This window comes from Rhamphochromis longiceps, linkage group LG1, assembly GCF_057381845.1.
Source record: "Rhamphochromis longiceps isolate RC_006_pf linkage group LG1, R_longiceps_female_GT1.1, whole genome shotgun sequence".
Lineage (NCBI taxonomy): Eukaryota > Metazoa > Chordata > Actinopteri > Cichliformes > Cichlidae > Rhamphochromis > Rhamphochromis longiceps.
Window position 1 is genome coordinate 7544435 of NC_140557.1, and position 72089 is coordinate 7616523.

Consider the following 72089-nt stretch of genomic DNA (forward strand, 5'->3'; position numbering starts at 1 on the left):
TTCTTTTGTCAAAATAATCCTGAAGTTAATACAGCTGTGTCAGCTCACCGTGGATAAGCTTGTATTGGACTTCATTGATAACTGTGGCAGCTTTATAGCAAACACAAGCACAGGAAATGGGGGCTGAGGGCTCTTTGCATCTGGTCTTTGGTGCAAAGAGGAGGAGGTGAGCTAGTTTGTGAAACAAAAAAGCGAAGCTGCGTTTATGCTCATTATATTATCCTGCACCTTGTTCTCTTACCTGCAGACTCACAGGCAAATATACTGGCCTTGAATGCAAAATTGCCTGCTGCTGTTTGATCAAAAGCAGTTTCTTCCATAAGATAAGTTGGGAAATCCTAATCTTCTGTTCTGCCTCAAAGCAGTCTCTGGTGCTATCTCACTGCAAACAGTGTTTTTGTTGAGTACCTGAACCCAGAGCAGCCACTTCACCACCCAGGGAGAATGCCTTTGACTAATCCCTACGGCTTTCTTATCAAGTATGATTGAATAGTGCCCTCAGTCCCCAGAAGACAGGCTAACCTTTATCTTTTTATTTTCTATTCTTGCGTCTTTCTTTTCCCTCCCAAAAAGTTGTTTGTGGGGAAAGGAGGCCTATTAACTGTTTACTCCCTCCAGTATGCGCATCTTTTCCCCAGTAGGTGTGCGTTTAAAACATAAAAGGCTCAGAACAAAATAGGAAATTTCCACTCCATTTGCCATGCAGCCAATCAGTGCGCAGTGACCCAGATAAGGAGTGTGATATTGATAATGACAGCAATAAAGATGTATTTTCACCACAAGCCTTCCTTCTAATTAGGTTGATGTGTGAAGAAAATTAATTAATTTTGACAAAAAGCAAAAGAAAAAAGAAAAAATGTGCCCAGAGGATTAGACAGGCAAGTGTGACAGAAGAGGAGAGGGTGAGATTCTGGAGGTTTTTGGGGGTTAAGTGACTCCACTGTTGGGGAATGGGTGACAATTACCAGTGAAATGAGATTTTGTGGCTTCAGGTGCCTTCCAAATACGGTGTTTGGTCAGAGTAATTGTTCAGGGTCAAGTGGGTGATACTCACTGATGATGCTGTGGCTGTTTTTGCATCTCTTAATGAGCCCTTCCAGAACAGAAAAATATAAGGGTATTAAGAAGAATATAGGGTAGTGACTGTCTTGAGAACTTATTGTTGTTATAATACCAGTGTGTGTGTGTGTGTGTGTGTGTGTGTGTGTGTGTGTGTGTGTGTGTGTGTGTGTGTGTGTGTGTGTGTGTGTGTGTGTGTGTGTGTGTGTGTGTGTGTGTGAAGTGGAATATCTGCTCTGCAGTGTTTGTCGAGGCAAACATTTTGCAAACTGCCTGTGAGAAGCTGGTGACATTTATGCTCGAAATCCACCGAGCAGTAATTTTTTTTAAGCTTCAACAGCCCGCGCCATCATGTCCACTGATCACTGCATTCCTTCACACAACTGTTTCTGTACAGAAAACATGTCCTCAGCCCACGGGAAACATGGGACTACAGACCCTATAGAAGCAGTATTAAAAAAATTATAATGAGTGTAAGTTTGACTTGAAAAGACGTCCAAGACAACCATTTGGACGATAAATTGCCCGTACACAGAGATCCTATGGACATCAACACTAAACGTTCACATGTCACCTGGTGTTACAAAACAACCCAAAGACATCACTCCAATGTCACTTTGAGCAGTGGATAATTTTACTGTTAAATCTATACTGTTTGTAAAAGAGGGTTCATTCCACCATTTGTTTCTGGACTCCACATTGGGAAGACTCAAATTGAGCATTTTGGCTGACAACATGTTTGGCAACATTCACTTGTCTGCTCTCACATGCATATGAATTCGAGGGACATCTGCTTCCTATTCCATAGAGTTTAATATGATATGAGCCCACCCTTTGCAGCTACACCAGCTTCAAGTCTTCTGAGAAGGCTTTCCACAGGGTTTAGAAGTGTGTGCATAGGAATTTTTATCTATTCTTCAAAAAGTGCATTTGTGAAGTCAGATACTGATGTTGGATGAGAAGACTGGTTTGCAGTCTCTGCTCTAACATCTAAAGGTGTTTTATTGAGTTGAGGTCAGAACTCTGTCAAATCCTTCAACACCATTCATCCATGTCTTTATGGACCTTGTTTTGTGCATTGATGTGCAGTCATGTTGGAATAGGTAGGGGAAATCCCAGACGGTTTCCAAAACGTTGGCATGAATGTCTTGTCCAAAATATCTTGCTAATGTAAGCATTAAGAGTTCTTTCACAAATGCTTGCGGAAGCAGTCTCCATGTCTAGGTTCTTGATTTTATACACCTGTGGGCATGGAAGTGATTGGAACTGAATGCAAAGAACTATATAAGTCAATTACAATTACTGCATTTCCACAATGAAAATATTGTTTTCACACTGTTTTATCCTCTTTTTCACAAGTTTTTATTTATGTTATATTTCCATAATCATGTTATCATTATATCATCAATGAGTTAATAGAAAGAGTTACACAATGAACTACAGGCTGTGAGAATGTTGCTTTCTCCAAGCCACCTAAAATAAATATCCTGCATTCAAGCCCATATGAGAATATCATAGAGGAGTATGGGAGTGTGGCTAGAGTGGATAGGAAGCAATCAAGCAAGCACGGAAGGAGGTCAGCAGCCAACACTGCCAGGAGGAACCGTCATGCATGGCAGAACAGAAATGCCAACCCCTACACTTCCCACTAGAGGAAGAGGAGGAATCAGCTGCTGTGTTAAGCTTCTACAGCATAGGGGAAGATGGGAGATGTCACCCCACAGCAATATGCTGCAGACTCAGCAGGTGTTGACATCTAGATTAACCTTGGACTGCTGTGAGCACAACTCCTCTGGAAGTGCCGACCTGTTCTCATTTCCATGGCATCAAATACTGCCTTTCAGTCAAAGCCGCTGGCATCTCGGAGATATACATATATATAAGTTGTTCAACACCCTTTGGTGCCATGACACATCAGTCACAGCAATATTGGACTTGGAAAGCAAACCCTCTGGTTTGAAAGAGTGACAAAGTTTGTGTCCAGTGTGGAGGCCTTGTTTTTACTTGCTGTGTACGTTTTGTTTTCACTTACTGTTGAGTTTGAAATTTTACACACCAAAATAATAATTAACAGTACACCCCTTTACAAAATTAGCTATACAGAGTGAAAAAATAGGCTTTTAAAATACCCAATATTTTAAAATTTGATGCCAAAGGGTTGTGGCCAGGTTTAGGATGTGACAAGCTGGCAGTGAGGCTCAGAAAGCAGGGTCTTATTAGAATGCACACAGAGAGCTTGTACCCAGTCCCCGAGGCTTTCAGGTACTGCCCCTCATTTGCTGACCTGTCAGTCAAATCATCAGAGAGCACTGCTGCAGGGACATGGCAAACTTGGCTGGGACTTTTAACCCAACAATGCTTGCCCTAATTCATATTACTCTGGCTGCTCCTGGTGCTTATCAGGTTCATTCATATGGGGCCAACATCAAAAGGTAAATTCTGTATCAAATGTACAACTTAACCCTTAAAGTGGGTGTATTATGCTCATTTCCAGCTCCGTATTTTTATTCTGAAACTCCAGAGAGATGTTCTGCATAATTCATAGTTTTAAAAAAATCCTTGTTTATCTTATGATTGCTGTGGCTGCAGTTCCTCATTTTGTTCACTGTCTAACACAAGCTCCTTTCCTTTTAAGCCTATCCTCGTTTTAAACTAATTTAAACTTCTTTTTTTTTTTTATCTTTTCACCATATTTCACCAAAATTTTATATTGGTAAATTGCCTGTCTACAAACATTGCACCGACATAACAAAAAAAGGAGATCCACACAGCAATTTAGTCAAAAACTATTGAAAAGTGTATTAAAGATGAACCGAATAGAGCAGCTGATAACCCAAAACAGCTTGTTGCTTGAACTGGTTACAAAACTAGTGATAACTCCAAAGCATTCAATGCAAAGAAAATGTAAACCAAGCCTTTCAAGAGAGAGAGAACTACTGGGGGAGGAAACTGACATACGCAAACTCCTAAGTATGAAAACCTATTGATCGGGACCTGAAAAAGTGAAAGCAAGAGAAGCAAAATTAAGAGTAACGTCTGAGGCATTGTTTATAGCAACATCATTTAAATATGACATTGGACACACCTGCATTGTTAATTGTTTTGTCAGAGCTTGACAGCTGCTGTTATTTCTGATAGCTGGTGTAATAGTTCTTGTGACTTCTTTTATATTTACAGATACAGATACCTTTAATTAAATTCATAACCTGTTAGAATGTGGCAAGATATAGAAAATAGTGAAAGGCAGCACATTTAAACATAATAATAACAAATGAATACATGTGAAGTTTTGTTCACACAGTCCTCCTCCTGTTTGGTTTATGTATTCCAGCTGTGGACCATGACGCTTTAAACACTGAAGGTAAAAAACACAGGTAACACCTACTGTATAAGCTCCTCCAACAAGCCTCCTCTTCCCTCTGTCTTGTGTCCTCCAGATGCATTTTAGGAACAGAGACATCCGTCAGCACTGAGACTGATTTCTGGGTCACGGGCAGCAGGATGGAGGACAGAGTAGACAAGGGAGCACAAATTAGAGAAATGAGAAAACACCTACCATGAGGCCTGGGGCTGTCACAATATGTTGTACAGTGATATACTTTGGCTGCTCTAACACCTCAGAGATGATTCAAACAAATTAGTCAGCACAATATCAAATCAGAGCAATTTCCTTGTGGTGTTGTCGTCGCAACACCGTTGCAATCCAGCATTTTGAAGTCAAGTTTGAATCTGGTGAACTTGTTACATTTGTTTTGCATCACACCTTTAAGACCACTGACAGGTGAAATGATTTACTATCACAGACCGCTTTATTAGTTACACCTGGCTAGTACCAGACTGGACACAGATTCTTTGTTGCAAAGATTCAACAAGGTGCTAGAAACATTCTTCAGAGATTTTAGTCTGTATGGACAAAATAGCATAAACGATTCTTTATTGTCATTCTTTATGAAAGAAAAATGAATGAAGAATAAAAGATAGTTACCTAGATCTTGCGGTTGATGTAGATTTGTCAGGAGCACATCTATGTATACAACACATTGTATAGGTGCGCTATGGAGTTGAGATCTGATGACTGTGGAAGCCATTTGCATGTGGAGAACTCACTGTTATGTTCAACAAAACAGCACAATATCCTACTGAAAGCAGCCATCAGTATACTGACAGAGTGTGGTCTTTCACTGCTGTAGCCCACCTGCTTCAAGGTTCAATGTGTTGTGTGTTCAGAGATGCTGTTGCGCATACCTTGGTTGTAATGAGTGGTTATTTGGGTTACCGTTGTCTTCCTTTCAGCTTAAAGAGGTCTGGACATCATTCTCGGAACTCTCGCATAAACCAGGCTTTGTCACCCAGAGACAGTGGATATTTTCTTTTTCTGTAAACCCTTGAGATGGTTGTGCAGGAAAATTCCAGCCATTCAACAGTTTCTGAAATGCTCTGTGTGGCATCACAAACACGCCACATTCAAAGTCGCTTAAATCTCCTTTCATCCCCCGTTTTGATCCTTTGTTTGAACTCCAGCAGTCATTTGTCCATGTCTACGTGCCTAAATGCACTGAGGTGCTGCCATGTGACTGGCTGATTAGATGTTTGCTTTATTGAGCAGTTCAGCAGTGTATCTAATGAAAAGGCTGGTGAAGTTATCCCCTGAGAATCACACGAGAGGAGGGAACAAAACAAGTCCATCAAACTACAAAGACGTGTAGTACAGCACGCTTACATAAAATAGCTAATAATGAGACGGTGTGGATGTGGGTTTAAAATAAAGATTACTTTATTAATTCATCTCAAAAAGACTAATTCAAAAATACATTATGTTTCAATACATGTGATTACAGGTTACTGTATAGGCAAAAAAAATCAGGAATCTAGTATCTGAAATTATTAGAATAAGTAATTTTAAGTTTGAGTAAATTATTGCAAACAGTATAAATGCTGCATACTTCTCAGTTGAGTTCATTACACGCAACTTTGTGTCGAAGACATGGCAGTTGTCTAGAGGAGGACAATCATAAAACATGGCAACTAATGACATGTTGGTTGAGATGAATTGTAATTCTTCCATCATTTCATCACCACTGCTCCTGAGCAAAAGCCATGTAAATACTAATTACATATATTTACTAATTAACCCATACACTGTGAATGAAATGTAATCACTCCACAGTGGAGAACATGAATATCAGCTGGCAACACTGAATTAATATTCTCTGCTATGCGTAAAATCCATAGTGGAAGTCACACAACCTGTTGTCATAGCAACTCTGAGAAAGAACAATATTTCAGATGGGGTTGTCGGTCAGTTCGGACAAAAATGGAAAACAATGTAGATTCTGTCCTTCTGCTTGAGGATGAATAAAAGATGGCAAAACTAATATATTTTCCTAAACCAATACAGCACATTGCAATGAAAGTGGGTGGTGTAGCTCCAGTAACTGAATTTTAAAGTAGAACAATGTTTCTTGTGAGGAGATGCTGGTGACCCCATTTTTGCCAAGTGGGAATAACAGTGTTTATGATCTCCTGTGAAACGCACAATAATCTAAGCAGCTCTCGACCTAATCCACTGGCAGTTTTCACCATTAAATGCCAAAGCAGCAGAAAAAGTGTTTTTGGCACATTTTAGTTGTTTGTCTCAGTCATATAAAGAAACAGGCTCTTAAAGGCATACGATTCTGTATTTTTCAGTTAGCCCTTAACCTATCTGGTTTCAAACAATTTGTATCTTATAAAATATGTGAAAGATGAAAAAATCAGCCAGTTGCCTAAAGTTCATAAAAATTCAAGCTTTTAAATAACAGTTGAAAAAAAAATGGAGTGTCGTTATTCCCAGTTTTACCCCAAGGTATGCTATGTCCCAAATAAATCAAGACACAGTCATTAAGAAGTGCATCTATGTGGCCTTCAGCTCATCATTTTATTGGTGTTTGTATTGGCATCAAGATGAAGATGTACCTGAAGCTACTGAAGAGAAGTGTCTGTAAATGTCTCATGTCACTGATGCAGATCTTTTGAAAGCAGGAAAAAAGACGTAATCTGGTTTGCAGAAGGCTGTTTTAAATTCATCATAATTTCTAATATTACGAAATGGTGACTTTCAGAGACCTTTCATGATCTCAAAATAATCCGATCGCATGGAGAATTTTCTGTAACATATGGCAATGTTATACAACAACACAAACAGGACATATTTTACCAACATCAAGGTATTTTTAAATATAAATACAAGGTATATTGTTTGGTAATGATGCAGCTCTTAGGCTCTGGGGCTTTGTGTTTCACGATGCGTGCGTGTCCTTGCATAAAAGAGGGCATTCGTGTCAGTGTTACATTTGTTTTTTAATATCTATATGTGTATATATATATATATATATATATATATATATATATATATATATATATATATATATATATATATATATATATATAACAAATTCCATAAAGTGTTCTTTTATTTTGGACTATTTCGTGGTTGGTCAGTCATTGACTGTCAGGTCGAATTCGGTGTCTGATTGGTTAGAGAAGGAAAAATTTCCTGTTGGGCTTAGGGCTTTGGAGTTGACGTCACACCGCAATGCATTATGGGAGCGCAGCGCCATTTTCGGGGTCTACGAATCAAACCAAACACACTGTGTTGGAACGACGACTACAAGAAAGATGCTTAAAAGCAGCTCAAAAGAGAATGAACTGTATAGAGACCGATTTCATTCAGAGGCGAAGCAGCGGTACTTGCAGAAAATAGCGTGCATTGGAAATGTGGACCCGTATGAAATAAGGCCGTGGAGTGGACGTAGCCTGACATATTCTCGTACCTTGTCTGTGGAGTCAGCGCGTACAAGTCGTCATTCAAGCAAAGGTAAGTCAGCTTGAGTACTGCGAGTGAAATGCGTTTGATTTCCCTGCAAACATTCAGATTAGTGCAGCATAAATTCATTCATGAGGGGAAATGACAGTGAGAACATGTGGAGGCTGTTAGGTGGATAACATAATGAGTTCAGTGCACTGATGTGACACTGTCCTGAAGGATTGTTATTCTTTATGGTTAAAGAAATTGCACTAATTTATTAATGTTTATTATAAATAATCCTTATTATACATCTTGCTTCCATGTTTGTATCTTGTGTCACTAAAAATACATTTTATTTTAATTTTATATATTGATCAATGACCTGCAGAATCTCCTTATCATATTAAGTGATTCATAATTGTCACTTTATGCTTTCTCCATCTCTAAAGTGATGACATCCTTGCATTACATCCTTTAGGTTCATTTTCTGCAGGCAGGTTTCTGACAGAGAACAGGCAGATTTAGAATATAACATGCAGCGTTCTATAGATGGATACATAAAATGAAAAATTACATGTATGTGCTAACTTTCTAAACACTTTGTTACATTTATGATAAAGTAGATAAAACACATTTACGTCGGCCTTGGCTCATAGTTCTTGTCTTTAAATGAACTTTGTCTGTGTGTGTTTCAGGTCCTGCACTCTCAAAGACTGAATGAACCAGCATTGCAGCCATGGGTCACTGTGAGCATCACAGGGAAGGTTGAAGCCGCCCACTGCACCTGTATGGCCGGAGTCGCAGAGACCTGCAGCCATGTCGCTGCTCTTCTGTTTAATGTAGAAGCAACAGTGTTGATCTGTGGCACAAGGACTGTTACAGATGAACCTGCATACTGGGTTTTGCTGGGTAATATGACCAAGATACAGCCAGAGGTTGGCCATAAGATAGACTTCTCCTCTTCAGCTGCCCAAAAAAAAGGCTCTTGATCAAAACATAAACAGACCATCTGTAGTGACAGGTAAAAGGAGGGGTCCTCAAAACAGAAAAATCCCACCTGCTACTGTGGAGGAGTTGTCACTGCTATTGGATACTTTGCTGGAACACAGTAAAGCTGTGGGTTGTGGGAATGACCCATAATGTTTTATCTAGGGGTCTAGATTTATGCCTGTAGTGCACTGTCATGTAAATAATTTGCATTTACTGAATATATACTGACTGAGTCCCACTGTTCAAAAGTTGAATAAAGAAACAAACTAATTTTTGCCTCTTTTTTTTTATTGAAACCACCTTATAGAACATCACATCAGTTACAATGTAGAATCCATGTCATTTATAGTTTACAAATGACAAAATGTTTACACAAAATCATGAGTGCTTACATGACATCACCCACTACTAACATTATTTACTGTATCTTTTGAAAAAATACAGCAATTTTAACAGCACAATACTTAAGAATATTTAACAGGAGCAGGTTTCATTTCCCCTGGTTTTATTATCACACTGTTCATCAAAACGGCAGCAAACCTTCACCATCTTATCCAGAAGGGTCACCTCTTCACCCTCACATGGAAGAAGTAATCTGATTGGCATGGTGGTATGTTTGCAGCAGGTCCCTTGTGTAGCACTGGAACCCAGTCACGATGTTTCATCCATTTCATAGGCTGGTTTGCTGCAATAATGCCAAATAATTAGCATCTCTATAGATAGAAGGTAGTTCTGCAAAATCATTCAGTAGGATGTTTGTTCTAATTTGCTATGACCTCAGAGCGCATCGAAAATAAAACTAATAGGCTATAAAGAGTGATATGAACATATTTAGAACTTACCGGAATGAAAATGTCTGGAGCACCAACAGATATCTGGAGATGGAAGAGAACTGCACGTCAGCTCGTCTCACAGCTGCTATCCAGGCTAGACGCCTTCGTTTGGTAACATCAATACACTAGCTGCCTCATGTTGCTTCCAGGTTGGGAAAGAATGAAAAGATAAACCATTTTCAACCTTATTCTCTTGCCGGTGTTGTGTGTGACTTCGCTCCCTTTTCACTTGCGCTAGACCCCCAAAATGGCGGATCGGGCCAAAATCCTTTCCACGCCCACCCCCCGTGACATCACGCTCCAAAGCCCTCATAGGGCTTTGGAGCGTGATGCGTAAAGCCCCGCCCATCCAGCCTAGCAAGACCAACGGAATTGAGTTAGCGAAAACTTCTTAGCTCTGATGCGGAAAGAGCATGTAAACATTTTGGAAAGGTGATTCATTTGTGTTCAAATAGGTGTTTTAACGCAATGCATAGCAACTGCGTGACCTAAATAATACACCTGTGAAAGTTTACTGTCAAGATATTACAGGTAAAATTTTTGAACGCTTCTGCAATGTCTAATGGTGCTTTATGCTTAGCTGTAAGGAAAGTATTCTGCTTGCTTAAAGCCTAAATGATGATTTTATTCATCCATAAGAAAATATGTAAAAGACATTGTGTATAATCACTTAAAATATATTTAATTTGTATGTATATTTTTGATATTTATGTTATTTTAGCGTACATTTTGTACTGTTCCTGAGCTCATGATAGATGTATTCTGTGTACAATTTCTATGGTTTACGTTTTAAAATTCAGAATTAAAATGAAAACGCATTTAATGGCTGATTGAACTGCAGTGTCATGTTAAGGGTTATTGATTAGCTTATGGCCATACAGGTGTTTCCCTGCCATATAATTTGAGGGGTCACTTCACACACTGGTTCGTGCAAAGTCAGTTTTATTTAAAATAGAAATATGAACATTTCCCTATTTCTGATTGTTTATTAATAATATGAAGAAATGAAATCCCAATAAACAAAACTGATTAAATATCTATTTACATTACAATTCTGGTGAGTTTTGGGTGCTTATCAGTTTACTATTCAGGATATGCTCTGCAATAATACCCACAATAACAGTCCTCTTGGTTTCTGTGCCAGGTTTTTGAGACTTCTCAAGGATACTGTGTCTTGGACCTTGGACTCTGGTAACTTGCCATCACTAGAGATAAGCCAATCTTCAGAAAGAAGAAGACAGACCTCAGTTTGGCGGGAGCACTATGGTAGGACAATCACCCAGTTACTGCAGTTCTTTTGCTTGAATTGCCAGAACTTGAAACAAAACTGATTTTAGCTTTAAATGGTAAATGGTCTGTATTTGTATAGCGCTTTACTAGTCCCTAAGGACCCCAAAGCGCTTTACACATTCAGTCATCCACCCATTCACACACACACATTCACACACTGGTGATGGCAAGCTACATTGTAGCCACAGCCACCCTGGGGCGCACTGACAGAGGCGAGGCTGCCGGACACTGGCGCCACCGGGCCCTCTGACCACCACCAGTAGACAACGGGTGAAGTGTCTTGCCCAAGGACACAACGACTGAGACTGTCGGAGCCGTGTCTCGAACTGGCAACCTTCCGATTACAAGGCGAACTCCCAACTCTTGAGCTACGATCGCCCCCCTTTATGACATATTGACCTACAAGTAAACTGACTACAACTAAGGACAATAACGGAGTCTGAATATACCAAAGAAATGAATGTTGTTACTGGATAAGGAGCACTGCTCTAGAAGAGCAAAGGATCTGTGTATGATCTTTAAATAGACTGAACCGCCATAAAGCATATCACTTAATGTTTTATGGATTTTGTGCTGATATTGTACCTTTATTTTATTTTATTAACAGAGGTTGCGCTGCATATTCACACTTTTTAACGTGAAATGCAGTTTTCAATTCTACCTACCCACCCTTGGGTGTAGTGCAGGGGTTACAGAACTGTTGATAATTTATAACAGAGGCCCACAAGACAAAATCTGATCATCATTGTTGCAACATCTCTACAAATATCAGAGTCTGTGGAGCAAATTAAGTAAAAAGTCAACCTTTTGGTGAGAAGAAATGTTAAATATACTACTTAGAATAGGCTTGTTGTTATGGCTGGCTAGTTCAGGAAGTCCTGACATTACTATCCAGAGTTATAATTTTTTAATGTAGCCCTAGTAAAGAAAACACTTCACAGATATCACCGAGATATCACCAAGGTCTCTTGGATGTTTTGGATGGTCCAAATAAAACCTTTAATTTCTAACCCAATTTGAGTGTTCACTGTTTAAAAGACCTTGGGTAAGTCACATTTTCTTCATTTCGTTTCTTTTTTTGTGCCCACACTTTCAATTTAGTTTAACTTTTGTAGTGCCAGTAAAACGACAAACATTTGGAGAGATTAAAAAAATCCTAAAAATACATCCATGCAGAAATAAAAATTAAAATGGGGAAAAAGGAGGATAAATGAATGAGTTCAATTAACTTGTTGAAATGTTTGTTTTGTTTTGTTTACATCTTCATTTATATATTTTTACCTTTTATTATAATAACTTGGGCGGTCCCAATCGCACTTGAAGTGATTGCGCAGTTTAAAGCAAGTAGACATCTGAAGATGATATATCTGATATATATGTTCTGACTGAAGTATTTCTAAAACAACTAAAATGAAAAGTAGTGGTTTTAACTGATGGATGCGAACTATTAATGAAAATTGAAAAACAGTTGAGGGCTTATAAAGTTTGTCTAGTTGGTGTATTGTGTAACGATGTGTTACCTGCTGTTTAAGTAGATAGCTGTGGTTGTATTAACACATCAGGATGAGGGTTAAATTGTTCTCAGTGATAGTCCATGTTGAGAGCATCTGATGGGCAGCGACAGATGCCATTGTATGGCGCAAATAAGACATGGAAAATTGACCAAACTTTACCAAAATGAACACCAGGTTTGTTATTAATATGCTGCTGTGTGGTTTTGATTGAAGTGCTAAAATAATCCAGGACAAAAGGGTTTTGTGGTATGCTGTGAGTTCTTAAAAACTGACCTTAAAGTGCAACACATAAATAGTGCTAATAAAAACTCTAGGGGCAGAATGGCAACTGAATCGTTTTTTTGGGGACTTGTGTCTGTGTAGATAACAAGGGACAAAGCACAGCAGCACGCTAAAAGATGAGCACCTCATCCAGCACAGACGAGGCCTGGACCTGGAAATGGAACATTGCTATAAATGTTGAAGCTCTCACTAGCCAGCCCTAGAAATACATGTTGGTTAAATAAATTATTATTCTAATATATTAATGTAATGCAACGCCAGTTAGCTGCTGTTTTTTGAGATTCTGTGTTGTTACCAATCACTAACCTGTGCCCCAGCAGGCAACAGCTGCAGCCCACTCAGAAATATGCCACTTTAAGAACCGTGACATTATATCATTTATGCCCTTCTGCATTTAGGAAATCTCTAGATTTATTTCTTGAGATATTCAGTTTTCTTTTAAATATATATGGCATTAGGTTATGTAAGTATATTTAACTGTTTATGCCATCCATACTAGAACAACATATGGCAACAAAGTTTCTCCCCTTATAATAATTCAGTAACTATTTAAAACAAAACTGCCGGCTGTGTCGAGTCACTATGAAGGAATTTAAGAAAAAGAAATGAAAAGGCTGAATCCACAGTGGGAGGTGAAGGGTTAAGATGAAAACTGACATACAGTTTTTGATGATAATAAATGTGATGCCTCAGCTTACTAACACAGAGCAAAAAAGTCTCAAAACATCTGCGTCCCCCTCTGTATTCCTGTTATTTGTAAAATTTCTGTATCACTGCACCTCTATTCAAATTCAAATTCAGTGTCTTGCAACAAAGTGTTGAATTTACTCAGCTGTAAACCTGCTGACTGGCTGCTTGCACGCTGTGAATGACATGCAGTGGAAGTTTCACACTAAATCCCTGTTGCAACGCTGAGCTGGCTTTTTGCTGAAAATACTCAAAATCTGATAGAGCATGTGCTTCTCTGTGGACTCGCTAGGGCACAGAAGATCAAACAGGGTTAAAGATACTCTCTGGTGGTGACTGAATATTAGGCTTTAGTGCTGGACATTTTCACAGATCAAATGTAACTCTGGTAGTCCACAAACTGCACAGTCTTGACTTGTGGGGTTTTTTTTGGCTCCCTAATATATGTACCTGCACCAGACCTTAAAGTTTGGAGTCTAATTACGCTGGTCTTAAGCGTCCTCTCGACTTTATTGCTATGCAGAAGTCCGGGCCTTTGACCTGTAAAGGTATTTTGATCTGGGATTATGGTTGTGTGATGGAAGGATTAAGACCCAATTAACTGAAGGGCTGTGAATGATGTGAATGATGATGATGTTTGAGGACTTTTCTTTGCTTTCTTCAAAAGTGAAGCACCATTTCCTGTGTGAAGCATTCCAAAATTCTTGAGAATTATAGTCCATCAACAGCAGGATTTTCAACAGCTCATGTTTTTTTTAGACACTCCACAAGCATTTGTTACATATTTGTCTATGTCGTATATATAGACATATATTTATATGTGAGTTTGAGTGTGTTTTGGGGGCGTGTGTGTGTGTGTGTGTTTGTGCACAGCAAACTGCCCACTCTCTATGGCAGTGAAGTCAGTGGGTTCATATTTTGGATGATATAAAGATTAGATATGCTCTAAATTCAAATAGCTTCACACTGCAATAATTCCACTCTTTGTGTGTCTTTGTATGTGCACACATTTGTGCGTGCGTGGGCCGTGCATCTGCACATATGTTTATGTCAGTATAATAATACGATTCTGCATTAAATTTCCCCTCTTACTGCGATTCTCAGACTTGGCTGTGACATTATTGTAAATCCTTCAGTAGCGATACAGTAGTACTACATCAGACTCAGCGAGCCGGCCTTCCTCCTTAGAGCCAAAACACCTCCGCCACTCACGCACACATTCAGGCAGAATTGGCATCTTTTATCCTCAACTGGCCTCTTTTTTCAGAGATTGAAATTTACTATTCAACATTCTTCCCCTTGTTAGAAAATAGAATATTGCTTTCTGCCACTGACAAAGTTGGCTGAATTAGAAAATATGCAACAACCTGACACCACCTTCTGTTGCAGAAAAGAGCCTCTTTTTCATTTTTTGATTGAATTATGTATAAAGACTTAGAAGACACTCCTTGGCCATGGTGGTGTTACTTTCCCCATATTACTTATTCAACATGTCTAACCTTAGGCCCCATTAGCGTTGCAGAAGTGGAGCTATTTCCTCAGCTCTTCATGTTCAAACACAAGACTAACATAGAAGCAGGAGCTGAAACCCCACAGTGAGTCACACAGTCACAGTGTCTTCCCTCTCTGCCTCCTGCTCTGCCCACCTTTGGCAAATTAAGGCAAGATTTCATAGCTTTAACCTACAGATAGCATGCACTGCCACAGGCAGTATGGTCCCAAGGTTTGCCATATTTGTCTACAGGATGTGACATTGTTCCTCTGCACGTCTTTGATCTGCTTTGTCTTTTTATGTAGGCTTGTCTCTGTGAATCAGCGACGGAGAATAGTGTGTTTATTTTTATGAAATGTGTAGTACTCCAGCCGTCACCTGGATGAGGTGATTTGTATGTACCTCCGATGCACATATCGAGTCTAATGCTTTGACTGTTCTGTTCATTTTATATCACGATCCCAAGCGTTGTGCAGCAATTGAATTTGGGCATTTTTTATTCCTTTGTGTCTGTCTTCCTTTGACATGTTGTCAACGTGGAAATTCACAGCACCCCGCCACTCTTCCTCAAGCAACCTCTTGATGTGCCACAGTGAGAGTCGTGTCATGAATAAACATGCTGATGTACAAAGGGATGAGTGTTGGTTAGAGATGAGATAGACAGTTTACATGTGTTTGAAAGGGAGGGTCTGCAGAGAGGAGAGTGACAGGGTCACGGAGCCCAAATGTTTAAAAAAAAAAAAAGCTGCTTCCACTAACATCTTTTTCTTTTCTCTTTTTTTTTTTTTCAGTGGTTAAAACATGCTTCTGTTGAAATTCTAGTTGTGGCTCCTGCTGTTGCTCTGCGATTAGTGAAATCCTGTTTGCAGCACTCCTTTTTTTTTAAAAGTTAAAATATTTTTTCCAGAAGTCGGTGCTCTGAGTGGTAAAAACACGTTGAGTTCTCAGCATTGTCAGGAATGAGCAGCAGCACCTTCTTAAGTTTGGAAATAATCAGAGGAAAAAAAGCTGGTACTTTACACTGAGACTCCTGGAGCTCTGGCAGCACTTGTCAAATAACATCAGCCTATGTCAGACCATAAGACCACAAAGCTGATAACCTTCTCTTCCAACTCTGTATACTCCTAGTCGAGCGCTAAGACCATCAGGTCAATTACTCTTGGTGCAACCTAGGTCTCGGCTGAGGACCAGAGGCGATCGTGCTTTTGTCTAAGCTGCACCTAACCTCTGGAACAGCCTTCCTGCTACTATTCGTGCCTCGGACTCTATCCAATCTTTCAAATCACGGTTGAAAACTTACCTATTTAATCTGGCATTCCCGACTAGCTAGTGCCCTCATCTCATCTATTTTAATCTTATTATTGCATCTTTGTTTAGCCTCCTAGTGGATATTTTATATATGTGAACTGACCCTATCTCTGAATTGATGTCTGATACCTACTTTATTGAGCCCACACTTCTGGTCTAATTAGTGCTTCCCATCTGTTAGTGTTAGTGCTTGTTTTGTATTTTGTTACTGCCTTTCTATATAGGGCTGGGCCATATCATACTGTTCACGGTAATACCAGTATAAGGTTAGGCAATGATAAGAAAATTAATTGCCCTGCCCTACTTTTATATACATTTATTTTGGTCTATTGTATTATTGTGAAGCACTTTGATATACCTTTGGTTTTAAATGTGCTATATAAGTAAAGTTGTATTATATTGCATTGTTATTTTATTTGTTTTATCTGGGTAGTTATTTGTTCCCACTTTTGCAGAAGGATAGTTAATCTTGAAACATTTAATGGTTGTTTCAGCTCTTCATCCCAATTTTTAAGCATTTAGCTAGTACAAAATAATGTGAAAACAAAAAATATTTGACATTGATAACTGATAATTGGCTGATGTGGGTAGTTAGTTATTCAGGTGATTTATCTGTATTCCATTTTAAGTTTTGCAAAGTGTGGTTCATATAGTGGTTTCATTAATTGGACAAAAAGATGATGTTAAAAGTTGTGAATGGACTTGGAAGAAATCTAATTTGTTTGTTTTTGCTATACTTTAGAAAGCACAGCAAAATTTTAAAATGTGGCTTTTTAACATGAGATGGTGAAGCATTCCAGGTTTCGAGTGTTTAATCAGAAAAGGCTTCGCCACCAGCTTGTTCATGGGCTCTCCGGTGCGAGAGCAGCAGGGGAGTATTGGAGGACCGTGGGATACGAGCTGGGATTAGTACCTCTACAAAATGGGTTGGGGCTAAGCCATTTAATGTTTTGCAAATCATTAAAAGAACTTTAAACAACTCACTTTTAAGAATGACTGGGGAATAAGTTGGAGAAGCTAAAGTCGCTATCCTGTCCTCACACTGGTTGTGAGCCTCAGAGTGGAGCTTTAGATAAGTTGTTGCTGTTTTGTGGCTTTTTTATAAGTTCTTAAAAGTAATCAGATCTTTGAAGGCAAGAGTGATTTTTATCGCCTTCCTGTTTTTTTTTTATTAAATTACTGAGGTCACTGAGTAACACCCAGGCTTGTAACTTCTGATTAGCTCGTCCAGCTAAAGGACCAATGAGCTGATGCCATTGTGCCTCTGTCTACAGTTAACAAGAATCACTACTACTCCCAGAGTATTGTTCAGATTTCAGTGAAATTTGCACACAATGATAATCTAATGGGTCTTTACTCAAATGCATGGTCAAGGTCATATTTATCATTCTGCAGCTGAAACCAGTATTTTGTTAGCTAGCTGTGCAGAAGCCTGTTTTCTTTTTATGAGCAAAGCCACTTCAGAACCGTTCCAGCCATTCCAGACTTTTAGGGTTTGACATTACCTAACCTTACATTGGTGACCATTTGTTTGGAATGATTATGCCTTGAGTTCTGGTCTATTATGTGTTTATTACCTTGCGGTCGTGTCCTGGTGATTTGTGTGCGTTGCCAGACATGATAGAAACAACCAAAATGCGGACGTCTTTGTGCAAGTCATTTTTTGTCAGGGGAAAACATATTTATTCCTCTTCTTTTTCCACTTCTTTTTACTTTCCCGTACATCCATTCTGACAGTTTCAATAATGTCCCAATTTGCTGACATTTATGAGTGCTTATATTGATGCTGTGATTATTGTGTGGATGCCTTAATAGGCATCCACACTATTGAGTTCCTGTTTCTCTTTATTCTTTATTATTCCGGGTGTTTCCGTACACTTTTCGCCGTGGATCTACTTCCACAATTTTTGTGCTATTTTCACCGTTCAAACTCTAAACTGTTCTGCTCTTTCTGCTTATGCCGGCTATGACTTTTGGTGTTTATTACTATTATACTTTTTAAAATATTACACTTTTTTCCTTTAATTTGTCCCATTGAAATGAATGGGAAACTTCCACAATTCTGCTAAAACTTTCTTGTCTTTGAAACTTAACTACTGCCTCATACTTTCACCTAGAAACTCCATTCAAACTTTAAAACGTTCTCAAATGATTGGGCCATTCCTGTATGATTCAGCTTTTTCAGATCTTCTACTGTTTTCATCTTATCTCTCTTTAAGTCTTCAGTTGCAAAATTGTGATTTTTCAGAAAATACATGCGTTGCTATGGTTGCTATGCAATTAACTCAGAGGGGACAGTGAAACTGTGTGAATTTTCTCTTCATGTCCAAACAACTTCTTGCTACTCGCTCAATTTCCACTCAAGCCCCACAGATTATACACCAAAACGTAGGTATTTTTGCTGGCTTTCAGAAAATGTCCCTATCATTGTTGTGGGACTCATAGTTATTTTGCAAATCTCCTCAGAGTAACACAAAGTCAGAAAACTCTCCATATAAACTCAATGGAGAGTTTGTTCAAAATCACCGCTGGATTTCTCTAATGAGAGGCATTTTCAAATTGTCATATCTCCTTAACGAAGCGAAGTTAAGACATGAGGCTTGTCCCGGTATATCTTCAGACACTCCTGATGCTCACAATTCAAGAATTATTTTCTCACCTATTACCGTTCTGAGATGAGTTAGACTTGTTTGAGGGTAGGAAATTTGTCCCTCGCTCAGATTTCATCAGATTTCAAATTCTGGAAATGAGTCACTTTTTTCTCTCATCATATCTTTTTGATGGATTTCCACAGAGCCCTGAAAATTTCCATGACTGTTCACCAAAGCCTGCTGTTTCTTACGGTGAAAGAATGATTTTGATGCTCCATATAGATTTAGAGTTACCAAAGGTTGTTTGAGAGCAAGTCAAGGCAGTTTTTGCTTCGCCTCTACTCAGTTACAGTGTATTACAAGTCATATATCTTTAATAATTTATATTTTATCTCTGAATTATGAAGACCTGAAGATTCCCCCATCTCTTCTGAACAAAACAATGTCTGAATGACCGTTCTAGCCTCTACGGTTAGGAAATTATGGCCATTTGTTCGAGGGGAATCCTGAATGTCAGAAATACACTGAAGAAAACTCACACCTCTCTCTGTGTCTGCGTGTGTAAGGGCTGACTACAGCAGGTGCAGCTAATTTAACTGACCTACATATACCAAGCCCAGACTCTCAACAGCTCCTGTTCCCTTTACTGTCTGTGTATGTGTGTCTGTGTATCAATATTTCTCCTATGTTTAGGTATTACTCCTCAATCATAGTATTTCTGCTAAAGCAAAGTACTTCTACTACATCTTAGTACTTCTGCTAAATCATAGTATTTTTTGAAAAATCATAGTATATTTGCCAAATCATGGTATTTGTGCAAAATCATGGTTTTGGGGCCAAATCATAATATTTCTGTTATGTTATAGTATATGTGCTGAATATATTATATGTGCCAAATCACAGTATTTATACCAAATTATAGTATTTATGCCAAATTACAGTATTTCTGCTAAAAAGCAGAAATAGTCCTTTTTAGCAGGAATTTCTGCCAAAAGATAGTATTTATGTTAAAACATAGTATTTCTGCTAAATCAGAGTATTCCTGCCAAATCATAGTATTTGTACTGAAACATAGTACTTCTGCCCAATCACATTATTTGTACTAAATGATAGTACTTGTGCCAAATCATAGTATTTGTGCCAAAGCATCGTATTTGTATGGAGTCATAGTATTTCTTCTAAATCATAGTATTTCAATCAAATCTCAGTAGTTGTTGTTAAAACGCAGTATTATTGCAAAATCATAGTATTTGTACCCATTCATAGTATTTCTGCTAAATCATAGCATTTGTGCCAAATCATGGTATTTGTGCAAAAACATAGTATGTCTGCAAAACCATAGTATATCCCTTATGTTATAGTATTACTACTAAGGCATAGTATTTCTGCCAAATCATAGTATTTGTACTAAATCATAGTACTTGTGCCAAATCATAGTATTTGTTGCACATCATAGTATTGGAACCAAAACATAGTATTTGTCCCAAAGCATCGTATTTGTATGGAGTAATAGTATTTCTTCAAAATCATAGTATTTCAATCAAATCTCAGTAGTTGTGTTAAAATGCAGTATTATTGCCAAATCATAGTATTTGTACCCAATCATAGTATTTTTGCCATGTCATTGTATTTGTGCCAAATCATAGTATTTTTGCCAAATTGTGGTATTTGTGCCCAATTAATAATTCTGTTATGTTATAGTATTACTACTAAGTTGTAGAATATCTGTTATGTTATAGTGTATCTGCGGAATATAGTATTTGTGCCAAATCGTAGTATTTATACCAAATCACAGTATTTGTGCTAAAACATAGTATTTCTGCCATATTGTGGCATTTGTGCAAGAACATTGAACTGTTATGTTATAGTATTACTACTAAGTCATAGTATTTCTGCGTTGTTATAGTATTTGTACTAAAACGTAGTATCTCTGCCAAGTCATAGAATTACTGCAATTTCATAGTTTTTTTTAGGAAATCTGTTATGTTATAGTATTACTACTAAGTCATAGTATTTCTGCCAAATCATAGTATTTGTGCCAAAGCATCGTATTTGTATGGAGTCATAGTATTTCAATCAAATCTCAGTAGTTGTTGTTAAAACGCAGTATTATTGCAAAATCATAGTATTTGTACCCATTCATAGTATTTCTGCTAAATCATAGCATTTGTGCCAAATCATGGTATTTGTGCAAAAACATAGTATGTCTGCAAAACCATAGTATATCCCTTATGTTATAGTATTACTACTAAGGCATAGTATTTCTGCCAAATCATAGTATTTGTACTAAATCATAGTACTTGTGCCAAATCATAGTATTTGTTGCACATCATAGTATTGGAACCAAAACATAGTATTTGTCCCAAAGCATCGTATTTGTATGGAGTAATAGTATTTCTTCAAAATCATAGTATTTCAATCAAATCTCAGTAGTTGTGTTAAAATGCAGTATTATTGCCAAATCATAGTATTTGTACCCAATCATAGTATTTTTGCCAAATTGTGGTATTTGTGCCCAATTAATAATTCTGTTATGTTATAGTATTACTACTAAGTCGTAGAATATCTGTTATGTTATAGTGTATCTGCGGAATATAGTATTTGTGCCAAATCGTAGTATTTATACCAAATCACAGTATTTGTGCTAAAACATAGTATTTCTGCCATATTGTGGCATTTGTGCAAGAACATTGAACTGTTATGTTATAGTATTACTACTAAGTCATAGTATTTCTGCGTTGTTATAGTATTTGTACTAAAACGTAGTATCTCTGCCAAGTCATAGAATTACTGCAATTTCATAGTTTTTTTTTAGGAAATCTGTTATGTTATAGTATTACTACTAAGTCATAGTATTTCTGCCAAATCATAGTATTTGTGTGAATTTGTATACTGTAATATCACTGTAGTATGTAGTGGCTAAGTAGGGGGTGTTTACAGTGTAAATAGGTCATCTCTTGTGTTGGAGTGCCCTCTTGTGGCGCCTTTTGGGTAGTGCCTTAGTAAACGTGAACCCTGTAAGAAGTGGTATCAGACTGATTTGTAGTGGAGGAATTTGTTGCCAGTGTTCTTAATCATAGAAACCACACCATATCACCTCTCCACATCCTCCTACTGTATGCCATGCCTCCCTGTACCATCCATCTGACCGCCAATAAACTCCACCTGTGGTAATCTAATCCCTGGATGTCAGCCTCTCCTTCTGACCGAGGATAGTTACTATTGCAGCACCACCCAGCATTAAACTGACGTACACCATTCTGTACAATAGTATTTGTGCTAAAAAGTAGTATTTCTGCCAAATCATAGTATTACTGCTATTTCATACTATTTAAGCGAAATTACAGTGTTTCTGCAAAAACATGTTTGAGGGGTGGAAATCTGTCCTCCTCTCATTTTTCAAACTCCGAAAATTAAGCCATTTCTTCTCTCGTCATGTCTCCGCGACGGAGATACAAAGAGCTATGTAAATCGTAGTCAAAGTACACCAAAGTCCGCTGATTCACCCAGTGCAAGAATTATGCTTCTGTCCCACCTAGTTTTTGAGTACAAATTTATACACTATCACAGACCGGTAATTCATATTGATAATTTATTACAATTCTGCAAAGTTTTATGATTTTAGCAGCTTTTCTAATATGGACCTCACATTCTTGTTAACAGTCTATGGCAGAAATACATACAAGTACACAGCCTGATGAAGCAGACAGAAGCAGTACCTCTGATTGGTTCAGCATTTTCACCTCTTATCAGCACAAATCTCAGCCTCTTCTGCTGTTTTCATTAGAATTGTAAGCTTTTCCACCTTTTTTCAGTTACGTGAGAACCAGTTTGGCTCAATGAGTAGCTGAAAAATGTCAGCCTCTTCTGCTGTTTTAGCAGGATTTCAGAGTTCAGCTTTTTCACTTGTTTTAAGCACAAATTTCAGTTTCTTTACCTCATTTCACAACAAAGTTCTTCCTCTTCACCTCTTTTCTGCTAATTTGAGCTTCTGCTCCACAGTGCACATTGTCCCTCTCATCATATCTTTGCTTGTGACCAGAACTCATTTGGCTCAGAGGGTAGGGCATCTGCCGTGAGACCCGGTGGCAGAGGTTTGAATCCTACCTGTGACAGTTGCTACACATGTTCCCTGCTTGCATGCGCTCTGCTTTCTTGTGTGTCACTGCTCTCCAGTGTGTCATTACACATACAGCCATCTTCAGCAAGTACTTCTGCTTCTACACCTCTTTTCAGCTCATCTTTTTGCTTCTTTGCCTCTTTTCAGCAGAAATTCTTCTGATTCACCTCTTTTCTGCCAAATGTTTAGCTTTTTCACCTCTTATCAGCACAATTCTAAGCAGCTTCTGCTAATTTCACCACAATTGTCACTCTCTCCACCTCTTCTTTGTGTGAATGAGTTTGGTGCAGTGAGGTGAATTGCCGCCTTTAGACCAGAAGGGCCAGGTTTGAATCCTGCTCAGGGCAATGTTTTTTTTTTTTTTTTTCAACTTTTTCAGCTTTTTTCAGCAGACATCTTCAGCGTTAAGGCATCCACACAGCATTTTCGCAGGAAATGCAAATTTTTCTAGTTATTCTTTATGTGTTATTCTCTCACTGAGAAATTCAAAAAATGTGGCAGAAAAGTAGCTGGAATTGCACAGAAGGAATCTATGCTACTGAACTGGCCAATCATAATAGTTGTGGGTAGGGCTGTGCGATATGACCAAAATCTCATATCCCGATATAAGAATTCTATCGTCCCGATAACGATATAAATCACAAAAATGTAACATTTTCTGTAAATTCTGTGAATCTCGGGCAGCTCGACTTGCGGGAAGTGTTTCCAGCTGCGCGTCATGTAGCTGGAGTCGAGTGTTTTAACCAATGCATGAAACTATACATTTTTAGACATAAGTTGTAACAGCCGCCGTTTTCTTTGTATTTATTATACGGCGTGCTGCGGGGAAAAGCCTGTTCTAACGTTTGAGTCTAAGGTTTATTTTTTAGCACCTGGAAGCTATTTTTTTGCTTCTCATCCGTAAATAATCTGCTCTTTCACGTGGTTCAGTTTATTTTGAAAAGTCTCAACAGGATCTTGAGCTTTATTGTGAAAGGTTTATGTGGAACATAGACAAGCGGACACGCGATGCTGTTACCGTCGTTGTTGCTAACCACAACGCATAAAAACAGGCGCTTGTCCGTCCGTAGTGTGGTTATATTAAATATAAGAGAAAGAGAGAACTTTAAGAAATTAATATAGCCACTACAGTGACCATCAAAACGATGAAAAAATATTGCCGTAAACAGTTTATTTTGCGACACCACGAAACAAATGATTGCGTAAAATGAAACGATAGACGTTTTTATATCGTCATCCGATATATATCGTTATATCGAACAGCCCTAGTTGTGGGCTGCGTTGACGCAAACTTTAGCTACATTTTTAGGTAGGTGCACACCAGGTTTGGCCATGCAGAGAAAAATGTTGCCCATACCTGAGCTAGGGTCAAAGCAAGACATTTGTACAGAGTTGTAATTTCCCTTTATTGCTACCACATGTTAGCTTGGTTTTGAACCTTTATCCAGTTCTACCAATATACATTATTAACTGTTGTAGTACTACCGAACCAGCATTCTGAGTGGATTATCAGATGAGTCTCACAATCATCTGCTTTTACATGCATGTGGCACACACTCTGTCTGTCTCCTATCCTCTGTGGAACGTGAATGAATAGGATGAAGTACTGAATAGCGGTTGCTGAATGCTATAGTGAGAAGAAAAGCAGCAGTGAGATGTTATCAGTGGGGGAAATGGTCTCTCCTGGTTGATTTACTAGTCATGTAGTGTGCTTGTCTGACTGCAGTATAGCAGATAGTGTCAGAGGGACATCAGAGGAGGCCCAAGGGACTGTCCGCTAAGAGATCAACCAGAAAAACATGTTATCAGTGACATACTGTGTGACCATGAGCTAATGCTGGCTGCGTTTTCACTATGAGATCAAAAGGGATTTTTAAGATCAACTGTCTGAATATTTGCTCAAAGCTCCACCGAAGCAAATTTATATGTACACAAGCACCCGTCTTATTAAATCAGAAGTTTGAGCCCTACAAGAGTAATGCAGTCCAATATTTCTAACTGAGATGCCATTGATTTACCCTGTTTGGCCAAATTAAATTCAGGTATGGGCACTGATACAGCAGGAAATCTGCTCACTACAGGAAGTCACATTCAATAATTAAGACTGAAATGCAAACAGTATTCTAATCAGCAGTGAGTAAGTACCCTCTCAGAAAACTTTACCTTTGAATATAAGCTTTTCTTTCTTCCCCATCTGGTTTTCTTTTCTTTTCTTTTCTTTTCTTTCTTTCTTTGTCTTTCAGTGTAAACCATCAGGTATTGGTTGTGTCTGTTATGGTGGTTGATGTAAGAGTTTCAGCGACAATCTTTTGCCATCATTTCCTACAGCAGACATTCCCAAGACTGCCACGGCCCAGTTTCAAAATCTAAAAATCCACCCAAGCCGATTATAACATGAGCTCAACATAAAGTAATTCCTTCATTGTGTTTTTGTGCATTCATTTTGATCACTATTTGCTTATTTAGGTTGATTTCCTATTAACAAGCCTCTGCTACCTGATAGCTGCTTCTTTGTCGCTAGTAAGAAAAACAAAAAATAGACAAAATACTTGGTAACCACTTTACACCTACAGGAGCTGACTTGATAATGAAAACTTGTAGCATGAAGCTCCTGGTGCACAGTTCTTAAGTTTTCATTAGTTCTTAAAGTTGTCATTAGCTAGTTCCTCCATGGCCCACACTTTGGAAATCACTGTCCTCCAGGGTATCAGTGAGTCATTTAAGAAGATGCTAAATTTCTTCTTTTATGTATTAATGCTGGTAGAAATATTAGTAACATACACAGGGTTTTCCTGTATATAGAAAATCTTGGCGCTCAATAAAAGAATAAATCAGGACTGTAATTTAAAATTGTTTTTTGTGAGTTTTATTTCCTCTAGATTAAAATACTGTCAATAACTGGCAAAGTTTTGTTTATTAAAGTAATACTCATTCTTTGGGTAGTTATTTGTGGTATTGGAAAGCCTGTCCATTTCCCATTAAATAGTACCACATCTGAGTATGTGGGTTGCACCAATTAAAAAACTTACCTGTCTGGACCAAAACAGCTTATTCTACTATTGCATCTTGTTTTGACCTTCTGGTACCGTAGACAATCAGGTGCTGACAGTTAGAGTTCTGACTGGAACCTGATTAGGGCTGTTTAGCAATGAGTCTAGATTCTGCCTATGGCATTTGCATCTAAGGGTTGAAGGAGAAGATGTAGAGAACTCTATCCTGATTGCTGGACCAATAGGGTAACAGAGTTTAGTGGAGGCAGTATCATGGTGTGGGGCGACATGTCCCTCACTGGAAAAACAAGGCACTTGTGGGATCAGATTGGGCGTGCTGTTCGTGTCAGAGTGAACTACACTGCCACACTGGCTGTTGACTACAATTACGAGTATTAAGAGAGTTCTCCTAATGCTACAGTCACACAGGGAAAACAATGGCTGAAGACCATGGCACAATCAAAATTATTGTGACTGAACTTGCAATCAATACGATTAGATGATGATAAGTCTGCTGTTACTTTTCTACTGAATGGGATTAAGTTTGCAAATACATGCAATGTATTTGTGATAATGCAACAATAATACTGTGATACTTTGGTGAAAGTTGCAAACCTGTTGTCATCAACATACACAGAAATTTACATCAAACACAAATTGATATTAACTACAGTATTCTGCAACCTGAGCCAACCCTCATTTCTTTATATATTGCTTCCAGAGAGCCAGACTTACCTGTATTTTTAAAAACTGGTATTAAGCAGTATTTCTCTAAGCTGTCTGTGCCTTAACACTTAATCATAGGTTAACTTACTTATGACACATTCAAACATTAAAATTAGCACCTAACTCAAGGTATGAACTAGGGTTGTGTCTACACACAACAGAAACTGTAGGAAAAAAAAACAGATTTAAATGATATCTTTAGGGACACTAGGCACAGCCTGTTGCATAAACACAATTTGTTACCATTTTGTTAGTCAAATCCATGAAAACTGCCAACGGGCAAGAAATAGAATTCTTGCATCAACAAGGTTACTCTTGAAGACCTATTAACAAAAATCTTGGCATATCTAGACATGTTACAACAGTTATTTAACTGCAAAATGACACAGACACTTTGTAATCTTGCTTTTGGCATATAGGAATATAATCAGCATACCAAACACCAGACTCGACTCCATGAGTCTGCTGTTGCAAAGAGAAATTGCAATTAATGTCAGACTTTATAAATTAGACAGCCATTATTTGAAAACCTATGCCAATCTGGCTGGGAGAGTTTGCGGTCAATCTGAATTGGACTAAAATTGTTTGACAAGTTGCCTCCCACCAGATAAACTATGTAGTCACTTTGAGATTAAATGTAGTTGTTTAGAGGTTGGTGGTGTTGCATGTCAAGCACTTGTCAGCCAGTAACAGCAACTACTTGCAATCGGATGCAGAATATGAGAAAAGATTATGCGATCAGGCAGATTTTTTGTTTGTTTGTTTGTACTCTAGTATTATTCTATCAGGCTGTCATATCAGTGTAAACTATAGGTGAAGAATCCTAACTTGCTGTTTACATGTGTTCCCATTTTAATCTACAAAATCCACACGGGCTCTTCCTGTAGATAAAAGCCGAAACTGGTTTATTAATCTCCAGGTCGGCAAGTATCGACAAAGGGCAGTTGTCAATGACTCAGTTATGACCCTGCAGAAAAAACTATTATGCTTCAGTATTCTCTCACTGCTGCTGCCTGCCTTTAAGTACTCATTAAGCACTGTTATGTATTGGTAGTGGTCTTGTATGAGTATGCAACTCTACGTGTAACTCTACATTCATCAGTGTTGGGAAGGTTACTTTTAAAATGTATTCCACTACAGATTACAGAATACATGCCCCAAAATGTATTTTGTAACGTATTCCATTACGTTACTCAAGTAAGTAACGAGTAACGTATTCTGAACACTTTGAATTACCTATTATATTCTCATGCTTTTTACAACCACATGAATGTACGATTGCTGTGTGAATTATTATTTTTACTGACGGTTACTCGCCACACCCCCCATATGGAAAAGATATATATAAATCTTATAAAGTTTGTATCTGTCTTGTGTGAAACTTGTATGAAAAGCATACAAGAGTGAAAACAGATATAAGATCCCTTGAAAAATTATATAATGAAACTTGTATGTTTTGGATACTTACTAAAACAATAAATGAAAGTAATGAGAAAGTGGCCACTTTCATGAGTAAATCATGTAAGTTTTTACTATTTCTTTTCCATATGGGCAATACCGACTAGATCTTTAAATCTTAATATAAAATGAGTAACAGTAGGGTGGGCATTAGGGTAAGGCTGCATTTTTGCAGCGATGTCGTATAGAAAACTGTTTCACGTGTATATAAAACAGGTCCGCGGCTCCAAACCGTAGTTAAGGAACCTCTGGCTAATACGTCGGGTTCCATGTCGGGCTCATAGCCGAAAACTAGCTTTACTTTGTTGTCTGGGTCAACTTTGCTTGCGAGAGACAAAGAGAGGCGTTGAAAGGCTGCTCCAACGGAACTTATTGTTTCGGAGGAAAACACGAACACAGTGTACAGTCGAGTTTTAATAGCTTACTTACAACTGGGCTCGTCAGGCACTGTTCTTGACTGCAGTGGTTATTATTATATTTACATGCTTCCAGCTCCCATTTCTGCTCGGTGACAGCTCGGACCTTTCCACTCTCCTTTTTCTCCCTTCCTCGCGCTCACAAACACATAACGGGTATGGCAGTCCATTCTCCCTGGAGTACGGACTACACTGCCCATGAAGCTACATTCTTTAGGGCTATGCCTGTAACACTCTGCCTATTGCCTTTATATTAAATCATTTTTGTGAAGAATTTTTTAAAATATTTCTTCACGTCATTATGCAGGCCGCAAGTAGAGGTGACATGGGCCGCAAGATTGAGACACAGACATGAGCCTCTTAATGCGTGTTTTATTTGGGGCGTGGAAACCAAAAATAGAGAGGGCATAGCCGAACATATGAAACAGGAAAATCCCTTTATTTCAGCAAAGTAACTATATTCTGAATACCACCTTTTTAAACTGTAACTGTAACGGAATACAGTTACTCATATTTTGTATTTTAAATACGTAACGGTAGTACATGTATTCCGTTACTCCCCAACACTGACATTCATGTAACTCTACATTTATTATACAGTTGGGAGGAAATTATTCATGATAATGCAGATTAGACTACAACTAAAGTGTCATTTTTTAGCACTGTGGCTGAATGTAATATGACAGTAAATATTAATACACTGTAATTTGTTCAAACTGCAAATCAAATTGGTAAATGGCCTGCATTTGTATAGCGCTTTTCTAGTCCCTAAGGACCCCAAAGCGCTTCACACTACATTCAGTCATTCACCCATTCACACACACATTCACGATGGCAAGCTACATTGTAGCCACAGCTGCCCTGGGGCGCACTGACAGAGGCGAGGCTGCCGGACACTGGCGCCACCGGGCCCTCTGACCACCACCAGTAGGCAAACATGGGGTTAGTATCTTGCCCAAGGATATTTGGCATGCAGCCAGGAGGCAGCCTGGGATCGAACCACCGACCTTCTGATTAGTGGCTGACCTGCTCTGCCACCTGAGCTACAGCCAATTCACATCCTCAGATACGCCGCCTTGTCGAACTAAGTCAAAAAAAGCCAACAAGACTCACTTTGCTATTATGTATGATAAAGAAAAACATAAATTAGAGTTTTGTAAGGATTAGTAAACTGTTGAATATTTGCATACCTGACTAAGTAATTATTATTTTTTTAGTGTAAAGTTTTGTTTCTAAATTGAGGTCTTACAAAGCCTTTAAAAAATTTGTTGTGTTATTTATTTCTTTTTTTAATGAATGGAGCAGGAACACTGGCATAGTAGTGAAGTCCAAGGTCTGTTGCCAGTTTAACTAGTTCCATTTTAAGCTGTGTGGGGGATGTCGGTGTCAGTGGTCAGTGTTTATTTGAGCTGCCAGTGGGTAAAGAGGGAGGAAAGTTTCCGGATAGGTCAGAAGACCATCATCGACCAAAAAATGTATTATTTTTGTAACAGTTAACTCTTCATTTGATATTTGTAACCACTGGACTGTAATCAAAATGCCTATAGGAAAAAAGTAGGCTGTCAGCAAAAGACTGGAAGCTTTATGTTATTGGATAAAACTCATCAGAAACAGAATATTTTATTAATCCCAGAGGACATTATGTGGTCACAGTTGCTCCAAGACAGTAAGAACATTAACTAACAAGTTAAAGTACCAATCAAATATTACAATATTTTACAAAATATTGCAAAATAGCTCTAATATATAAATATCTCAATATATTACACTCAATTAAATATAGATAAAGTTGTAATTGAGGTGCCCCTCTTATCATCCCGACTTGATGTTATTTTCTCTGTAGAGACTGTGCAGATATTAACGGTGTGCAACTACTGCAGTGTGTACTTCTGCTTTTAGATGGAGGAGTTGTACAGAGAGATGGCCGCAGGCAGGAATGATTTTCTGTGTCGTTCAGCGGTGCATTTGGGTAATCTCAGTTTCGCACTGAACATGCTCCTGTGACTGGCCAGCACGTCATGGAGTGGTTGGGAGAATATTGTCTTTAGCTTAAACGACATCTACCTCTCTGACACCGCCTTTAGAGAGTCCAGCTCCACCTCCGCAATGTTAGTGCTGTGCGGATCAGTTTTCTGGCATCCACAACCCTCAGCCTGCTGCCCCAGCATGCAACAGCAGACAGTATGGCACTGGCCACAACAGGCTCATAGAAAATCCTGAGCATTGTCCAACAGATTAAAAGACTTCAGCCATCTCATAAATAGTCATGGCTCTGGCCCTTCCTGTACAGTGCATTTGTTTTTAACCCAGTCTAGTTTATTGTCAGTGTGTACTTTGAGGTATTTATGGTCCTCCACCATGTCCACATCAACTCCCTGGATTGAAACAGGGTCCACAATCATGTCCTTGGTCTTTATTACGTTGAGCTGCAGATGATTGTGCTTGCACCATATGACAAAGGAGTCCACCACAGCCTCATCGTCTCATCACCCCAGCGGATGCATCTAACCACCGCAGAGTCATCAGGTGCAGGTGTCGGTGCAGCAGCTGAAGTCTGTGTTGTAGAGGGTGAATAGGAAAGGGGAGAAGATGGTCCCTTGTTTTGCTCCAGTGTTGCTGACCACCATGTCAGACACACACAGTGTTAAAGACGCTCAAGTCAAACTTGGGATATAGTTTGTAGAGAAAAAAAAGTGGTAATAATGTATTGCAGTTTATGGTATTGTAATACTCTGCATATGGAAAATGTTTATCATTGAAATTGTATCATTTTATGAATTAAGATTTCTGATGATATTGTGGACTCTACAGGGATTCCAACCTGTAGTGAAAAATTAAACCTGGACAGTTCTGAAGCTTTTGATGTATAAAATGAAGGGTATGTAATGTTGGCTGTTTCTAAGTAAACTGACATAATGTGTTGTGTTGTGTACGTGCCACATATTTTAGCAACATTTCAAATATAATTAGGTTATTGAAGAATGTGTTTCTGACTCTTAAAAGGCTCTTATATGTATACAAAATAAGTACATACAGTATTTGGTTGGAAAACAGTTTAACTAGCCCCGTTTAATTGCTCTTAATTTTGACTGTTTTCTCATTGTTTTCTACTTTTACACTAGTCTATTAGTTTTATATTTTTTCTCCAGTTTAATGGAGTCTGAAATTAGTCGCCAAGAACATCTCTAGTCCATTTACCATTGCACACTGTTCCCAGTCAGTGTGATTATGTTCATTTGCAACAAAAAGTCACAAACGAGCATAATCCTGAGTAAGTAAGATTGGAGAAGGCAATTTTTCCCCTTTTACAGAAACTTCAGAAGTCAACAAATCAGTGATGCTGAAAGGGGCCGTGAGCAATCAAGGACTATTTTCCTATATACCTATCTTTGACTGAAAAAACATCAAGTTCAAACATTTTCTCTGGGTCTGGAATTGCCATTCAATAAAATACAGAAAATAACTGACTAAAGTACAAGTGGACAAGCTCTTTGAAGGAAAAGTCGGGGGAACAATAAAGTAATGCAAAACCAAGCATAAGCTTGATGTGTTAACAAATGTCTCAGAGGCTGAACTGTCCTCAGATGAATATGAATGAACTTTTACAGATGTATGTGGCTAACATAAAAGAAAATGTTAGAATAAGAGGGAAAGGGGTATTTCCAGTGTGTTAAATAAGATTGAAATGCAGACTGGTAGCCTAATCTGGTTGTTCTTCTGTTCCCATTGCTGCTGTAGTCTGCCTCCATCAGGGAGTGCTGTTAAGAATCTGCAACTATGTTCCTTCTCATCTTCCTTCCCTACTTTAATCTCGACCCGAGTGCTTGGTTTTACAGTGAGTGAAGTGTGTCTTCTAAGCTTTGGTGAAGGAGAGACAAGGTTCTTCAAGTCCCAGCAGGTCTGAGAAGCTTCTTATGAGGCCCCTTAAAGACAACTTTTCAACAGAAGTGAGATCCTGACTGACTACAGCATTTTGCTTCTCTACAGAATTCTAGTGAAACTTCTGTACATTCTTGATAATTATTTGTGTTGTCCACATTGATGGCAAAAGGTGAGGAGCATAAAAATGATGCCATCACAAATGGCTTCATTTCTTGGGAGTGAAATGCTCTGAACCTATAGCCATTTCAGTCACGAACTGGATTAAGCACAGATAGAAGAAAGCATTTCCCTGCTGGGCATCTGTCCTACCCAGTGGCTCATTTCTTTCACTTAGAAGAGTGGTGGTCTTACATTAATGAAGCCTGTGTACCCAGGATGCTTCAGGCCAGCATTGACTTTTGGCTGTTTACTTGACTGTCTTTCCCTGGAAAGCTGTCAGGCCAGACAAGACTTTATGATGCCATTAAACATTAGCGTCAGACTGCTGAGGGACTGGATCTGGTCACTCTAACTGAGGTTAAATTAGCTTTTTTGGCAGACAAAAGAAATGCTACTGAGCTTAGAGCAGTATCAGAAGTGGAGCCATCAAGCCTAGTGTTACCTCAATATAGAAAGAAATTAGGTTATTCGGTTGACTTATGAATGAGCCATAATGAAGGTTTAAGGCTTTTGGGAATAGTGGCTTCATTACAAAATGCTTTATGTTAATAACTGGCATCTCCAAAAATAACTGAATTCAGCCTAGCAAAAGGATTCAATAAGGCAAAGCGGGCCTGATTTTAAAAGGGAACATAAGACATACAAAAAAAGCAATGAATGATGTCATAATTACTGCTTCAGGTAGTCTTAAATTGATAGGTTTTTACCTCAGTGACCTGGTGCTGATCATAAATCCAGCTATGTCCTGTAGGACACATTACTAAATATCAACGAAACACAAACAGTACTCATCACACACATTGTTGTGATGTTGTGCGATCATTGTGTAAAGATCTTTTGTGTTAACAGGACTAAATAAAGAGTTATACGAATACACCTTATTAACCTTATTTTGAACTGCGCTTCCTATTTTAGTCAACGTTCTATTTGCCTTTTTTTTCTTTTGCCACATGTTAGTTCTCATATGTATATAATAGGGGTGCAACGATACTCGTATCGATATTGAACCGTTCGATACAGTGCTTTCGGTTCGGTACGCATATGTATCGAACAATACAAAATTTTTAATTTTATCAACTTTTCTTCTGACTATGCTGTCTGTGTTGAGAGCTCAGTGGATCTGCGTTCGACTACTCCGCCTAGGCTGCACTGTCAAGCGCAGATCCACTGAGCGCAGCGCAAGCTAGCAAGACAGAAGCTAAGCTCGTTGCAACATGGCAAATTGAACCTCCCCCACCCTCATTCAGATCTGGCCTTTGGAACTATTTTGGTCTTCATGTGAAGTATGACCCTAAAGGTAAGCGCGTCATGGACAAAAGTAAAACAGTATGTCGGATGTGCACCGCAATGCTCAATTACATGGGTGGGAACTACTGCGTTAGCGCAGTTTGCTCGTTAACGTGTTGATGCTGTCCAGCCCCAGGCACGGGGCGATCCGAGGTAGCTTGTTAACGGAGATTTGCCGTGTTGTGGCGTTAACGTCATTTCAGATTAACACTTACAGCACTTGTGGGAACACAATGAATATGACTGCCCATTTACGCTGACATCATCCTAGTGCAAAGACAAGTGGAAGCAGACAAAAACAACAAGCACGCATGCTACAAACTTTACCCGAGTCATTTAGACAGCCGTTAGCACATGATTCTCCTTATGGGGACCTGATATGTTTAATATGCTGCTGAGAATATAGCCCAGAAGAAGCGTATAGTATAGCTTTTATTTTGGAAAGAGACATTTCTCTGTAATAAATTCTCTTTTCCAAAGATGAGTGATTTCTCAATCAGATAGATTTATTATTTTATCCCTTTGTTGTTTCAGCAACATTAAATTTAAAAACTGTACTTTTGAGTTAAAATATATATTTATAATTTTAATAAATGACAAATTAAAAAAAGCATGAGCATTTTTTGTATCGAAAAAATATCGAACCGTGACACCAAAGTATCGAACCGAACCGTGAATTTTGTGTATTGTTGCACCCCTAGTATATAAATATGATGTGCGATGTTCTATCTGTTACTCAGGATATCTGCAAGTCCTTAAAAAGTCTTTATTTGCTAATTAAAATATTACAAAATTATTAACTGTCCTAAATTTAGTTTGAAGGATTCTTAAATGTTATTTGGATGTTTCATAAATGAGATTTTGAAGTACACAATGTTTTCACCACCTGTTCAGATTTAGATCACGCAAAATGACATGAATTTAGACGACAGAAGACATGACAAGCAGAATTTAAGCTGTTCTTTAAGATTTTGTTCTTTGTAGGCTTTTTTTTTTAAATACATTTTAAAAAAGTTAATTGTAATAGTAAATTGATAAGACACATTATACTTCAAGGTTGGTTCATCTATATAAGATACTTTTGCCTGATACATATACCTAGTGGGGTCATTTTGGGTCCATTTTCAGGCCACAGACATGTTTCATCATAGTAACTGAGATTACACTGCTTTTCAATCATAACTACCGCAATCCCTTCATACCTTTTGTTACTGCTCATACTAAAATCCAAGTTCTCCTGAAAAGTCCTGAAGAAGCGTGAATGCACAGTAGCATTGTCTCCATAAAACACATTAAACTACTAAATTATTTCCTCTGGGTCTTAATCACCTAACAGACTTTGTTCATCTTATTGTCCCAAGACCTCACATTCCCTGTGATGATAGCTGGAACAGGTGATTTATATTTAAACTTAGATGTCTACTTTGCTCGACCTCTGAAGCCTTGTTGTCTCCCCCGTAGCTCCTCTGGGATTACAGGCCTTCCTCCGGGCAGTAAAACTGTCATGACGATTAGCTGCTGCTGATTCCAATAGTGCAATGTGAAACCACAATTAGACTTGCAAAACTTGACTTGCCATTTATATTTTTTAAATAAATTTTAATGGATGATAAAAGTCATAAAAATAATAACATTAAAATAAACTAAAATTAAATTGGTATGAAACATTAAATTTGTGGTTTAAATGTAGACAACAGCATCTTGGTGCAGTTGTTAACACTGTCATCTCACTTACAGTATATAGGTGTTGGTGACCTGTGCAGTGTGTATTCTGCGTCTTGCTGTATGACAGCTGGGATAGGCTCAAGTCCCTGCCCCAGAACACTGAAATGGATAAGTGGATGAAGATAGATGGATAACTTTAGACAGCCTGCTACCACCGAGGAAGCATGTAGTCATGCCCAAAAGTTTTTGATTGAGTTCCACCAGTTCAGCTTTACAACAAGATGGCAAGGTAGGACGAACCGTGACAAATTCTCCAAGGTGCTGGGAACAATTCATACACAAAGTACCTTTAAAAAAAAAAAAAAAAAAAAAACAGAAACCTTGCACGATACACAATGGATAAAAACTGGTGCTAACATCAAATTTTGTGGTTTGAATCATTCACACTTCTCTTGTAGCACCAAATACATTTCCACAGTACAGATTTTTTTTTTTCAGTTCCCTTTTAACATGGTCAGAGAATAACCAACAGAGGATACGTCTTTAAGCAAGAGCTACACTTTGAATCTAAAATATAAAACGCATACTAAGCAGTAGAGGCTGCACACCACAGCTAGTGCAAGCATAGTGACCCAGTTTTCAAAAGAGCGTTGACTAAGTGGGACTTGGATCATCATCCTTACTTTTATTCTGAAAAAGATCCTGATAACAAGGAGCCCTTACATAGTGGTTCATGCTGTATTTAATTGGTGCACCATAATATACTGATTTTAACAACTTGTGTTTTTATGTGTAGCAGGCCTGGGTTTGACAAAAGAGGATACAGGGCAGTTTTAGATCCTCGTGTTGTGATCCCTGGTGTTGATGGTGAGGAATCCTGTGAGTTCAGTGATAAATGTTCTTCTTTCTGGAGTTTAACACTGAATTTTGAGCAGAGCAAGCAGTTTTCCTTTGTCTTTTGAGGGCATTAAATAGCTTGAAATTAAAATACTGGTGAGCAAATTTCCATTTTTTTCACATATTGATGATGTGGAGACAAAAAGCAATTAAGCTCTTTGCAATAATGCAATTAGACTCTTAGTTTTAACCAACAGAGAAGGTTATCCCCCTTTAATTTGGACACTTTAATGATAGTATGTGAGGAAAATGAGGGAGCATTTGTTTTCTCTACTTAAATTTGTGTAGCTGATCTGCGGATTCTAATTGGCAACATTCTCACAGTCCAGCTCTCTAATCTAAAAGCCACCAACAGGCCAAATATACCGCAGTCAAGTTAATTTAAATTGGGCTCTACCAGCATGATGAAGAGTAAGGCACAGTGCCAGAATAACTGCATCTGCAGTTAGTCCCAGTTGGAGATGGTATTTCACTGAGACAAATGAAGACAGACACTGAGAGAATTGGGAACCCCCAAATTAAAGGCATAGCACAGTAAGGATTGGCCTAGATTGATCCCTTTTTTGAAGCATAAAAGCAGCATTTGTTTTCTCAAGCATAAAAGCACTGTCGACTGTGTGAGTAGATAAAAAAAAAAAAAAAAAAGATGTTTGCATTTTTTAGTTTTTCTAGTATGTTCAGTCCCTTATCTGAAAAGGACACTACAAGATTAGCACAGGTAATGTTTTATTCAGTTTTTCTTGTAATTTGGTTTGTAAGATTTTTGCTGTTGTAGAATTCTAAAAAAACTACAAGAAGAAAAGCACGGCTCCTTTGAAAGCTAATGGGACTGGCTTGGAAAGATTGCATAGTTGTAAGTCCACATACTGCTGTGCTTTCATAGTATTTTACATGTAATCACAGTGCTTTTTTTTTCATCAGAGTTACATATTCGGTTTCTGACTGAGGCAACTGTTGTTGTGATTTGGTGGTACATACAGTGGGGCAAAAAAGTATTTAGTCAGCCACCGATTGTGCAAGTTCCCCCACTTAAAATGATGACAGAGGTCAGTAATTTGCACCAGAGGTACACTTCAACTGTGAGAGACAGAATGTGAAAAAAAAATCCATGAATCCACATGGTAGGATTTGTAAAGAATTTATTCGTAAATCAGGGTGGAAAATAAGTATTTGGTCACCTCAAACATGGAAATCTCTGGCTCTCACAGACCTGTAACGTCTTCTGTAAGAAGCTTTTCTGTCCCCCACTCGTTACCTGTATGAATGGCACCTGTTTGAACTCATCATCTGTATAAAAGACACCTGTCCACAGCCTCAAACAGTCAGACTCCAAACTCCGCCATGGCCAAGACCAAAGAGCTTTCGAAGGACACCAGGAAAAGTATTGTAGACCTGCACCAGACTGGGAAGAGTGAATCTACAATAGGCAAGCAGCTTGGTGTGAAAAAATCAACTGTGGGAGCAATCATCAGAAAATGGAAGACGTACAAGACCACTGATAATCTCCCTCGATCTGGGGCTCCACGCAAGATCTCATCCCGTGGGGTCACAATGATCATGAGAACGTTGAGCAAAGATCCCAGAACCACACGGGGGGACCTGGTGAATGACCTGCAGAGAGCTGGGACCAAAGTAACAAAGGTCACCATCAGTAACACACTACAACGGCAGGGAATCAAATCCCGCAGTGCCAGACGTGTTCCGCTGCTGAAGCCAGTGCATGTCCAGGCCCGTCTGAAGTTTGCCAGAGAGCACATGGATGATACAGCAGAGGATTGGGAGAATGTCATGTGGTCAGATGAAACCGAAGTAGAACTTTTTGGTATAAACTCAACTCGTCGTGTTTGGAGGAAGAAGAATACTGAGTTGCATCCCAAGAACACCATACCTACTGTGAAGCATGGGGGTGGAAACATCATGCTATGGGGCTGTTTTTCTGCCAAGGGGACAGGACGACTGATCCGTGTTAAGGACAGAATGAATGGGGCCATGTATCGTGAGATTTTGAGCCAAAACCTCCTTCCATCAGTGAGAACTTTGAAGATGAAACGAGGCTGGGTCTTCCAACATGACAATGATCCAAAACACACCGCCCGGGCAACAAAGGAGTGGCTCCGTAAGAAGCATTTGAAAGTCCTGGAGTGGCCTAGCCAGTCTCCAGACCTCAACCCCATAGAAAATCTGTGGCGGGAGTTGAAAGTCCGTGTTGCTCGGCGACAGCCCCAAAACATCACTGCTCTCGAGAAGATCTGCATGGAGGAATGGGCCAAAATACCAGCTACTGTGTGTGCAAACCTGGTAAAGACCTATAGTAAACGTTTGACCTCTGTTATTGCCAACAAAGGTTATGTTACAAAGTATTGAGTTGTATTTTTGTTATTGACCAAATACTTATTTTCCACCCTGATTTACGAATAAATTCTTTACAAATCCTACCATGTGGATTCATGGATTTTTTTTTCACATTCTGTCTCTCACAGTTGAAGTGTACCTCTGGTGCAAATTACTGACCTCTGTCATCATTTTAGGTGGGGGAACTTGCACAATCGGTGGCTGACTAAATACTTTTTTGCCCCACTGTACATAAAATTGAATTGAACTAATCTATGCTTTACATCACTTGCACTTTCCCACACTGACGGGCTCATTGGTGACGTCAGTGGTGTAGTCCAATAATCTTTCTATCCGACTTCTTCAGGCCAACCAGCCTCCACTCTGTGTACTTTAAATCTCATTGCCCATCTGTCATTCTCCCTTGTAACCTACCTCCTCCCCATCTATGCCTCTCCTCCATGTTACTCAGGCTCCTTCAAAGCCTCTATCTTCATAACCACCACCAGCACGTAGACTTCAGGAGGTCATGACCTAATACTATGGACTGGACTATTGGAGTCAAATCGCCAAATAGGTTAATTGAATTCTATACATGTATATCAAGAATTCCTTATTGAACTGATATTTGGATCAGATATCGGGGACAACAAGCCTAGTTGCATAGGCCTAAACCATCTGGCAACCACCGACCACTAGGGGAAAGTATGTTCTGTGACAGGTTGGCAAATGGTTGCTGGGAGTTTCTAGGTGAAATTGTTTGCAAAGAAGCATAAGGATGCAGAATCAAAAAGCTCCTTTGGAATTCTTTTGGCAACGAGCAGTTTGCCATGCTCATCAGTAGAGGCTCATGGAGGAGCTAGCATTAGCTCAAACACTTGGAAAGCCGAGAAAAAGCAGAAGGAAGAGAAGACAACAAAAAGTAATTAAAGTAAAAACGAATTCTTTAACAACTTGCAGAGCTTTACTCAACTGAACTCAGAGTGTGGACTCAGAGGTTTCATAGCACCTGTTAAACTGAGCTGCGTGACTCAGTCTAACTTAGCAGGTTTGTCATAGGAGATAGGAGTCTATCGGTGTTTGAGAAAAGTTGCAGCAGTGACAAAAAAGTGAATGCAGTTTTAGTGGCTGTCAGATTATTTCAGTCATCCATAAAGTGTGCTGATAAGCTGTGGTTGCGAAAAAATAGTAAGTGAAACAGGCTGCCAAGTTAGTCTGTTACCCTAATTGTGCTGTTGTAGTTTGCTTACTGCATTTCTCTATGCATGTTTGGAATGCAGTGTGAAATTTACTGTGCAGGGGAATCTGGAATATACGTGGATACTACCACATGACACATACCATCCATATTAATGTTGTTGTACACCCCCTGTGGGACTATAGCCACTCCCTGGTAGCAGCAGCCTAACCTATCATGGTAAAATACCCCATAACACTGCACAATCGCTTATGAATGGTTCAGAGACACGGCAGAGATCACTCAACATATGATCACCTCATCTGCCTCAGTTTATGTACACACTTCTTTGTGCTGCTTCCTTATTTTTTAGGGAGTGGCTGAGGTTATTGCCAATTGTTCACAAAGATGCTTGATGAGTGCCAACCCTATCATCAATATTATAGTAGATTTTCACTGTTTAGAGAGCTCTTTATATAAAATATTAAATTTTAAAATACCTGGAAAAAAAAGCCTGAGGACGAGCCAGTTGATCAGATTCTTGCAATGAATTATTAATGAAACACAGTAGGAGCACAGCACATTCTATCTCTCTCTATCTTTTTCTCTCTCTTTTTTTTATAAGTATGCAGATTTATTTTCTCTTCTGTTCCAGCAACTGCTCGTCCTTTTTTTTTTTTTTTTTTTTATCTGTCACACAAGTAACAGACAGAAGAGATAGAAGTTGCAGAAACATGAGCCAGTGTGTGAGGATTTAGCTCCTGTCACTTAATAATCAACATTATTCAAGGCTGTGTCATACACAGCAGTCTTCACCACAAGTGTGAAACCACAGGATTTCTGTTAATAACAAGTATGTTTGCGTGAAAGGCATCAAAAGAAAAGGCAGGTGCATATTGCAGGTAGAAATAACAAAGAAGCTTCCAGTAGACAAGCAGTTTGATGGACACACATTCTATAGGGAGGATGTATAGTCTACATTAGGGCTGTGCGATATGACCAAAATCTCATATCCCGATATAAAACATCTATCGTCCAATAACAATATAAATCACAAAAAATTTAATATTTTCTGTAAATTCTGTGAATCTCGGGTAGGTGAAGTGTTTCCAGCTGGGCGTCGTGTACCTGGAGTCGAGTGTTTTAACCGATGCATGAAACTGTACATTTTTAGACATAAGTTGTAACGGCCGCCGTTTTCTTTGTGAGTATTTATTACACGGCGTGCTGCGGGGAAAAGCCTGTTCTAACGTTTGAGTCTAAGGTTTATTTTTTAGCACCTGACGACTTTTTTTTTGCTTCTCCTCCCTCCATAATACTTTTTCACGTGATTCCATTTATTTTGAAAAGTCTCAACAGGATCTTGAGCTTTATTGTGAAAGGTTTATGTGAAAAATAAACAAGCGGACATGTGATGGTTTTACCGTCGTTGTTGCTAACAACAACCCATAAAAACAGGCGCTTGTCCGTCCGTAGTGTGGTTATATTAAATATAAGAGAAAGAGAGAACTTTAAGAAATTAATATAGCCACTACAGTGACCAACAAAACGATGAAAAAAATATTGCTGTAAACAGTTTATTTTGCGACACCACGAAACAAACGATAGCGTAAAATGAAACGATAGACGTTTTTATATCGTCATCTGATATATATCGTTATATCGAACAGCCCTAGTCTACATGTCTACATCTTTTTATGAATCTGACAGATATCCATGGCGATGCTGGCCTCCCAGAATGTTGCAGGAAATGTAGATGTGATTTCAGAAACTGAAAATGTATTGTCCGGTTTTAAAAAGCAAGATTTTGATAAAATAATCAGTTGCAGGAAATGCAATTTTACGATAACAAGAAAAACATGGCTCAGTCACAGAATCAAATAATACAGAAGCCATTCCTGTTCCAATATCCTCCCAGATAAATATCAATGAAAGGCTCTTTTCTTTCCAGATGGCATCTCATTCAATCAAGTGCTACCTTAGACCACAAGCTGGGCAGTAATTTAGTAGATTTTTATTGTTTATTTTGTGAATCAAACAAAACAGTCAAAAATCAGCTCTGTAATCATGACTCATCTCTGCATGCTTTAGAGGAATTACTTCATATTAGCCTGTGGCCAATCCATGCAAAAGAGAACAGGTCAGTATGTCAAACCTCAAATTTATGAAAATAAGGAAAATAAACATAATCACACAGTTTAACCAATATTTATTTTGCATTTTTTTTGGTCTATTTTGCAATAATATAATTTTTTATTGACAACAAGACTTTTTACAGGAGCGGCTCCCATCCATCAGCATACACACAGCTCAGTGATACACGTGATAGCTGGTCTGCCTTCATTAACCATGCACGCCACATCCATGTCTTGTTTGATGGATAACTTCTTGGCACATGAGTGCATTTCTCTGAAACATCTGACCTTTATTGACACGGTCCACTTCAATATACTGAGCAATGAAGGGCTCCATCTATTCAATACATGATTGCTTTCGTGAAACGCCTGCTTAAAGAACTCTTTTTGGAATATGTGGGTAGAATTAGCATTTTGCCAAATAAATGAAATCAAGTGACCTTATATGATGAATAGAACAAACAGCATCCTATTCATCACATTCATCAAGAGCTGAAGATGAATAAAAGATTATCATTTACACCCACAATCAGTACAGGTCAATGATTTTAACCCAGACAAATTATTTAGACAAATGTCTTTTTTTTACTCTGAGAATTTGGCTGAGAATATCTAAACGAGCCTCTGTATTTGTCAGGAAAATGTATAGACATAGACATAGTTGTGAAACTTGGTTAATAAAGTCATAGTCATCCAGTGCACAGTGTGAATACAGAGGTTTAAGTTCTGTTATAATTGGTTGGCTTTGATCTCCGAACTCTGCAGGAGACTGCTTATGATCCATCCCCAGAGAAACCTGTACTGTGCGCCTCAGTCAGCTCCAAAACCTCCAGGTTCTCATCCTTTTCCAGAATTGAAGACAACACAGCCGGCAGCTCATTCTGATGTAACAGCTTTACTCTTACTTGAAGGTCAGTAACTCTGTTTTGTGGCCTGAAGCTTGTAGTCATTTCTTTCCTGACTGTCTTAGCTGGGACTCCTCCTGCAGGACTACGAAAGCCATATGTCTTCTCCTATTAATATTTTAATTTAAATTTTTCCATATCTTCAGTTTAGGATCTTGATTTCTTTTTTATTAATTAGCTGTATTTACATGTATCATTATATCATTTATGTAGTAAGTTGAGTTTCATTTTAGTAATAGTATTGTTTCCGAAACTATTTTGGATTGAAAGTTCTTTTGTATATTACAGTATAATTTATCACTGATAAATTGTTGTTTCTAAAAAAAAAAAAAAAAAAGGACAGCTGGAAAATTTGTTAATCATGGATGCATAAATGTGCATCCGGTTCTGATATACATTAATGCAGTTCACTAGTGTTATGTGTGGGTTCAAACACACATCTGTGTGTACAAATCTGCACTCAGAGTCGATTAGAAAAATTTCAGTAGAAATGACTGCTTGCCTGTGTCTGTCCACATATTCAAGCAAATATATAGGGGGGGGGGGGGGTCATGCTTCATCCAACCTATACAGCCACATTGACGTATCGACGCAATGAACAGCAGCGGTGGAAGACGGATGAATGTGTATATATCCATTGGCTGTGACAGCTAAATTAACTGTTGCCAACTAAACTTTTCACCACCTACAGCTTGTTAAGAGACTTCTTTGTCTGATTAAATAAGATAAGTTGGAAAGGCCAAGGTTATAGTTAAGTATATGATAAAGCAAAGGACAAAGCAAACATATACCTTAACATAGCATCTATTCCAGTTATGCTTCCCTCGCCTAAGCATGGTATTAATTATACAGTAATAAGGACTCAAAACAACATCATTGACTTTGGAGGCCACCGTTGTCAATATCATCCTTTTCAATAACAGGCCACCAGTTGATGTTACTTCTTCTCTGTGCTACTTGCTTGTGCTTTGTAGACATGCTGCAGGGATTGGTTTGCTGTCTGTATACATCCCTGAGAGAGGGTCTGTCATTCATAGCCACACTGTTTATTTTTTGACCTTTGCATTCGTTGTATCCATCTGTCCTTTGGCTGGCTTTGCAAGTGGAGCCGTGTCCTCTGAGGAAAGGCAAGGAGGAGGAGATGAAAGATTCATACAGGCACACGCGGCATGAGGGAGGTAGCAGGAGAGCTCCACCAGAGAGAGTTAATTAGGATCTCCCTTTCCCAGGCAATCACTCTGCTCTTGACATTTCATCTCACTTTTTCCCGAACAAATCTCCCTACGACTTGCAGAGACAGGCAGAGAGACAGAGAGGAAGTGCTTGACCTTGGTTAGGTGTTGTGCTGCATTGCTAGTTTTAGCTCACATCAGTCTGCCTGCCCATGATAACGTTCAACATGAAACAGTGGAATAATCCCACAGCTCTCCAAGCAACCTGTCTCTAACAGTCTGCCTCCTTTCACCTGAAAGGAAGAGCCCATTCTTTTGTCCTCCCTGGTGCAAATTCATTATTTTGTAGAAGAAGCACACATATAAATGTTCCACAGACACATTTCCGAAGGCCCATACTTTCCCTGCTGTATCAAAACCCCCAGAAAAACACATTCATACGCAAATCAGTCCCAATGGTGAGGTTAGCAAGAGTGCAGCGATACAATAAATGAACAAAACAGACCATCAACACTTAGGATTTTTTTTCTTCTCATAATAATAAAAATAGGAAACATAATCATAGCTTGGCTAAATTGAAAACCTTCAGTGTTCAGTGAGAGAGAGAGAAAGATCTGATGATCAAGCCATAACAAGAGAAAGGATTGGTCTGAGAGAGAGACACTGTGAGAGTGTGTGAGGAGGTAAAATGTGTTTATTGTCCCTGTCTCCCTGTCTGTCATTTGAAATTGGAGAAAGCAGACTGTATTATTGGACACCAGTGCCAGTCGCAGCCAATGATCTGGCTCCGTGATAGATCTGTTTAATGCTCACTTTATAGCTGGCAATCCCCTGCTGAGGATTTTTCAGAAAGCTGACAGAGTGGTGTGTAGGTAACCTGCACGCAGAGAAAGGGGAAAATTACTGTTCTGAAATTACTTTGACTCAAAGCTTTAAAGTGGCATCTCAGTCCCCTCAACCTTTTTCGACTAGGCCGAAATAGATGACAGAATTTCCTCACCTCTCAAAGGTTTCATGGTGATAGGAACAAACAAAAGTGGGAGTATTTGTGACAACACACATAATACGTATGAAACGTGACTTGCCTCTGACATCCTCACTGAGTTTTACAGCCATTCGTTGCTGTTTTTATGTAGTCTGGCATGAAGCGGTGCAAGGACTTCTTTGATTACAGTTCTGAGATGCTTGTCACATGACCCGAGGGGTCATGAAGTCAGTGGTGGGCATTCAGCAGGACCTTGGCAGAGGCATTACCAATTTGTTCATTAGACCTTTATATGGGTGTAGGTCAGTGGGGCTCTGACAGGTGTTGTTGAGATGAACGACTTGGTTGTAAACTCGCACACATTTCGATCTTCACTCGTCAGTGAGGGCAAACGCTTCCAATAGAAACAGTAGTCATGGAAATGAGGGTTACTAACCCTGCCATGCTTAATTCATAAATCAGCTTCTGTGACCGCTAATGAAGCCAGTGTTTAGCGGAAGAGTTTTTCCATCCAAGTGTTGTTTTTTTGACACAAGAAATAATATCAGTGGAATAATTTTCCAGTCCTTTGTCAGATGTCTGACAGCTCTGAAGTGAAGTCCTTAATGATTTGTATAATTGTAATCATCTTTCTTTTTTCCATTTTCCATTGTCTTAGGAACTCCACTGTCAGAATAATTTCATTTTAAACATTTAAATAATTCTCTTACTACGAACACAACCCAAAGAAATACATTGCAGTTCACATTGTACTTCACTAGAACTCCAAGTTAAAAGTCAAGTCTTCCAGTTAGACCATGTCAAGTCTTCATGTAGCCTTATATTTAACAATTGTATGGTAATTTATGGTAATAACAGTTGCCTCTAGATTAAAGAATGTCACGGCTTTAAAGTGTTTTTTAAAATTAGCTAAAACAGAGTCAGCTTGGACATTTTAAAACTGTTTTTCGGTGCTACAGTTGAGTGCTTAATTATCCCTAATTTCCTCTGTCAAATTGTCTTCATCTGCAGATGGAGAATGTTTGTCAAAAGGAAGTACTAAAACACATTCAGAGCCAACTGAAGCCGTGCAGCAAAATGATTGCAACTAGTACGTTGAATTATAAATAGCAGCTGCTTTCAATTTGCTGAAATTAATATTTTGAAAGAATGTATTTGGGGAATACAGTTATTTGCTTCCTTGCTGAATGCTTAATGAGGAACTGATGCCACACTCATGTTTGCAGAGTAAACATGAAGTTACACCAGCAGCCATTTAACTTAGCTTAGCACTGGGGGGAAAGGCTAGAAACAGCTTTACTAAAGCATAAAAAAACAGGTTTACAGCTGCTTTCTTTCTTTCTTTGACTGGATCTGACCCGAGATTTAGTCCTGTGCACTTAAGAATTCATCCTATTACTTTTATGAGCAATCATAAATAAGCACTGGAGACTCAGTTCCACTGGCTTTAAAGGCAAGTCCTAAAAATTACATTGTGCACAAATGACTCATGAAATCAGTTAAAGAGACTGATGATACAGTAAAGAAAAATTCTTGTTACTTTACAATAATTAAAATAAAAATAAATCAAAATAAATGATCAAACTAAAATTTTGGCTAGGGAACTGTGTGGCAGCGCACCTAAATAAGATCATGTCTTAGAGGTACACACTGTCATTTCCTGTTATTTTCTGATTTCTCCAGTTTAAAACATTATCCTCGTGTGCACAGTAACTAGTGTTTTCACTGTGCTGGAAGTCTATAGCTCTATCTGTTTGGAGATATTCATATGGATCCTGCTGCTATATGAGGCTACAGTGAAGAAACATCTGAATATTAATCCAGACAAATGATCTGTGACACTATATTACCTATAATTTTCAACTAGTTGTCTCTGCTCCATCCACAGCAGGTCTGTGCTCTATGTTTGGGGCCTGCCCCACAGTTTGAGAACCACTGGTGTACACATATCGCGTATTGTTATTTCGGTAAGCTCTGTGTATCTTCGTTGTGTAAACACTGGAGCTGAAATGTGGAAAAAGCCTGATACTCAGACTTTGTCCAGTCTGCAAAGAAAGGCTGGTTAACATATAAAAGGAGGGACTTTGAAGCTGAGACATAGCCTGAGAGCTGGTGTCTTAAGCGTGACAGTTTGCAACCCTGGTATAAACATTTTCCTTTTTTCATATTCTGTACACAGTTCAGTTCTGTTTACTTTAGCTCAAGGGCTTTAAAGTCACTGAAACCGAGTATGTGGTACAGACCCTGTGGAAGCTCCTCTGAGACCAACTTAGCTTGGTGTGCTTGCTGATTCAGGGTCATGCACCTTTGTGTGTCTGGCAGAAACACAATGAAATATGAGTTAAAGTTTGTCAGAATCCAAAGAACTTATTGTGCTATGCCCATCTTTTGAAGTCTTCTGTATTTTGTGTTTTATTGTCAGTGAAGTGTAAACTCAATAAAAGTAATGAACAGAAAGTTTATCTCTGCATCACTGAAGTAACAATTTTCATTTGATGTACTGTCTATCTTACTCTTATCTAAAGTGACTGAGTGGGAGAACACATCAAGTGCATTACTGTAATAATCGGGGACTTAATGTTGTAATATTCCATTAAAGTTGGGCACTTTGGCCTGTTAGAAATCCTGCACAGAAGAACGTTCCAGGAAAATTGAAGGGGGAAAATGAGTGAAGCATCAAGAAAGGTTAAGAAAGGATTATTTTACCATATAAGAGGACATTAGAGTAAGTACGGGACCAGGGGAAGCAAGTGACTGGAGCGCATACTGTGAAGATGATTTCATACAAGCAAAAAAAGTGTTTGCAACCAAAAGTTAATAATCAGGTCATGCAAGGCAAACATAAGACGCAGTTCTGTCATGTTGAAAGAGAGAAAATATGATAAGTATGTTTAACAGGAGCACAGAGGTTCAGCTTAAAGTTATGATTATGACACAATGAAAACGTTTTTAGTATAAAATCCCTTAATTAAAGATCCCATTCTTTTTCGTGGGACTTTCTCACCATTTATTTAGTCTATAGATTTAGCCGCTCTTTCATCACCACACAATGGATGATTTTCAGCTATAAAACACAGATCTTGATAAGGCGTCAAACGTTTGTCCAGAGACATTTCAAACAATCCCCATCTTGAAAGAGACAAATTATCAGCTAGCCTGCAATTAAATTGGATGTCATTTGTAGTGAAAAAGAACTCAAAGAGAAATAAGTGACACATTATAAAACTATCTAATTGTCTCGGTTCATTGCACGTTTTTGTTTTTTTTTCTATTCTCGCTGATTTATGTCTTTCCCTGCAGTACTTAGCATGTCTGTCAGCGGCCATAGGTTCTGACAGAGTGTCCTCGAGCAAAACAAAACCTGTTTATCTTGGAGCCCACTCTTCCTTAAATTATACTTTGTCTGTTGAATTCCTTGAATATAACTACAATCCTGTCCTCTGAATCAACAAATATTTCCCCATCCTTTCTTTAATGTGAATCTTATCTGGTACATGACCACTGATCCAAAAAATTTGGCTTATTCTTTCTTAGCGTAAGCATGTACTGGATTCGTATACAGTACATGCAGATTTAAAAACAACCCAGATCAGATTGTAAAGGTTTAGAAAATAATCCACCTCATTTTTTTCTTTTTGACGTGGGACAAGCTGTTATTTTGGTTGTCTGTTACAGGGTTTGTGTCATTAAGCTGGACAAAAGACTCTTGCTTTGTTTTAATTGAACATAGGTTTATTTTGGGAACACTGATTCATTGTTCATTTGTCTGCATCACTTGGTAGATATTCATTAACACAAAAGAGACATGCATCAGCCTGTTCTAGTGCGAGTCATCTGACGGCATTTGTTTCGGTTTACTTTGTTTTATGGATCTGGATGTTTCTCACTGCTGCCCACTATGTAGGACAGGTGCTATTCCACCGTTTTTTAAATTTAAATCCTACAGTGTACAGTTCACCTTTGCTAAACTCTAGGGTATAGCGGCATATTGGAAAAATACAAGTATTTTAATTTGTTAAACCATTTATGCATCTAAAAAAGAACATGGCAACAGAGATAGATTTGCAAAGATCCAGTGAACAACCCAGAACACTTTAATGTTCTTTGGGAAGACAAAAGTAAAGTGGCCATAATACATTACATTACATTTACCAAACGTAGCATATCAGGACCTCATGGGCTTTAGGCGTCTTTTGGAGCTATAGGACCTAGCAATGTTGCAGTCTCTGAGCCATCCACAAACTTCTCTGTATACCTTAGTATTCTAGCGTCAAATGTAAGACCATCTGTGCAACAGCTTGGCCCAAATTGGGTCATGGAACAGAACAATGCTCCCAATCACACCAGTAAGTCTACAACAAAATTACTGAAAAAGAATCAAGGCAATGGCTGACTCGTGGGATGTGCTCTTTTACAAGTCACAATTTTCTTTTGATTTTTTTACAAGATGATAATTGCAGAGCACTGTCTGTTTTATACCTCATGAGTTTGTCATGATTTCCAAATGTCTAAACTTAAGTCAGAGATAATCTTATTCTCCCTCTCACACAGACAAAAAGCTTCCTCTAACTTTAGGTAATTTCAGGTAATTTGGTATTATACCACGCCCTAATGATTACTGATGTATATTATCATTGAATGAAATGTGCTTAGTGTGCTTGAAATTGAATTGGGAGGCGCACATTGGTTTTGACGCTGCAGGGCAAATACCGAGAGTCATTAGACGCGCTTCTGAGATAAAAACGTAAACTCTCTCGTTGTAGATTCAGCTCCCTCTGGCAGATAGTGCCTTATTAGGAAAATATTGTCTGACTTGTTTGTTCGCTCCAGTGTACAATTATCTCCACAAATATAACATACTAAAGACACAACAGTGAGAATAGCTTCAAGTCAGAGAATTTTAAGAGGTTGCGTGAACTTCCTATACTTGTAACATCGGTAATCCAGAAACAAGAATTCAGTCATTCATAAACCATGTCAGGTCAGTGAGACAGACACATTTGACAACAGTTACCCATTTTACCATGCATTTTATTTTAGAAGTTACAGACATATAAAGCCAGAATACATAAATATTGCAGGAGCTGAAAATAAGAGCAAGTTTTATCACTTTTTTCTGAATAGATTGCTGCCTTACGCTCTGCTGTCCTAGTTAACAGACCTGCAGGACATTTTTCCTAGAGGCCAAAGGGTCAGTAGCGTTTCCTCATGGAAATTCAATCTATAGATTGAACCACCATAAACACATAGAAACGTGGTGACAAACAGACAAAAAAGAAAAACAAAATAACCACAAAGCAATACACAAAATGGTCACAAGGAAGTACAAAGAGAAAAAAGATTAATAAAGATTTAGATTTGTAGTACCCCAAAAAGTTGATTCTGTTCATCTGGACATAGCGAAACACTACCCTCAGATGGCATTTCCTGGTTGATTGAGCATGCATCAAGACAGATCTGTTGTAGATTTTATTTTCTGAGGAGAGATTTTGTATTTAAAACCAGAGCTGATGAGAGCAGTGACATTAAATGGAAACCTTAAAGTTATTGCATGTAGGTACAAAATGTTGACCTGGAAGTTAAACCATAAACCATAATAGCTGAAGTCTAGTTTGACAGAATTTTGCATTTCAAGTACACCCTTTATGTGTGCACCTAATCTCACATACAGCCTCAGATGCCAGGCCCATTGGTCATTTAAAAGTATTATTTAAAATCATTAAACGACATTGGTCATTTAACAAAATTATTCATTAACTTAACAAATCCATGGTGTAATGGTTTAAGCATTCACACAACATAAATTGAAAGATCAGTGGTTTGTTCCTGGGAGGAGACAAAGATCCGTCAGGAATCCAATGTAAAAAAAACACACCTGCCAAATCAAAACATGCAGAGCTACCCACTGTGGTGACCCCTTGTGAATAATGAAGCAGCCAAAAGCAGCTTTTAACAAAGATACTGTACAACAATTAAAACACGGCATCAATGGAGAACCGTGTTAAAACAGATAAAAGCATAAATATCAAAAGAATATCAACTGAAGGCCTGATTAAACAAAATGTTTTTGTTTTTTAAAAGACTCCACTGAGCTGGAGCGGTAAACTGTTCCAGAGCTTTGGTGCCACAGACTTACAGACCCTGTCGCCCCCTAGTCTTTATGAGGGGCTACTAATAGATTTTGAGCTTGTGAGCGAAGACAGAGAACAGCAGTGTGCTTAATAAAAAGTTGGGATAAATATTCTGGAGCTTGTCCATTTAGTGCTCTGTATGCAGGAATGAGAATTTAAAAACGAATTCTAAAATCAACTGGATGCCAATGTAAAGAGATAAAATAGGGTAATGTGAGCCCACTTACTAGAGTGTGTTAGAAGTGTGGCTCTCGGTAGGGGCCGTGCTAACACCTGCTGCTCTCTGGCAGCAGCACCATGCTCTCCCGTGTTTTAAATGCACCTTAGAACAACACGCAGCAACACTACACATGAGCAAGAGGAGGGAGGTTTGGGGTCTTCACACACCCCTGTTCTCTGCTGGCCATCGGGGCGGGGGGTGGCTGGGTGGAGGTGTTGGCCATCCGATTGGGATCTGGGATGCGGGGCCTCCCTGCTGCTGCGGAGCCTGGGGCGGTCTGCTTGCCTCCACCCCGAGGGAAAGGGTAACATCTCCTGGGTCTAGGTGCCGTTTCCCCCTCCAGGGGCGAGGGTACCTGGACCTGGGGTATAGAGTTTGTTTGGGGAGTGTGATTGTGTGTCTTTCTCACTGTCCCTCTTCCCTTCTGTCTTTCTTTCTCCCTTTCCTATCCCTCAGTCATGTCTGTCCCGTCTGTAACAACTGAAAATAAAATAAAATAAATAATAACAACAAAGGTCAATCAAATGGACCAATACGGCAAGGCCGTGATGATCCATTTGGCAAAGTAAATCCATTGGGTATCCTTGTTGTTCTTCAGACAACAATTCTGACGGCTAAAGAACCAAATGGGACAGGCAAAAAAAAAAAAAAGAAGTGTGGCTGCAAAATGTTGTACAGAAAGACTGTCATTTGTGTCTTTTAACAGAACTCTTATGAATAAGAATTAAATAAGTTTAAAAAAAACATCTGGAGCTGATAGAGGTCGCAGTTAAAGCCCATTTTACAAGGGCAACTGTCAGCCCCTGTCAATCTGCCTCCATATCACAGACTTTGCAAATGCAGGTTGAAAAGAGACCCAGGCAGCAGTGGGCTTATGTGCCCGAAGGAACTGCAGTGACAGAGACCCAAGTGTCGAGTGCCACCGAACGTTGACTGAGTAAGATACCCCAAGTGATCAATAGGCAAAGGCAACTGTTAATGATCCTTCCACAGGTTCCTCCCTCGATGTCAAGTTCACGTCTTTGTCTGAGGCTGTGTGTGTGTGTGTGTGTGTGTATTACTTCCTGTTTTATTTTGCAGTCTCCTGTCTGGTTTGTGATGCTCAGTTTTGCTTCCCCTGTCTCGTTAGTTATGATGTAGTTTAGCACGTGTCTTCACTTTCCTTAATCACCCTCTTGTGTATATATTGTCTGCATCTCCTCTGTCTGTTGTTGGTTCTCCTTCATTGTGGGTGTTGTTTCCATCTGTCTGTCATTTCAGCTTGTTGTCAACTCTGTAGTCAGTCGGCCAATTAATTCTGTCCTCTGTTATAGTTTTGCTTTTGTTTTTCTTGCATTTTTTTTGCCAGCAATAAAGCTGTGATATTTGGTTTTATTTATCTGTTGAGTCCTTCATTCTACTCCCTGCCCGCCACTTGCCCCGCTTCACATGACACGTTCTAGCAACAAAATCCTTATTCACCTTCATCATGTTATTCATTAAAACACAGACACATGTATCTCACAGTCATTATTTAATTTTTATTGTATGTGTACAACTGCAGTGGGGAAGAGCCATTTGTTCAGGCTTAGTGCAAACTGTATGCATAAACATGGCAAATAAAAATGCATAAATTCTGTGTGCATGTATATGTACAAGAAATTTCTCTTAGAAACACTGTTTAATAAGAATCTCAATAAAACAAAGCACATAGTCGTATGTTTATAAATACAAATAACCTTTACTGCTACTTTCCAGCCAGCTAGCTTTTTCATTTACTTTGGCAGAGCTGATAAGGCTTTGTGCTTGTTGCAGCTCATCCAACTACTGATTTTAAGCATGTAATTTAATCCTGGGGTTTGCCAGTAATTGATCTGAGGGGCACACAAAATGTCAAAAAGCAGAAGTAAACTGCTTTCAGCTTTCAGCATTGTTGAATATTATGCAAAGAAAGGTTGATTAGGAAGTGTATGGAAAGAGGTAACTGTCAATACATTTGAATGTATTCATACTGGAGCATTTGAATCACATATAATATACATTTAATTTATTTTTACCATCCAATCCAGTTTTGTGGGTTTGTGTTTCCTCTCAATACTGGAAAATGTTATTTTCTTTTTGTTATCATCTGTGTCTTTTCTTTTAACTTACCAGCCAGCAACCTTACCAGCCCGTTCTCACTCCCGAGGCGTAACATGCCAACGTTTTGTCACGTCCCGCGGCGTTCCTGAGGAACGTGAAAGGAGACCTTCGGCGTTCTTATGGTACGCGGCGGGTTATGGCTGAAATCCAGTGCAATGACGCTCCCGCGGTAATAGACGTTGCAGCCCTGTATTCCAGCCCTAAACCTAACCTTATCCCTAGCCCTAACCATAACCTTTTTCCTGATCTTAACCAGGACTTTAATGATGTTAAATAGCGTGTTTCTAAGTGATTTGAAGAAAAAGAGAAAACATGTGTAGATTGAGTCCATACGGTTGTCATATTTCCTCATTTTTCCGAGGTCGTCATTTAGGAACGTGGTGGGATTGGTTCAGATCTCTAGATTCATGTATGTCCAAATTCCTTTGGAAAAATAAACCCCCACGTATAAGCTTAAAAACACTACAAAAGACTAGAACTGCCTAACTTTCAGCACTACTTCTTAGCCAACAGGCTTCAGTTTATCTCAGGATGGCTAAAACATACCCTCTTAGATGAACCTTGGCTAGATGTAGAACAAGCACTCTGCAATAATCTAGAGATCTCAGACCTACCATTTATCAGCTCAAACATCCAACGACATGAATGCTTTAAAAGCATCAACATCAGCTCTTCTCTGACAGCATGGTGAGAGTTTCTAAAATTGATGGCGTCTTCATTAATCCCATGCAAACGTACACCTATCTGGAACAACCCTGACATATTACAAAACAATAATATGATAAACTTTTCAGATTGGAGTGGTAAAGGAATCAAATATTTAGAACATATACTAGAAGGAACAGAATTTATTTCATTTGACGGACTAGTTACAAAACATGGGATCAACAAGAAAAGATTTTTAGAATATCAACAAATTAAATCCATAGTAAAAAAGAAATTTAAACCGGGTCAAGTTGAACTACAAACACCACCAAGTGTGGTTCAATTTCTTACTCTTAAACCCCCCAAATTACTATCCAAAATATACAGAATGCTTTCTAAAACAGATGAATCAATATCACTTCCTATTGCAAAATGGGAAGCGGATTTATCAGTTAACTTAGACCTAAACTTCTGGTCTCAGATTTGCTTAAAAACCTTTCATCTAATTAGAAATCCCAGTCTTCAATTAATTCAATACAAAATATTCCATGGAGTGCACTATACAGGTCATCGGATGTTCAAGATGGGCTTTACGTCTACCAACAACTGCTCACACTGCCAAACCAATTCACCGGACAATTATATCCACGCTCTTTGGTTCTGTCCACCAGTTCAGAAGTTTTGGCGCGAGATATGTGAAGACTTATCGAAGTGTCTGAAATGTAACACTCCAACTTCCCCCTTAGTGTGTTTGTTGGGCAGCTTAGATAATGTCACTTCAGAAAAGAATATAGCCCATATGGTTTTCACTGCCCTATGCATAGCCAAGAAAACAGTCCTCATGAACTGGAAAAATAAAAATAATCTTAATTCTAACCAATATAGAAATTATCTATTAGATTACATTGGTGTGGGGGTAGGGACAGGCTTAGGGCGTCGGGGGGTTCCCCGGAGGCATCTTCCTTGGGGGGCTCAACCCGGGGTAGTGGTCATGTCCGGTTAGGGGCTCTGTTGGCTCTCAGGTGACTGTTTCCTCGCGGCTGCGTGCAGCGGGGCTAGGGGAGGGTCTGTGCTGACGGACGTGGGTTACTGACCTGGTAGCCTGGCTGCCCCTGGGTGGGTCCGGGATGGGCGTGAGGTTCTGGGGGCGCTCCGTCTCTGGGCTGGGACCCGGACCGGGCCTCGGGGTCTTGGGTCCTGGTTGGTGTGTTGCCGGGGTTGTGGGCGGGTGGGTGCATGGGGGCCTAGCCCTGGAGCAGGGTGCCGCCGGTGCATCGAGCCACCTGGGGGGCTCTTCAACTGGTGGGGGAGATTGTCACATCTTGCAGGAGCTTTCCTCTCCTCAGGAGCTCCCTCTGCAGGAGGGGGAGATACAGAAGAGGTGGAGGAAGATCTCAGCCTGGGTGTTTATTGTCTTATGTAGTCTGGAAGATGAGTGGATGGTGGGGTGGGTGCAGTTTTCTCTGTGGTGGGGTTGGGTGGACTGTCCCGGGCTCTGTGGGGCCGGGAGGCGCTGCTGCACTGGTCCCCGGTCTGGATGGGCCTGGGCCCCCTTTCCCTGGCGGGTCGCGGAGTATGGGGGTGCCTACTGGGGTCAGCGGGGGAGCTCTTCCCTCCCCATCTCCAGCTGCCTCCCTCTTCCCGCTCCACCACAACCACCCACACATGCAGGACCTTGGAGTAGGGGTATGTCACCAGGGTGCAGAGGAGGCTACCCCCCCCCCCCTCTGTCCCCTTCTGGCTGCCTCTGCCTCAATTTTATCCCACAACTTAGACATTCACATTACTCACACTCTCATTACACATACATATAGGATCTTGGGGGTGGGCACAATACACGGAATCCAAAGTACCATCAGGGTGTACACCTCACCCCTGACGTCGTTGCCCACCTCTCAATTTTAAATACACTTAGTCATTGAGGGCTAGCAGGAGGGACCATGCGCTTACCTGCTGCTCTCTGGCAGGTAGCTCCATGCCCTCCTGGGTTTTAAATGCACCTTAGAACACACATGCATCAACACTACAATGAGCGGGTGGAGTGAGGTTTGGAGTCTTCTCTCACCCCCATTCTCTGCGACCTGCTGGAGCGGGGGGGCTAGGAGGAGGAGTTGGCCGTCCGACTGCGGTCTGGAGTGTGGGGCCTTCCTGCTGCTGCGGAGTCGGGGCGGTCTGCCTCCCCCCACCGCAGGGAAAAGGGTAACACCACCTGGGTCTGGGTGCAGTTCCCCCCTCCAGGGGCAAGGGTACCTAGACCCGGTTTGTAGAGTACGCTTGGGGAGTGTGATCGTGTGTACAGCGTCTCTTTATGTCTGTCTCCACGTTGGTTGAGTGTGGAGTAAGTGCATATGAGAGCATGAGGGTGGGAATGGATGTTTGTGTCTGTGTGTGCCTGTATGTCTGTGTCTATATGTCAGGTTGGGTGTCAGGCGCCACCTCTCTTGGGACCTCTCAGGCCCTCCAAGGTTTGGAGGCCTATCTCCCCCTACCACCACTTCCCCTGCCAGTGGTGGACTCCCTCAGACATCGGTGCGTTGGTGGTTCTTTGTGTCCGGGGATGGGCGTCCAGGTACACACCGGCTCACTCCTTGGCGGCCGCTTATCGGGGCCTGGAGCCTGGGGCTCGCTCGGGCCACTTCGGAGGTGGGGTGCCCCCGGCCTCTCAGCCTGGGGCTCGGTCACTCAGGCACGGCTGGCTGCCGGCGGAGCTCACGGGCGCGTCACTGCAACTCCCCCTGGCTTCTGCTCCGCGGCTGCTGAGTGAGCCCTCATCTGGGACTCTCCTCAGCTCTTTCTGGGACAGTGGCGCGGCTGCCCCTCTGTTGGTCTTCCTTGGTCTCTTGTGTTCTGGGGGCCTCTGGATGTCTGGAGTTTTGATCTCCTCCATACCTGCTTCATGCCCTGGAGGACGGGGCTGTGGCCCCCCCACACCCTCTAGCAGATTATTACATGAAGGAACCTTTTAAAAAACAAAAAACAAGCGCGTCCATGCTCACAGGTGTACACACGGGTGATCACACCCACAAACTACACCCTTTTTGGCTCCTACCTCAAAGCACACTGTGTTCTGTTGATCTTATGTGCTGCACAATAATGTTTAATATTTAGTATTTACTGTCATATTCCCATATATCATTGTGATGTTGTTTATTCTATTACTCTTGTTCTCTTCTGCTTGTTTTCTTTTTTCTTTCTCAGCAGGTGATCCAGGTGATTGATATATGCATTTTTTTATTTTTTTTTTCTGCTCATTCTGTTGGTTTTTGTTTATTGCCCTTCTCCCCCGTCCCTCTTCTCAGCTGCTTCTCTTTCCCTCTTTCTTTCTCCCCTTCTTTCCCCCAGTCAAGTCTGTCCCGTATTCAGTAAGTGAAGAAAAAAAAAAAAAAAAAAAAAGGAACGTGGTGGGTAGCCGAAAAGGTAACATGTTGACGATTTGGCACCTAGCGCAAAATGTTACGCTTTAGGAGTGAGAACATGTTGACCTTACATATGTACACGTCATGGTAAAGTTGGTGTGCAAGGCTGTGTAGGTACATCTGGTTTAAAGAAACACAATTGTCAACCAGATGTAGACGTACAGTAAATGAGTGGTGCTCAAAGAGGTTTTAATTTAGTGTAGCTGAGCATACTGTGGAGCATTGCAAGGAGATGGATGTTTTTCCACATTACAAGATGCATACAGATAATGGATGCAATATAGAAAAGTTACATTGTTATTTTTTTACCCATATTTATGTATATTAAATGTGGGGATTTTAAAAGCCTTACTCTGTGTCTTTCGTTGACATGTTGTCACACTGTGCTATCCAGTATCACATATTAACTTAAGCATATTTAAATGTTGGTCAAACAAAGGCAATATTGTGACTGAGGAAGATCTAAAACATGTTAATGCCTGACTGTCACAGTAATGTCTTTCATGTGTTATTTAATTGAATGTCATTCAGGATTTTGCAAAAACATTAATTTCACTGATATACTGTTTGTCCCTCACAGCCGCCTTATTGTCAGATTTCCCGTCAACTTTACACAACAACAAATATTAAAAAAGGGCTTCATTTAATTGAGTGGGATGTCTATGTTTGTGCACGTGACAAGCAAGGGTAATTTCATTAACACATAGTCAGGATCAGACAGTAGAACGTTCTGAGTTCTTCTACACATCTGAAAGGTTAGCCGCTGCACACAGTGTACTGATGGAATTGTTTGTAATAAGCTCAGCTTCATCAGAACTGTCAGTGCATTTTTATTAAGATAAGGTTATCATTATGCATACAATTAAATTTCAGAGTTGGAACATCAACTTCTGAAGGTAAATTTTCTGACAGCTCAAATAAACTTACCGGTCACTTTATTACTGTTGGTGCTAGTTCTGGGTTGGAGCCCAGTTTCCTTTTAAAACTGCCTTAATTCTTTGTGGCACAGATTCAACAAGGTGTTGGAAACATTTGTGTGTGATTTGGTCCATATTGACATCATTGACATGACCATGTCGGTCAGCAACAACACTGATTTAGGTTGAGGCATTTAAATGGCATTTAATATCCCGACATTTTTACAGTCTTCTGCTGTGCTGTTTTGAGGAGTCTGGTATGAGTTATAGTTTCCTGTTCTTAGTTGACATGGGTGGCACCTTTTGCTTAATCCCATATGTTTTAAGGTTCTATGTGTTGTCCATCGAGAGGTGCTCCTCCTCATATAATGAGCAGTTTTTTGAGTTACTGTTGCTGTCCTGTCAGCTTGAAACATTCTCCTATGACAAAGTATTTGGGTTACCCTTTGCATGGATATGGAACTGCTGTTATAAGTATCCTAAGGTAATAATAGAGCCTAGGTGTATTTTTCTTAATTTGACTGCCTATGGGTTATTTCAGTCTTTTTTAGGCTGACTTGTTTATTTTAGTGTTTATTTTATATTTTTCTTTGTTTATGCCCTCTACTCCCATATGTGCCATCTAGAAGACTAAGATTGCCCAAACAACTGCATTAGTCATCTCTGATAATTGGTTACCCAAAATAGCCACAGAAACAAAGAGTGCACTGCTCTCAGTGTGTGTGTGTGTGTGTGTGTGTGTGTGTGTCTGTGTGTGTGCGTAGGTTCAGCAGCAAGCCAAACTCCATTCAAAAGAACACACTGCATCGCCACTCTGAATCAGAGTGAAACTAAAACCTAAAAACAAAATAATACAATAAGTAAGGTGCTTAATACAATGATATAGTACTGCTCCACGTGTATCTGTTTGAGAATGCTTAAGATGTATTGTCTCTACTAATGTTAAAGCAAAGAGAAGAGAAGCTACAATATGTCAAATATAAAAATACAGTTATCAAAGCTCCTTTAAATGTCCTTATTTACTTTACAGCAGGTCAAGAGGAGCAATAAAAGACAAGGATATGTTTATATAATAGGCCATCTTATATATACACAACATGTGGTTACATACAGAACACAAACCTACCAACCTGTTACTAAAATCTGGTTCTCTACCCTTAAGTTAACAAGTTCTTACAGACGATCATTCAAAGGCATAATCAAGAAAGAGGTTTGCAGAAGATAATTACAGGAACCCTTCAGCACATGTGCACCTGCTTATCCCAGCTAACATGGCTAACTTCCTGTTCTGGGTCAAAGTGTATGCCACATTAACAACAATTTGTTAAACCCAGGGCAGAACAAAGAGGTTTAATTGCAGCAATCGGGCTGCAGCAAACAACACGCTGGCGATCACAGTTTGAGAGCAACAAGCCGAGTCCCATTAGGTTTCCCAGAAAAATAAACACTTGGTTTTTTACAGCCATGTGGAAGGTGTACAGAAATTCTGTGTGTAAAATTAGCGTAGATTTTACTTGTTCCGGACAGACATGGCATCTTTACTCTATCATAACATTTTTTTTATGCATAACACCTGCCAAATGATTTGTGATACACTAAAAATGTAAAGCTCAGCACACAGAGAAATTCATTTTTAATTCCATTAATCAGTTAAAGCAGTTTGAGTTTGTGACCTAGTATGTAAGACACTGTATGGAGTCTGAGCTGCTACAGTCATGTTTACCTGTCATCATAAGAGGAGGGGGTGGGAACTGGAGGCCATTTTTGTTCTGTTTTTCAGGTAGCTAAAGGAAATAAGATAAAATTCTGCACAATGATCACAACTTTTGTTTCAACCAGTTTTAAATCATCAGCCAAGTTGTAATGACTAAAAAAATTTACTACAGTATCTAGTATAGTAAGTGCCCTATATAGATAAAACATACCAAATTGTCCAATTTAGATGCCCACTAGGACACCTTCATTCAGGCCTGAGTGTTGTTTAGGTAACTAGCTTTTTACTTGCTCTTACACAACCAAGGTCACAGGGCTTAGTCAGTCCTATCTACATGTGCTTGTTGAATTTTGAAAGATTCCTGCAGATATCCTGTTTAGGCTGTCAGATTTGGTACTCATGATTCATTTCCTCTGTGTACAGTTAAACCGAGAATGTTATCTGCACTCCTACGTGGTAAAGGTAGGCATGAGTATTCTTTCATTTATATTTATATTTGCTGAAAGTACTGAGTTTGTCCATTACTTTTGTCAAGAATTAAATGATTTTATAACTGATTTCCATTTAAATTTGGTGCCAAAATTATTGGTTCCCTTGATGATAGATTCCATAGAGTTTGGTGATTTTTTTTTTTAATACCAGCGTACTGAGACTGAAATTTATGGTTTGTGCAGTGAAATTCTGAAATTCACACTTGGTTGCTTTAGACCAGCAAACTGCCAAAACGACTGCTTTTATTGGTGGTAAGACTTTCTGATGATCATTTAATCAAGTGCATTTTATGGGCAGAACCTGGATGTTCCTTACCCTATTAATTCCTATGGAAGAAGTAGATCATTCTTCACAGGACCATATATAGTCATGTGAAAAATATGTTCTTAAAACCTGTAGTGGAATCAAATAAGAAACAGTTTGATTTTCATTTCATTGATTTTTAATCCACCGTTACTTTAGCTGGATTAGTACCTGAGGTGTCAATTTAAAGGGCCATCAGATACTCTAGGAGTTATCACAGCAGTAAATTATATGTATTGTGAGAGGTTTAACTAAAATATCTGATTCATTTTGCAAAATGGTCTACTGGGAATTTTTGCTTGCATGTATATACACTCAACAAAAATATAAACGCAACACCTTTGTTACTGCTCCCATTCCCCATGGGATGGACGTAGAGACCTAAAATTCATTCCAGATACACAATATAACCATCCCTCCCAAACAGTGGTCACAAATCAGTCCAAATGTGTGGTAGTGGGCACATCTGCCATATTGAGATAATCCATCCCACCTCACAGGTGTGCCACATCAGGATGCTGATCTGACATCATGAGTAGTGCACAGGTGTACCTCAGACTGCCCACAACAAAAGGCCACCCTGGAATGTGCAGTTTTGTCTCACAGCAAAATGCCACAGATGCCACAAGCAATGAGGGAACGTGCAATTGGCATGCTGACAGCAGGAATGTCAACCAGATCTGTCGCCCGTGCATTGAATGTTCATTTCTCAACCATAAGCCGTCTCCACAGGCGTTTCAGAGAATATGGCAGCACATCCAACCGGCCTCACAACCGCAGACCTCGTGTAACCACACCAGCCCAGGACCTCCACATCCAGCAGGTTCACCTCCAAGATCGTCTGAGACCAGCCACCCAGACAGCTGCTGGAACAATTGGTTTGCACAACCAAACAATTTCTGCACAAACTGTCAGAAACCGTCTCAGGGACGCTCAACTGCATGCCCGTCGTCCTCATCGGGGTCTTGACCTGACTCCAGCTCGTCGCCGTAACAGACTTGTGTGGGCAAATGCTCACATTCGATGGCGTCTGGCACGTTGGAGAGGTGTGCGCTTCACGGATGAATCATGGTTCACATTGTTCAGGGCAGATGGCAGCTGAGAATGTCCCAGTTCTGGCATGGCCAGCATACTCACCGGACATGTCACCCATTGAGCATGTTCGGGATGTGCTAAATTCAACTAGGGTAAGGCCTTAGATGGCTGAATATACTGCTATTATTATCGATTACATGAGTGGTGGATATATTAACCATTAACCAGCTTAAAATGTAAAAATAACACACAGCTTAAACTGTAATTTTGTGTTCTGGGAGTGAGGTTTTTGTCTAACTATCCGTTTAGTTTCTCCAAGGGACTCACTTTTGTAGAGCTTGTCCTTCAAAGGAATCAGGCACTGAACTGGGGCACGGCTATTGTTCTGATTAATTTGAGTTTTTAAATAATGTCAGCTAGAAGGAGGCCATCAGCTCAGGAGAGTAATAAATTACAACAAGGACAGAAAAGCTGTTAGCGGTGAAAATCTGTGTAGTTAAAAACACAATGTGAATGTCTTCCAGAAAAAATGAAATTGCAAATTTAAAAAATAATTTGTGCTATTAGGAGCAGAGTACGTGGGATGTTGTTTCGAGCGTAGTGCTTCAGTCTAAGGATTCAAACATACATGTGACAGACAAAGGCCCGCCGCAAGGAAGAAAAAATAGAAAGTGAGAGCGAAAGTAAAGAGAGAGGCAGAGAGCAGTGTTGCGTGTGCGATCTCCATTAGCTGTGACAGCCAAACCAGGATCACCGTGCCAGTAAAAGCCCACAGGTGAAGGAGCCAATTTTATAACTAAAAAGGTTTTCAATATTTCATTGATGGTAACGCTGACATTACCTATGAACTCGCCATATTTATTTTACATGCCCATTTTAGGCAACTATGCTTTTTAAAGTGCAAGTTGTCGTATGTGGGATGGATGAAGATGAGTGCTTTGTGCAAATGGGAGCAGATACGGGCCCAGTTAGCATGAGAAATTAATGAAGGCACTAGAAGGTATATTTTAACTTGAATCACTAAGAAAATGAATGCGTATCATAGTTTAGACTTATACTTGCTGTCACCCCTGTCAGGTGAAAGATTGTGTTTTAAAAGCTCTTCTGAAAACACAGAAATACTTCTTATATTATCTCATACTTGAAAACATGCAGTAATTAGATGATGCTCATTTATACTGTACAAACACATGGGGAAAGCATCCACAAAATTTATTCATGTTATTCAGTGAGTTTAGAAGCATCCACAACAATCATGTGCTGCTAAGTTTTGGAGAGCTCAGAGACACCCCCCCCCCCCCCCCCCCCCCCCCCATCCCAGCGCACCTCACTCCCTGCAGTTCAGCTCGTAATGACACAGTGATTTGATCCTGCAGAGAAAAGAGGCATGTGCATAAGAATGAAACACTAATTAAGAAATTCAGTCATGTGTGAACCTGGAAGAGCATATAGCATTCAGATTAAGTCGCCAGCCCTACTGTCGTTACCTGGCCACACCCCATCAATCAGATAAGACTTTGCAGCTGAAAGGACAGGATTGTTGCAAAGAAGAGGGAGCCTGTACTACTTACAGATACCACAGCAAGAGGGAAGTAATATGCTGATGTTATGCAGGTTCACCATTTATTGTGTTTAGTGTGTTTGTTTACTGTAATTGATAATTAGGTAGTTACGTAGTATAGTTGAAGCTGATGTTAGTGTTCTTATGGGCTCAAGACCATCAGTGAGTTTTGGGAGTGTGGGGTTTTGGGGCCCTTGTTACTGGCTATTATATCCTGTACAGCCATAACTAGAACTTGGTTAGCATTGCAGAAAATCAGACTTGTTTGCGATGGGTATTAGAGCCCACCAGGGCTGCCCTTTGTCACCAATTTGGTTCAGACAGAATTTCTAGGTGCAGGGTATGGAGGGTGTTGGGTTTGGTGGCCTCAGTATCTCATCTCAGCCTTTTGTGAGTGACCTTTGTCATGCAGGCATCACTAAATGATGACCTTCAGTTTGGAAAGTGTTGCAGCTGAGTGTGAAGTGGGTCAGATGATATTTAGCACCTCTAAGTCTGAGACCATGGTTCTCAGATGTGGGTTGGGAATGAGTTCCTGCCCAAGTAGTGGAGTTTAAGTATCTTGTGGTCTTGTTCAGAAATGAGGGAAGAAGGGAGTGAGAGATTTTTTGACAGATTGGTGCAACACCTGCAGTAATGTGTGTGCTGCACTGGTCTGTTGTGATAACAAGAGCTGACCGCGAAGCCGAGGCAGTCGATTTACTGGACACTCTACATTCCTGCTCTCACTTCTGGCCATGTGGTAACCGAAAGAATGAGACTGTGGATATAAGTGCCTGCAATAAGATTCCTCCAAAGGATGCCTGAGCTCAGTGTTAAAGATAGCGAGAGGAGCTCAGTCATTCAGGAGGAGTTCAGAGCAGAGATGCTACTCCTCATCAAACCAAGCCAATTGGCTTGGTTCAGCAGAAAAGGATGCCTCGTGGACACCTTTTAGAAGTGTTTCAGCCATGTCCATCCAGGAAATCCTGGGGCAGACCCAGGACATGCTGACAAGATTATTCAAAAATTTTTATTGTCAAAATCATGTAACTATAATACACATACAGACAGAAAAAAATGAAGTCCAAATTCCGGGCATACAAATATAAATCCATAATAAATTATATTTTCAAATCAGATTTAGTTAAACTAAAAATATAAGTGATTACATAAATCCTAAAACACAAGTAAAATCTGTTGATACAAATATGAATGACACAGGCTAATAACATAAATCCCTTGTTGTTATAAGAATCAAATTGTAAGTCGCAGCTCTCTGTAATCTCAAAGATCTGTGAAACACTTCTCTCAACTCTTTAAAGAGAGATCTGCAGTTTATTTTCAATATTTCTTCTTGTTAACTGTCCACTATGCTTTGCTTATATAGAGAATAGTTTTTCTCTTTGTTAACAGTTTCTAGAGTTTTGGAGCAGCTTGAAAAATAGCAGAGTCGGCCATAGACATTGTTGATGATCTGATGCGGAGCTTGTGTAGATTCCTTCTGTTTAATCTTCAAGTCCTTTTGAAAGCACTGGTGTGGGGCTGTGTCAGATAAGGAATTTCACCCATTCATATGTACGTTTTTGAAAGGAAAATGAGTAAAAGTTGTTACTTATCTTAATCAGAAGTTAAACTTTAAAGTAAAAGGTTCATCAAAGTTACTACAATCCACCAGTTTTGCACATCAAAGTCTGTCTTGAGGAGTACTACAACATATGTGAGAAAGTTATCTGAAGCTTTTATTTTTAGTCTGCAGAGAAAGCTCTACAAAATGTCTCACAAGGCAGTGTTGTTTAGGGCTGATGACTACAAGTTTCTGGAGAAGACAGAAAAAAGTGAGTTTACCAGATCTCTGAAGCTCTGTTAGAGGTTAAAAACTCAAGGCTACACTAATTGTTTCTGCTGTGACTTTTGCACATGGCTCAGCAAACTGTTTGTGGGAACCAGAGAGGAAGGATTAAAATGGGTGAATTTATAAAGGTTTCATTGGGATGTCAGTCTGTTTTTCTTACCCATTTCCCTCTTTACCTTTGGAGCTTCCACAGATCTGTAGAACTATTGAGATAAACATAGAGCAAATCTAAGCTGCATTTAAACACTGACTATAATCATCTATGCAATTTAAAAAAAAATTGATGACCTACCTGCTTTGATGGAACCCTGTTTTCCTCCAAACTCAAAACATATGCCATGTATTTATTTTTTTTTTACCTGAGATACATGGTTATTAACTACTTTTCCATTTTGCCTTCCTGCTGTCTGCTGGATACCTTGACCTCTGCCAAGCAGTTAGTTAGTAAGGCTGTGTCATATAGTCCCGATCAAAAGTTTAAGACCACTTGAAAAATGGTAAAAAAAATTGTATTTTGCATGTTTGGATCTTAACGTTTCAAGCAGAGCTTCAACATCCAACAAGAAGAAATGGGAGTGAGACAAAACATTTTTTGAGCATTTATTGAAAACAATGTTTAAAGTGAAACAGGCTGTTTTACAACAACCCAGGCCGTTATGGCATCCCCTCCACTGTGGCGCTTAGAAAACCATCAGGACCATCAACGTTACATTTCTTTGTCATCAGAGAATAAAACTTTCTTCCACTTTTCAGTGTCCCATGTTTGGTGCTGTCTTGCAAAGTCCAAATGGTCAGTTCTGTGGCATTCAAAGAGATGAGGCCGTCTGATGGTTATGGGGCTGCAGTCGGCACCACTAACCGCCTTAATTTGGGTCGAGGATTGTCCAGTGTCGTTACGGACAGCCAATTGGATCCTCTGGCTCAGTGCTGGTGAAATTTTTATTTTTTTTTTTTTTTGGTCTTTCACTTGACTTTTTGTGTTCCATAACCCATAGGATCATTTAAGAAATTCCAAATGACTGTCTTACTGCGTCCCGCCTCAGCAGTGATGGCGCACTGCAAAAGACACTGCTTATGCAGTTCAACAACCCGACCATGTTCAAAAAAGGCCTTTGCAATCAGAATGTCATGACAGTGTGACTACATGACAAAAAATGGCACTGAATCCACATTTTTGCACAGGATTGGATTTTTAAAGGCATGTGGTCTTAAACTTTTGATCAGCTGTAGAACAGCCTTTTTCAGTTTAAGCATTGTTTTCAATAAATTGCATACTCAAAAAATGTTTAGTCTCACTCCCATTTCTTCTTGTTGGATGTTGAAGCTCAACTTGAAACGTTGTTAAGATCCAAACATGCAAAATGTGATTTTTCTTTGCCATTTTTCAAGTGGTCTTAAACTTAAACATCCTACCTCATATATGAGTTGGTTATGAAACGTCTTACACGGACCAGAAAACTGTACTGCTGCAAACTGGTAGCACAGCAAACCTCGTCTACCACCTACGCAAGAATCACCTGGACAAGCCGAGTAACACATCCCTGTATGAGTACTTCATCCGAGACTGCACACTCTGCAGTTGATGACTGAAGACGGGCTATTTTCCTGATGTGAGAAATGATAGCCAGAGGCCTCAGGGAACCTCTTGAGTCATGTGGCTTTGTCCATGTCACTACAGGTAACAACACATAAGGCCTATATTTATTTTGTTTGAAGTGTTTATTAATCTTATATAGTTGTTTGTGTTTTATTCTTTTCATATTTAATATATGTTGTGAGCCTGATATTACTGCTACAGTTTGCATTTTGTTGGTCTGTGTATTTAATATAGCAGTATATTATGTTGGGCCTTTTATCATTTGTTACTGAAAAAAGATTTTACATTTATGCATTAATATTTTTATGTTTACATTCTTAGTGAAATATTTTCCCAGGTGTTTTAAATAAAAGGACAGAAATCACATATGAATGCGTAGCCTTTATTTTTGACTATTTAATTGAAAAAAAGAAATAATAATTCTGTGTGATCATGATATAAACTATTCATTGAGTTGACAGAAAATGCACTATATTGTGATATATGTTGTTATTGGAAAAAGAAATAAGTTGCATTGGGATATGAGATTTTGGTCATATTGCACACTCGTTGAAGACAACTTTCAAATTTTTCTGCCTGCAAGCACTCCTGAGCTGTGTGCAGTCACAAAGATGGACCATGGTTCTGTGAAACAAGCCAATTGAAATAGTGGTGTTCCAAGTGCAACACATAAACGTCTCGTGTGAACGTATCTTACACAGCAACATCTTCAAAGTTTTTTTTCAGTCAAGTTGCATGGCCAAATTTTCTATGCAGTACAGAAAAGTATTACGTTTTTGTCCTTTAGTGCTATAAGGTACTAAGGTGCCAAAAATGTGCTAAGAAAACTTAAACCCTACATCCTGTCTTAATACAAGACGGATATATCTATAGTATGGAAATTCTGTTACCAGAAATATGCTACCATACAAAATCAAGACTCATCAGACCAGCCCACTCACTGGCAGCTCTCTTTTTTAGACCATTAAACCCTATAGATGGTTGTGTGGGAAATTTCCAGTAGATCAGCAGTTTTTAAAATACCCATTATGTTGTTTCAACTTCAGCAGGCCGCCTTGACAATATCTATATGCCTAATACATAAATGCTTTGAATTGGTCCATGTGATAGATATTTGCATTAATGGATTTTGTTTTTTCTTCGACATAGCTGTGCAGATGATTTCTGCAAACTGTGCAACAACTGCAGTAGTGTTTGGATTCATGGCATATTGCAGTTATCAGTGGATAGAACAAATGTAAACTAGAGGCTGTTTGAGAAACTGCACAGTTATCTGGAAGAGGAGACTGCCTCTGAATTCCCCAGCATATGGAGTTGTAGACTGCATTATTCACATTGCACTGAACTCACTCTAAATTGTTCTTATTGGCTTTTTTGGGAATCCCCAGCCAGAAGTGACTGTTGCACTGAAGTAACGGTTCAGTGGTTGTGCCTCTCAGATACTGTCAACATAGATCGTTGGAAAATGTCACTAAAAAGGCAAAAAAGAGCCATTAGAATATATCCAAGGGCTCTAGACATGCTGTGTGCTGCTAATGTTAGTGCCTTTACAACTGTAAAAAATAAATGAATTCTTTTGGTCTGTTTAAAAAAACAAAACAAAAACAGAACCCAAAAGACATGTCATGTTATTGCTAAAAATCAAAACATCTTCCTCTCCATTGCTCAAGAGTGTCACGCTTCTCTAATAAAGTTTCTAACTGATAAGCTGATGCTACCTTTCCTGGAAGATGATCTTTTCACCACACTAAAGTGCTTTCTTCAGGGATTTGTCACGGATCATTCACTTAAGGAGGTGGTGAAGCTCTTCTCAGACAACTTCAGAGGTTGAGTAATTCACAATCATGCCTCCGTTATCAACATAGGATTTGATCAGGAAAAAGATTTTGCCAGTGTCTGCAACCCGAGTGAAATACCTCACAATGACTCACACGTACCTTCAGATCTTCTGCACACCAAGATCACAGACCGAGACCTTCGCACCTTTTCATCTTTTGCATGTCTTCTTAACACAGTTAACCAAAGAGCATCCATCAAATATCTATGAAATATAACCCAAAAGGTTCTCCTTTCTGTACCATGGAAAGACTTCTGTAGAAAAAAGGTTTTCTGCTTGCAGGTATTGGTACACCCCCTGAGCAATGGTAATGTCACTACTAGCTAAGGTATAAATGGTAGACTATGGCAGTCTGCTGTCAGTGCAAGATGAAGAGAGCGGAGAACAGAGAAACAAAAGTAATTGAGCAGTAATGTGAAACAGTCTGCATGATAGTTTGGCCTGCATGGGAATTTAGTTTAAAAAATATCTCAATTTTTTTCTTTGTTTTTGGAAAAAACTTCATAAAGTAGTATACTACACCTTTCCCTTAGACATTTGGGCATTTGATTTTTGCTGAGTTTGACTTGAGTGACAAATTTTTGTCTTTGCAAGCCATGGCTTGCACTGTCAAGCTCAGACTTGTTTAAGCAAGCTGCTTTTTTTTTTTTTTTTTTTTTTTGCTGTGAACAAATTTAACTTGTACATCGAGTAACTGCCACTTAAAACTGACGTGAACAAGCTGTGAATAACATACCAAAAAACAGCATCTAACATTAGATACTACAGCAAAGTGAAACAGTTCCAGCATGAAGGAGGTTAGTACCATATATGCTCAATAATTCAGTATGGCCCTCAACGGATGTTATAAGAACTGAAGTGGCCTTTCATAGGAAAAAGATCCTACATTCCTGTACAGGGTGAGGTGGATCTACTTAAGATGAAGAGAAGAAAGCTTCAGATGAGCATTAAATGCACTTCTGATATGTGCAGGTGAAGTTGCAGTTGCAGTGGTGGGCACCGACAAGATCTTGTTCCTTGAAATAAATTAAATAGATAGCAAAAGATTATTCAGTCTAGAGTTAAAGAATGGAGCACACAATTACTTAGTAGACAAACGCTGACCCTGTTAACCTGGCTAAAAAAGCCTGCAACTGCACAAGGCTTTCAAGCAAGCAGAAATGTATTTTAATTGGTGCTGTCAGCGCTAATCTCGATAAAATGACGTTAACGCTATAACCGCATTAAAGTGGCAAATCTTCGTCAGCGAGTTAACGCGGATTGCTCCGTGTGTGGGGCTGGATGGCGCTGACGCGTTGACACAACACACGGGGCGATCCGCGTTAACCAGCTAACGGAGATTTGCCACGTTAATGCGGTTATAGCGTTAACATCATTTTAACTAGATTAACGCTGACAGCACTAATTTTAATCCAAAGTGATCTTTAACTAAATCTAAACAAGTGGTACCACAGTACCAAACTGTGACTGGAAATAACAGAAAAGAATAGACATACGGCCAGACAGTCCTCACATGTCATAAACTCACATGTTGAATTGTAACTGGGAGGCTCGTTTTTATTTCAGTCACACATGAAGATTCTGTTCTGTCTTCCTTCTCTCACACCAACCAGTCGCAGCAGATGGCCGGCCCTCCCTGAATCTGGTACTGCTGGAGGTTTCTTCCTGTTAAAAGGAAGCTTTTCCTTCCCACTTTCGCCAGAGTGCTTGGGTTTTTGTCTGCATGTATTACTGTAGGGTCTACCTTACAATATAAAGCGACTTGGGGTGACTGTTGTTGTGATTTGGCGCTGTATAAATAAAATTGAATTGTTACGTCATTTAGTCAACTTCAAGTTATACATCAGTAGTATGAAAATTAAATTGAAGAAATTTTAGTTGGGAGCATAGCACAGATACGTGCTTCTATGTTGAACCACTGGACTGCATTTGTATTAACAGAGAGAAATGTTACAATTTGAACTACAGGTTTGAATTTGATTGATCAGGCTCAGTATTTTTGCTCAAATATCTGGAAATTCCCATAGTTTAATCTTAAATTTGAGATTGTCATTGGTGGATTGCCACCAGCTATATGTGTTATTTCAGGCTAAATTTATATCAAAGCAGTCTCCTAGTATAGGGATTATTGTTTCATCTAATCTCATGAGTAAGGGGCTCCAAGCTGATCCACTAAGCTCTCTTTCATTGTATTTTAAGCTTTTTAGTAGGTTTGATCCATTGCTCTCCAGGTCTTTGCTGACCTAGTCAGCATGGAGGGCGCTGACATTTTTTAGCAACCAGCATCACATCTCCAGCAGTGGCAGCCGTCTGGCTTAGCACAGCTTCTGTGTGTTTGGCTGTTTTATGAGGCAGAAAATGCTTCCACAATGCAACTGCTTTATGATGCATTTCAAGCTTGGCAGCGATCGGGGGGGGACGTTGTATTAGGTACTTGCAAAATCGATGTCCTGGGCCAGACTGGAGCCAGAGCTGATGTTTGGCTGATCTCCTTGGCCCTGTGAGATCAATACAGCAGGAGATCTTTTATTTAGCAATGCTTGACTTCATCTTATATGCCTTACACAGTCACACGTTTACTACATGTCACGTGTGGACTATTTGTGTGGCTGTTCTGGCTCTATGGGTCATATTGACTTTGCTTTCCAAAATTCAATGTATTTATAGTAGTTTTGGCAAACCTGCATTTGCTCCCTGGTTTTTCCATTTTTTATCTGATGATCAAAGGCAAAGGACTAAAGGAAATAAAGCAAATGCCATCATGACCTCAGCCATCAACACTGTGATTGATTATTGTGTTTTTGAGATGATCGATTGTTAATGTGTTTATTAATGCATTCACTGACATACAACTATACCAGCAGATTTATGTAGATATATAGCATTCAGCCACAACATTAAAATTACCAACGGGTAAAGTGATTGATCATCTCATTACAATGCAATGGAAAACATGGTTCATGCTGTTCATGTGAATGGTATGTTGACATTTAATGGATGGGGCGTGTTTGCAAAGACCACTCCCATCAGGATAGACATGTTTCATCATAGGATAAAGGGGTCCATTCCATCAGCACACCTTTCCACACCCTCAGAATCATGATTTATTTATTTTTTAAAATAGTGCC

At 39.4% G+C, this 72089-nt stretch overlaps 1 long non-coding RNA gene across 1 annotated transcript; it reads left to right on the plus strand.

The window, feature by feature from the left end:
- The first annotated feature begins 10032 nt into the window (after positions 1-10032).
- On the plus strand, positions 10033-42978 carry LOC146678212 (uncharacterized). Its single transcript, XR_014912181.1, has 3 exons — positions 10033-10200; positions 10814-10935; positions 42842-42978. It is a non-coding gene; the product is annotated as an uncharacterized LOC146678212 (long non-coding RNA).
- The last annotated feature ends 29111 nt before the right edge of the window (positions 42979-72089 follow it).